Source organism: Elaeis guineensis, chromosome 5 (assembly GCF_000442705.2).
Source record: "Elaeis guineensis isolate ETL-2024a chromosome 5, EG11, whole genome shotgun sequence".
Lineage (NCBI taxonomy): Eukaryota > Viridiplantae > Streptophyta > Magnoliopsida > Arecales > Arecaceae > Elaeis > Elaeis guineensis.
In genome coordinates this window covers 38,830,896-38,902,984 of record NC_025997.2, presented here as the reverse complement: position 1 = coordinate 38,902,984, position 72,089 = coordinate 38,830,896, and the positions used below count along the sequence as shown (strand labels likewise).

Genomic DNA, 72,089 nt, shown 5'->3' with positions numbered 1-72,089 from the left:
CTGAAATACAATAAATCTTTTTTCAAATCAAAATCATTAGTAACCCCCTCAAATATTTTATAATCATCAAAATCAATTAATGGAGCAACAGTAGGGTATTATCCACCACCCATATGGGTAGGATAAGAATTTAAATTTTTACCCGCCATGGTGGGTAGGATCAGGTGGTGGGTAGGAGGATAAGGGATGAGTAGGGTACGGATTTTCATACTCCTAAGACAACCTAGCTACCATTCATAGATCGATGTTGTCCGTTGATTTATGCCATCAATTCTTGCTTGACCTTAGTCCAGAGTATGAGCAACTTGCTAGTTTTGAAAAACTATATGACATTCTTTTTTCAATATAATACCCAACTAATACTCCAAACTTTCGAAACTTGTTTGGCTATGGGTGGGATTCTACCTACTGTCAATTATGTGCAAAAAGATAAACAGCGAGGTCCACCACAACATGCCCCACAGCCAACACATAATTTCTCTAATGATGGAGCATCTACTTTTTCTCCATAGGGACCTTTACCATCAAAAGAACCATAACTCAAGACTTTCAAGTACTATTAATTGACAAACTCAAAATAATGTATATTATCAAGTTTGCTGTAAATATGGTCACACGGTCTTGACATGTTACTATCGTTTTGATTAATTCTATCAAGCAGAAGCTACTTCTCCATAAGCAAATCTTGCAGCCATGAATGATCCCACATAGTATTGGAAATAGTGTCCCAAAGCCAATCGTCAGCCAGTTGACGGTTGTGCTCTTTCTTATATTAGTATATAAATTATAAATAAATAAAAATTATTTTAATATTTTTCATCACAAATTATTTCATCTTCTAATAAACTCCTGTGTTGTGGTGAAGTCCTTAGGACTATTTAGACTCGACAAAGGAGGATTTGTCGTTTAGTCCTTAAACCTGTTCGCGACCAAATGATACGTTGTTACCAAGGACAACAATGTTTATCAAGCATAGGTCATTGTGTGCCATATGGATTGGTTGTCCTCTTAATCAAGGAGTGTGGAGACACTGGTATGGCATACAGGTGAGATGTAAGGGTACATCTGCACTGAACGTGACCGACTACAGAGTTTTTTTTGCTGTTAAGATTTGCTCTGATGGGATATGGGTATAACTGTCCCTCCGAACTGAGACTGCCACAGTGACTTACAAGCAACTCACTGCACTTAAGCACTGGACTATCTGAATTTCTAATTCAGTGACGAAAGACTGCTGGGTGTAGTCAAGTACTTGACTTGTCGGTGCATGTGTCAAGATGGGATTGACCACTCCACTTCAGGAGCTGTGTACAGTCATGTTTCAGTTTAGCAAAACCTTGACCAGGGTAGTCCTAGTGAGGAGTCACAGGACTATTTGAGTTGAGCACGATTCGGATGATCTGATCAGGGTTGACAGTTTAACCCTGAGTCGTCCTATACACAGGGGTCAAAAGAGATGAATTATACAGTATCCATATTCGCGTAGGTTCTGAATATTGTGATTGTGACTATTCGACCTATCCGGATGTCGGGTACCATTGCTAGATGGTCACTTCGATTAGTACAGGAATTGATTCCTGTGCTACCAGCTTAGGTTCAAACCTGCGGGGTCACACACATTAGAGGTTCCTATCTGATCTGATGGCTGGTGAAGAGTCCAACTGGACTGGAACTCTTCGACCAAGAGTCCTAATGCTCAGGGACTCTGAGTCCTACGTGTCTGAGACTCTGTAATCGAGAATCAAAATTTTCTGATCATGAGTTCCATACATTTGGGTACCGGGGTCAAGAGTCCCACTGGTTTGGGACTCTTCAATCAAGGTTTCATATCGATGGACTTTGATGCTCGATTGCCCATCGAATTTGGACTCAGTATTTATGAGAGATTTAATTAATAATTTGATCACTAATTAACTCAATTTGATTGAGTAATTATTTTTAGTTTAAGTCCAATTGAATTAGATTCAGTTGGGTTTGACCTGATTAGGTTAAAAGTTGACCTAATTGCTGAGATGGTTTGATCCCTGATCTGATCAGGGGTTGGGCTTAGTCAATTCTTGATTTGATTAAAATTTTATTGAGCCTAATTAAGCCTAATTATATTGGGTTTAACTTAGTCTAATTGTGCCTAACCTATTTTAATAAGGTTGGTTCAATTAGGTTGATTTAATATTTGAAACCACCTTTGAATTATCTCTCTGCGCTACCTTACCTCACCTGCGCCTATTTGAATTCATGAGAAATAAGTTCTCATAAATTTTCTCCCACGCAGAAGCCTTCCCACGCCCCTCTTTTGTGTGACATTTTAAGTGGATAAAGATGGTTGGTTGGCCATTCAAATTCAAATGAAGTTTGAATTTGAATGGGCAACTAATCTCATGCGCCACCTTATCCACTTGTGCGCCACTTATTCTACATGAGAAAAAGTTTCTCGTGTAAATTCTCCATGCACAAAGAACCCACGCCCCCTTCTTCTCACACCAAGAGTGGATAAAGATTGGTTGGTTGGCATTTGAATTTAAATTCGATTTGAATTCAAGTGAGCAACCACCTAGCTTTATCCTCTCATGTGATGAAAATACTGTAAAGATGCGGTCTTACACCATTTTAAAAAAGTAAGAGAAGATGGGACGTGCGAATATCTGATCCGAGAGAGAAAAGGTGGTGTGAGAAAGGCCTTCTGCATGAGAAAAGAAAAGAAAAGAAGAGAGAAAGGGCGCAGGGTCTTCTGTGAGTACCCTAGGGTTTCTGCCTAGGGTTGGGAAGTGAGAAGGTGAGCTATGAGTGTCGTGAGCCCACCAAACTTTAGAGAAAGCTTCATCAATCTCTCAAGTTCCTTTGCTGATGATCTGGAGTATCCGAGGAGTCGACAGACACCGATCGAAGGAGTTCGATCAGCATCGGCTATCGAAAGGGTTCTGCAATGAACTAGCATTCGTGAGGAGCTGATCAGATCGGAAGCTTCGTGTGGATGATCCATAGAGGCCGACATATTGTGTGGCTGCATTGCGATGATTAGACCATTCCGACGGTGATCAGACTGCGGCGATCGACTACCTGCACGAAGGTAATGTGTTCTGAACACATAACAGTAAAATGTTTACTGTAGAATTCAAAATTTTAAATTTAAATGTATGCTATATATATCATATTTAGACTCTTGTGTAGGATTAATATATGTTAATTATTTAGATTAATTAATAATTTTTATTGTAAAATTATAATTTAAAAAAAATTTAAAGTTACCATTTTACCCCTGCATTGAAATTTCCACAAATGGTATCAAAGCAGGTTCTAAAATATAATTTACATTTGTATGCGTAGATTAAGTAGTAATCTAAAAGTTTAAATTTGAAATTTGAATTTAAAATTTGAAATTCAAAATTTAAAATTTGAATTTTGAAATTTGAAATTCGAAATTCAAAATTCAAAATTAAAAAAATTTGAAATTCAAAATTTAAAATTTAAAATTCAAAATTTGAAATTCAAAAATTTGAAATTTGAAATTTGAAATTTATTTAAAATTTAAAATTTAAAATTTAAAATTTAAAATTTAAAATTTGAAATTTAAATTTTGAAATTAGTATATTTAGATATACTTGATCCAAGTAGCAAGTAGTCTAATTGGATTGGTTGCCATGATCATCTGGTCATAGGAGAAAAGTAGGGTTTAAAGGTCCTCTCCTCCCATTCGATGGGGTTCTACTATGGCGATAAGGGTGCCGAGCGATTATATCCCATGCAGACGAAGCAGCGAAAGGACTTAATTGTAAAGGCTCAATTATGAAATTTATCATGAATGTGTTAGATTAGATCTAAAAGAATATTCATGATTTATTTTGATTGAGTTATTTTCTGTTATGTAATTAGCAATATGATTGTTGTTTATGAAATATGTTGATCTGTTTGTGAAATGAGTCAACACATTTAGTGAACAGAAAATAAAAATTTTTAAAATTTCAAATTATTTTCGAAATGTCAAACCCTGACCCATCAGCCCTAATACTTAATTTAAAGAATTAAGCGTTGTCTAGTTGGTCTAGAATTGTGAATTAAGACCTAAGACAATTGCATAAACTTGTAGGTTAATAGGTTAGATGGATTAGGTCCATAATTGGGTTAGACCTAAGGTTAGCTTAAAGAAATAGACTAAATTAGAGTAATTGGTCAAATCTAATCAAAAGTTGAATTAGATTAGGTCAAGGACACTCTAGACTCAACTCCAATAGTTGTAGTTGAATGGGTCCATGTCTTTAACTAGACCAAGATGGACTTAATTCATGGCTACGCGGTGGAACCCTATTCACTAAGTTGATCAAATTAAAACTAATGAACCGGTTGGTGTCTAAGGTAAGTTCGGCAGTCTGACTAGTGATTTTTAATTGGGAGCTACTCGCATTGATTCGATCTCTGACGAGTTAATGGCACATCCCTTTCACTGATCTCACTTACCTGGCCAACCTGGTGAGTTAGATTTTGATTAGATCACTTGGTGGTTAGGGCTCACCCATGTCATTAGGTAAATCAGTGTGACTGATTTAGGTGCTCCTAATACCGACTTTAATTAAATCCTTTTTAATCTGACTTGGTGAAGTCAGTGGGAGGATTGAAATTGGCTGGTTAATTTCTTCTCTTCTATCCTTTAATAAAATCTTCAAAAATTATTAGATCCCTAAAAATAATTAAGTTATAGTGATAACTAAGTCATAGCCTCCCATTAAGTGAGTGATAATGAGTCCATTAGTTTAATAATCACTGGAGGCCCAAAGGCCTGGTGCTTATTGACTAATAGAATTATCATTCATAATATGATAATTTGGTTGAGTCTTTCTGATGGTGGTCAGGATGGCCGGCCAAAGTCGGGTCTGATCATTTATTGGTCTGATTCACCAAATCAAGTCATGTTAATGGTTGGACCTAACCAGATCTTTTCAGTGGAGGCCAAAGCCTACTGATTAGGTTCTGGGGTAAAATTAATTACTAGAAGTTGTTTAGAGAAATAACTGGTTATGAACCTACCCATAGATGCACATGGGTTGACCAACCAAAGTTGGGCTCGTGTGTGGTTTGTGTGGATTCTAGTACCCACTAAAGAATTAAAGTAATTCCTCGAATTGGAGGTTGAGGCTATCAGTTCATAAAAATACTGAGAGAAACTTTAGACTAAAGTCCAAGTCTTTAGTATTAATAATTTATATACTAATAAAGGTCTGATTTTTCTTTATGCACCTATGGCCACTACCCTGTCGCTCCGATCATTATTAGATAATGACAAGCTCATGGGACCTAATTTCGATAGCTGGTATCGAAAATTGAAAATCATCCTTGAGCATGAGCAGATCCTTTATGTAGTAATGGATCCGGCACCTGAGAAGCCAGCCCCGAATGCTAGAGGGACGGTCCGAGATACTTACCAGAAGTGGCTCAACGACCACACCACCATTCGGTGCATAATACTGACGGCAATGAATGATGAGTTCAGTCGCAGGTTCGAGAATGCCCAGCCGCAGGAGATGCTTCAAATGTTGAACGACTCCTTTGGGATGTCTGACGACGTTGAAAGGCACAAAACTAGTTGTGCCATTTTCAATGCTCGGATGAGGGATGGAGCCTCAGTCACCGATCATGTACTATACATGATCGAAATGATTGAGCGCCTAAGTAAACTGGGCTTTCCCTTGCACGAGCAGCTCGATAAGGATGCAATCCTTAATTCTTTACCCAAGTCCTTCCTCCCCTTCCTTACTCATTTTCGGATGACAAAGCCTGCTGTGAATTATCACGGCTTGTTGGGGTTGCTGCAGAACTTTGAGAAGGACCACCAGCTCCATAAGGAGTCGGTGAATGTTGTGGGAGGGTCTTCTTCTGGTCGTCGACCCTTTAAGAAAGGGAAGAAGAACAAGAAGAAGAAGAACAAGAAGGTGCAGCCGCATGCTGGGACGTCTGCACAGGGTCAGACCAAGAAGCACAAGCCCGACCAGAGCCAGACGGAGTGCTTCTTTTGCAAGAAGTAGGGGCACTGGAAGAGGAACTGTCCTCTATACATTGCCTCCCTGGACTCGAACAGGTCGAAGAAGAAGCAAGATAATTATATGATAACACCTTGCAACTTTTTCATTTGTGATACTACTGTCTGGGTATTGGATACCGGAAGCCCTTATCATATCTATAATTCAATGGAGGGTCAGCAGGTCAGTAGGAGATTTGATGAAGGTGAGAGGTTCCTGAACATTAGAGATGGAAGCAAAGTTCCAGTTCTAGCTTTAGGAATCATGAACCTTGTAATCAACTCTCGTAATGTAATTCTGAGTGAATGTCACTATTGTCCAAGTTTTTTATTAAATATTATTTCTGTAGGCCTTTTGGCGATGTACAGTTATAAATTTTTAATAAAAAGAAATGTTTGCAATATCATTTTGAATGGTGTTACAATGTTTATTAGACAACTAAATAATAGAATTTACTTACTATCACAGCCTGTTAATGTGGTTCAAACCTCCGGTAAATGTCCTAGAATGGATAATATGTCAGAAGTCTACCTTTGGCACTGTAGGCTAGGTCATATTAATAAGAATAGGATAAACAGGTTGGCTCAAGAAGGAATTTTTGAAGTTGGTGATTGTGAATCACTTCCAACCTGTGAGTCCTGTCTTCTTGGGAAGATGACCAAATCACCTTTTACTGGAAAAGGTGAGCGAGCCAGTGAACTCTTGGGTCTGATACATTCTGATGTATGTGGACCCATGAGCTCAAGTGCAAGAGGTAGATATTTCTACTTCATAACCTTCACAGATGACCTATCGAGGTATGGGTATGTCTACTCAATGAAGCATAAGTCAGAGTCATTTGAAATGTTCAAACTATTCCGAAATGAGGTTGAAAAATAAACTGAAAAGTGTATTAAAACTCTTCGATTTGATCGAGGAGATGAATATTTTTCCAATGAGTTTTTGACATATCTTGAGGAGAATAGGATTCTCTTTCAGTAGACTCCTCTTGGAACACCACAGCATAATGGTGTGTCTGAAAGGAGGAATCGGACCTTGTTGGACATGGTTCGATCCATGATGGGGTTTGTTGGTCTGCCGATCTTCCTCTGGGGATATGCGCTCGAATCGACTTGTTACCTTCTAAATAGGATTTCGAGTAAGTCTGTAACCAAAATGCCTTATGAGATATGGATAGGACGTAAGCCAGTACTCTCACAACTTAGGGTTTGGGGGTGTCCGGCTTATGTTAAATGTTTAATTACGGACAAGCTTGGACCTAGGTCTGACAAGTGTTATTTCATAGGATACCCAAAAGAAACCAAAGGGTATTATTTCTACCTAGCTGATGAGCAAAAGGTGTTTGTTAGCCTTAAGACAATCTTTTTGGAAAAGAAGTTCCTTGGTGAAGGGACTGTTGCCTCTAAGATCGAACTTGAGGAAGTTTGATAGGTGGAAAAATCGACACAAGTTGCTGAACCTGAACCGAATTTGGTTAGATCAGATCTGGAGCCCATTGTTCCTGCACCCTTAAGGCAGTCTGATAGAGTACCACGTCAACCGGACAGATATTATGGTTTCTTGGTCCGGGATGGCGATCCTGTCGAACTTGATGAAAATGATATGAGGATCCGATCACCTACATGGATGCAATGCAGAGACCTGATTCTGAGAAATGACTAGAGGCCATGAAATCCGAAATAGAGTCCATGAAGGTCAACGATGTGTGGATATTGGTTGACCCACCCGAAGGAGTAAAACTCATAGGGTGTAAGTGGGTCTTCAAGAGGAAGAGGGGCACAGACGGAAAGGTGGAGACCTATAAAGCCCGTCTGATTGTCAAAGGATATCGTCAACGTTATGGTATAGACTATGACGAGATGTTTTCTCCTATGGCAATGCTCAAATCCATTCGGATTATGCTTGCGATAGCTGCCCATCTGGACTATGAAATCTGGCAGATGGATGTGAAGACAGCTTTCCTAAATGGAGAGCTGGACGAAGAAGTGTATATGATACAACCTGAAGGGTTCACATCCACAGATGAGTCTAAGGTGTGCAGGCTACAAAGGTCCATTTATGGACTTATGCAGGCATCCCGGAGTTGGAACATACGTTTTGATAGGACGATCAAAACGTATGGCTTCGTTAAGAATGGAGAAGAGCCCTGCATTTATAAGTGGACTAATGGTCCAGTAGTGGTATTTCTTGTATTGTATGTAGATGACATTCTCTTAATCGAAAATGATGTCCTTGAATTACAGGGAATAAAGATTTGACTGTCGTCACAGTTCTCCATGAAGGATCTAGGAGAAGCTTCCTACATCCTAGGGATGAGGATCTATAGGGATAGATCTAAAAGGTTGCTTGGCTTATTTCAGTTCACGTACATTGATACTATGCTGAAAATGTTCAGCATGAAGAATTCCAAGAAAGGCTATCTACCGATAGGCCATGGAATTTCTCTCTTGAAGAGGGATTGTCCGACAACACCTCAAGAGAGAGAGCGTATGGATAGAATTTCATATGCTTCCACAGTGGGATCTATCATGTACGCCATGACATGTACACGATCAGATGTGGCATACTCACTAGGGGTAGTGAGTAGATACCAATGTGATCCAAGAGAGAATCACTGGAAGGTTGTTAAAACTATCCTGAAGTATTTAAGAAATACTAAAGACTAGTGGCTTATTTATGGTGAATCGGACTTGAGACTTATAGGATTTACAGACTCTAGTTTTCAGTCTGATCACGATGACAGCAAGAGTGTGTCGGGATTTATTTTTATCCTTAATGGTGGGGCTGTCTGCTGGAAAAATTTCAAGCAGTACACTGTGGCTGATTTAGTTTGTGAGACAGAGTATGTCGCTGCATTAGATGCTGCCAAAGAAGCGGTGTGGCTGAGAAAATTTATCACCGAGCTTGGAGTTGCACCCTCCCTTGTTGGTCCAGTTCTGCTCTATTGTGACAGCTCTGGAGCCATTGCTCAGGTGAAGGAACCGAAGGCATACCAGCGGACGAAGTATATTCTGCGCCGCTATCATCTTATCTGTAAAATCGTGAATAGAGGTGACGTCGATCTTCAGAAGATCGATGGAAAGGAGAACCTAGCCGACCCATTCACTAAAGCCATTGTGGTGAAGGAGTTCGATGACTTCAAGTCGAAGATGGGTATTAGATACTACACCGATTGACTTTAAGCCAAGTAGGAGATTGTTGGGAATAGTGTCCCAAAGCTAATCGTCAGCCAGTTGATGGTTGTGCTCTTTCTTGTATTAGTATATGAATTATAAATAAATAAAAATTATTTTGATATTTTTCATCACAAATTGTTTCATCTTCTAATGAACTCCTGTGTTGTGGTGAAGTCCTTAGGACTATTTAGACTCGACAAAGGAGAATTTGTCATTTAGTCCTTAAACCTGCTCGCGATCAAATGATACGTTGTTACCAAGGACAACAATATTTATCAAGCATAGGTTGTTGTGTGCCATATGGATTGGTTGTCCTCTTAATCAAGGAGTGTGGAGACACTGGTATGGCATACAGGTGAGATGTAAGGGAACATCTGCACTGAATGTGATCGACTCTGGAGCTTTTTCTACTGTCAAGATTTGCTCCGATGGGATATGGGTATAACTGTCTCTCCGACCTGAGACTGCCACAGTGACTTGCAAGCAACTCACTGTACTTAGGCACTGGACTATCTGAATTTCTAATTCAGTGATAGAAGACTACTGGGTGTAGTTAAGTACTTGACTTGTCGGTATGCGTGTCAAGATGGGATTGACCACTCCAGTTCAGGAGCTGTATACAGTCGTGTTTCAATTTAGCAAAATCTTGGTCAGGATAGTCCTGGTGAGGAGTCACAGGACTGTTTGAGTTGAGCACGATTTGGATGATCTGATCAGGATTGACAGTTTAACCCTGAGTCATCCTATACACAGGGGTCAAAAGGGATGAATTATACAGTAACCATATTCGCGTAGGTTCTGAATATTGTGATTGTAACTATTCGACCTATCCGGACATCGGGTACCATTGCTAGATGATCATTTCGATTAGTACAGGAATTGGTTCCTGTGCTACCGACTTAGGTTCGAACCTACGGGGTCACACACATTAGAGGTTCCTATCTGATTTGATGGCTGATGAAGAGTCCCACTGGACTGGGACTCTTCGACCAAGAGTCCTAATGCTCGGGGACTCTGAGTCCTACATGTCTGAGACTCTGTAATCGAGAATCAGGATTGTCTAATCATGAGTTCCACACATTTTGGATACCGGGGTCAAGAGTCATACTGGTTTGTGACTCTTCGATCAGGGTTTCATATCGATGGACTTTGATGCCCGATTGTCCATCGGATTTGGACTCAGTATTTATGAGAGATTTAATTAGTGATTTAATTATTAATTAACTCAATTTGATTGAGTAATTATTTTTGGTTCAAGTCCAATTGAATTGGATTCAGTTGGGTTTGACCCGATTAGGTTAAAAGTTGACCTAATCGTCGAGGTGGTTTGGTCCCTGATCTGATCAGGAGTTGGGCTTAGTCAATTTTTGATTTGATTAGGATTTTATTAAGCCTAATTAAACCTAATTGTATTGGGTTTAACTTAGTCTAATTGTGCCTAACCTATTTTAATAAGGTTGGTTCAATTAGGTTGATTTAATATTTGAAACCACCTTTGAATTATCTCCCTGCGCCACCTCACCTCACCTGTGCCTATTTGAATTCATGAGAAACAAGTTCTCATGAATTTTCTTCCACATAGAAGCCTTCCCACGCCCCTCCTTTGTGCGCCATTTTGAGTGTATAAAGATGGTTGGTTGGCCATTCAAATTCAAATGAAGTTTGAATTTGAATGGGCAACTAATCTCGTGTGCCACCTTATCCACTTGTGCGCCACTTATTCTACACGAGAAAAAGTTTCTTGTGTAAATTCTCCACGCACAAAGAACCCACACCCCCTTCTTCTCACGCCAAGAGTGGATAAAGATTGATTGGTTGGCATTTGAATTCAAATTCGATTTGAATTCAAGTGAGCAACCACCTAGCTTTATCCTCTCACGTGGTGAAAACGCTGTAAAGATGCGGTCTTACACCATTTTAAAAAGTAAGAGAAGATAGGGCGTGCGAATATTTGATCCGAGAGAGAAAGGGTGGTGTGAGAAAGGCCTTCTATGTGAGAAAAGAAAAGAAAAGAAGAGAAAAGAAAAGAAGAGAGAAAGGGCGCAGGGTCTTCTGTGAGTACCCTAGGATTTCTGTTTAGGGTTCGAAAAGTGAGAAGGTGAGCTACGAGTGTCGTGAGCCCACCAAACTTCAGGAAGAGCTTCATCAATCTCTCAAGTTCCTTTGCTGATGATCCAGAGCATCCAAGGAGTCGGCAGAAACCGATCGAAGGAGTTTGATCAGCATCGGCCATCGAAAAGGTTCTGCAACGAACTAGCATTCGTGAGGAGTCGATCAGATCGGAAGCTTCGTGTGGACGATCCGTAGAGGTCAGACATACTGTGTGACTGTATTGCGATGATTAAACCATCCCGACGGTGATCAGACTGCGACGATCGACTACCTGCACGAAGGTAATGTGTTCTGAACACATAACAGTAAAATATTTACTATAGAATTTGAAATTTTAAATTTAAATGCATGCTATATATATCATATTTAGATTTTTGTGTAGGATTAATACATGTTAATTAATTAGATTAATTAATAATTTTTACTGTAAAATTATAATTTTAAAAAAATTTAAAATTATCGTTTTACCCCTGCACTGAAATTCCCACACATAGTACACAAATACATGTGCCTCTTATCACATGACTCCAAATTGTCCAATTTTCATCTTCGCTCTAACTACAATAATCTTGACTAAGTTACTATAGGAGATGGTTCATGTTTGGCTATAAAAATCATTGGTCACTATCGTTTATACACTTTTACTCATCCTTTCTAACTTAATAATATTTTACATGTCTCTCAAAATATCAAAAAAAATTATTTATATCTAAATTCATACATGATAATTTCTATTATTTTTGAGTTTTATCCTCGCTATTTTTGTGTAAAAGACCTTTCCTTTGCTCAAACCCTTCTCAAGGGCACATTTAAGGATAAATCTGAAAATGTCACCAAGAAGGCTTCTATTGCATATGTTGCTTCAAATAGTATTTTTCAATTTGTTTGGCATCAATGCCTTAGCCATGCTTCTATACTACTTATTTGTAGAATTCTTAATAAATCATATCTAAATTTTTATAATAATAATAAAGTTTCAGTTTGCTCTGCACATCAATTAAATAAGAGTCACTCTTCACCTTTTTAACACTCTCAGTCTAGGTCTTCTTCTACTCTTGAACTTATGTATACTAATATTTGGAGGCCTTCTCCTATTATATCGTATTTCAGATATTGTACTATATATATATTTTAGATGATTATATTTATTTCTCCTAGTATTACCTATTAAAAAATTATTCTGATATTTATCATATCTTCTACATTTTTTGGTTTTATCTTGAAAATATTTTACAATGTAAAATTATTTTTTTTTTTCAAATTTATTGTGTTTGTGAGTTTCAATCGCAATCCTTTTAAAAAGAATTGAATGATCATAGATTTGGTTATCATTTCTCATGGTCTCATACTTTCCAATAAAATGGGGCCATGGGATACAAATACTGTCATATTACATAAGTAAGGCTTACTTTCCTTGCCTAATCTAATCTTTCTTCTAAATTTATGGATATGAAATGGTTAATTTTTGCATTAATTGTTTACCCACATATATACTCTATTTTACTTCATCTTGAAAAAATTATTTAATAAAATATTGGATTATACTTTTCTTCATATTTTTGGCTACTTATGCTTTCACTGTCTTCATTCCTATAATAAAAAAAATTTAGAATATCATTCTCTTTCATGTGTTTTTCTTAGTTATCCTATAGGTTTTCATGGCTACTAGTGCTATCATCCTTCTTTAGGGTGGATTTCCATATCTCAAGATGTTATCTTCGATGAGACAATATTTTCTTATGCGCAGATTCTTTTAGTGATGCTTTTCAGTAAACTAGTAGTCCTGCTAATGACTCTTTTTTATAATGATTTGCACGTATGCCCAATGATTAGTTAACATCAACCCACATCAATCCACCCATATCTCCTACCCCAAGTCCTCAAACTCAGCCTAGTTCTTTACAAATACATGACAATGACCCAGCCACAACATACGATCAATGTTTTATACCCATTGTTGAACTTGTTGCTCATGAGTCGGTGACTTCTTCTCACATCGATGGTCATCATATGGTTACATGCTCTAAAGATGGCATGCTTAAGCCATGTCACTTGAGCACAAAATATCCCTACAAGTCTACTTGCTTCACTTAAGCCCAACATGATCCTCAACGGCATGAAGCAATGGCATTTGAGTATAATGCCTTGCTTTCAAATAATACGTAGCTTTTATTTTCACCATATTCATCACAACATGTTATTGCCTACAATTGGGTATTCAAAATTAAAAGACAATTTGATGGCTCAATCAAGCATTACAAAGCTCATCTGGTTGTTAAGTGCTTTAATCAACAAGAGAGTGTTGATTATGACAAGATATTCAATGCGCTGGCAAGTTATCAAGTCTATCATAATTTGTGCTATTCTTTCTCTTGTTATTTCTGAAGATTGGCTTATTGGGCAGTTAGATGTCAACAAATATATTTTTCATTGACATCTTACTGATGATGTTTATATAAAACAACCTCCTAAGATCCAGACCATCCCACTTATGTTTGTAAGCTACAGCTTTCTCTTTATGGTCTTAAATAGATGCCGCATGCTTGGTTTCAGTGGTTAAGCTCTCACTTACATACTTTTGACTTTCATGGGTTTATGACTGATGTCTCATTTTTTATCAAGTATACCAAAGAATATATGATACTCCTGAATTATGATCTTACTGACATTCTTACTGCTCCATTGGATGATTTTATTCCTTTTATACAAACTAAATTTGCAATGAAGGATCTAGGCCTTCTTCACAACTTTTTGGACATTGAGGCTAAGACTACTACTTCTACACTTCATTTGACCTAATCAAAGTATACTTTCGATCTTCTTTTTAGAACTAACATGGATGGTTCTAAACCACTCTTAAAACTTGTATTTATCAGGTTTCAACGCTCTCATTATGATAGCTCACCACTTTCTAATTTGTCTCAATAATAAATTATGGTGGGTGTGCTTTAGTTCCTTACTCTTACATATCCTGACATGGCCTTTGCAGTCAACCAAATATGTCCACTTATGAGTAGGCCCACTTCCACACACTAGTTTGTAGTCAAGGTAATTATTCACTACTTGAAGCATACTATTGATTATGATCTTTGTTTAGGCAAAGGTCGATTCTCTTCTCTTCATGTCTATTAAAGAATCATCAATCCAATACTTAAAATAGTGGGACCACTTATTAGACGATTTTTTCTTACAACAGATGTTGCAACAATTAATATGTGATAGAGTGCATGTCACAGTTAGAGTTTAGCTTAGTTTAGCAAATTATCGCTGCAACAATTTATAATTAACATGAACAAATGTCACAATTATCCTACATATGAAATCCCAAATCATGTACAATGATTTCAAAGCATATGGAGAGTGATGATACAACATACATGGGTGACTAAAAAAGAGAACATGATAACTCTAAATCAGTAGAATACATCTCACAATATAAAGAAAAGCCATAATAGAATGAAAACAAAATTTTGATGAAAAATACTACACACCAAATCCCTGAATCTTACATTCACAAACATTACACATGCTTAAACAAATGATCAATGGCCACATTGTTGAAATTAAAATAAGCACATACACCATAGAGGTAGCAAATTAAACCTGAGAAACCACATTAAAATGGAGAACGTTATCCAAGCAAGAAAGCAGATGCACCATTTGATAAAATGCTTCATTCCAGGCATGCATTTTCTAGATCTGGCTCAAGGTAACAATCAGATTTCAAGAGGTCTTGGAGTCCTCCGAGCTGGAATGCAAAAGATTAGGGTTTGACTTGGTGCTAGGATGATGGGAAAAAGGGATAAAGGGTTTGATTTTAATCGGAATTAGGTTCGGCAAATATAATCGTAGACCCATTTAAAAACTGCCTTCCAATATTAGTTAGAGATAATTTCGTCATTCTAGCAGAGTTGTTAAGAAATACTTAAAGTATATTTAAAATATTCTAAAGCATATTCTTCACTATTTGAAGCATACTTAAAAAATTGGGTTGGTGATCCCGATGACTAGTATTCTGTAAGTGAGTTCAATATTTTTCTTGGCCCTGATCTTATATTCTGAAGTGTTAAAAATCAATACATTGCGGTGCGTTAAAGTTTCAGTTGTGAATATGAAGGGCTTCTAAATAGTGCTATTGAACTAATCTGGATTTAATTTTTACTACAGGAGTTGGATATCTTACTCTCTCAACCCTCCTATACTTTGGTGCGATAGCTTATTTGGCATATATCTCATTGCCCATCCTATATTCCATGCTCAGATAAAAGCATATTAAAATGATTTTCATTTCATCCAAGAGTGAGTTGCTCGTTATCAGCTCCATATGTGATTCATCTCCTCAAATGATCAACTCGCTAATATATTTATCAAGGAACTTGCCTCCCAATGAATTTAATAGTTGCATTCTAAGATTTCAGTGGTGCCCACCTTAGCTTGCAGGAATGTTGGCAATACCTTCTTCATCTTGGCCCCATATCAAAGATCCATGATTTGAAACATTTTGAATTTTGAATAGTATAAATTCAGGAGGGATCACAAGGATCTATTTATTATTTCTTTCTACATCTGAATTGTAATCCGTTGTATATTGTCAACTATAAATATACATGATTTAGATAGACAAAAATATCCACAATATTTTCTTTCCTGCATGTTGTTCTTCCCCACATATAAAAAAATTTATTATATTCCGTAAAAAAAAAATATGTGGAAAAAATTTGAGAAGACACTTTTCCCTCTGTTTTTCCCGGTGGGTGTCACAGTGTTCGAATAGAGTTAGGAGGGAAAATAAATAAAATAAATAATTGGCTCCAAATAATTAACCATTTTCTTAGAATATATTTGTTCTTTTATTACATAAATCTTTACTTAAATTGTCATGATCTCCCAATGCTTCACCCGGCTATCATTCTCATAATCTCAGTCATTCATAACGTAGCCATTTTTACCATTTATTCACATCCCGGCCACCATCATGGCAAATCGACGTGGTATACTTCGGTCATATCCGGGTAATACAGCCCCCAGTTTCGCTCAATTCCATCAGGCTTCAAGTCCTCATTAAACAGAGCAAAAAAGTAAGTCTCTATTGCCGTCCCGGGCCTCCTGGGTGTCCCGTTGCCGCTGGTCACATGCTTCACCGCGTTGTTATTGTACGTCATAGCATTATCCGCCGTCGTCCAATCAGGACCGCCGCCGGACGGCCACCCAGTCTCCGACACCACCACGCTAAGATCCGGATACCCCGCCTTCTCCAACGCTGCATATATGCCGTCAAGTGCCGCATCGAAAAGGTTGTAATAATTCAACGGACCATCGACGACCACCGCGTCGGATGCAGTGAAGAGAGCGTAGTCAAGCCTTACGTTCTCCGGGTCGCTGGCATACCCATAGTATGGGTATATATTGACGAGGAGTGGTGTGTTCTTCGACTTCAAGAATCCAGCAATCCCGGCCATGATAGCCGAGCATTCGTCATTGAATGCAGATTCCGATGGTGGGAACGAGACGCCGAGGATAACGTTGTGAACGACGGTGGAGACGGGGATGTGGAGATTGGCAGCAGCGAGGGCGGCATCGAGATTTTGCATGGCTGGGAGGACGAAACCAGCGAGGTCGCCGGGAATGACCTCGTTGCCAGCGGTGATGTAGCGGAAGCTAGTGCCGGCGTTGATGTAAGGAACTACATTGGCTTGGACCCAGGTGGCGGCGAAGGCCGGGTCGCTGGCGAGCCTCGGGAGGTCGTCGTTGAAGACGCCGACTACCGCGGAGATGCCAGAGTTCTGGAGGGCCGGAAGGATGGTAGGGTTGGGGTCGAAGAGGCGGACCAAGTTAATGTTCCGGGATTTTAGGAGATCCACCACTTGGGCCGGTGAGGGGAGGTTGTCGCCTAACGTGCCGTAGTTTATGCCAATGACCTGAGCTCCTGCATGCACCATTCACCAACCTTAAATACAAACTAACCTCGAATAATCTAAGCATCTAAGTATTGTTAACTATAGGTATCTCAGCCTTTATTATCTCGGCTGATATAATATAATATGTGTAACAATACGGAAAATATATGATGCCATATTACAACCGCAAGAATATATATTGCTTGAATAATGGTGACGAGTTGGTAGCAAACAAACCGGTAAGCATGGACCGTACTGTTTAATTGCCTAGCTAGTTAAACGTAACATGAAGTTCAGTAGAATACCGGCGTGAATACCGAAGCTTGAGATGAGGAGACTAAAAGAAGCAACGAAAAGGAATAGCACATTCTCCATGGAGACCAAGTTCGTCATTGGACACCAGGTACTGCCCATCAACAAATTAGAGACATTACACCAAGTCCTTCCCATCACTCTAGTCAATTTGAAGCATGGAACATAAATTCAACTAAGAGAAAGTTAAAAATATGAGCTAGTGTCAGATGAAACCTCTGCAATACCATAAAAATAGAGGAGAAAGTTGGGGCGGGGGGAGGGAAGAGAGGAGAGAAAAACTAGGCTTACCAAAGCCTTTGGAAACCAAATTTCCTTGGTGGTTAATTTGCTGAGAAGAGAAACCATGGCCCTGTTTTATAAGGTACCTAGGTATCGATACATGGTTAGTGTACCACAGACGGTAATAACAAATTTTGTCAATGTGTGAAATGTGTTGTTGCCAGAAGTTGAGCCCCCTTTTTGGCTCTGCTTCATTTCCCTTTATTATTTCCATTTTTTGCTGGATTATTTGAGGAATGATATCTGAATATCGCCTGCCTCCCTTCCTTCTTTGTTTTGGCCAGCCATGGAGAGGTTGGACGTGCCTCCGCATTGCCTAGTCAAGGAAGGAGATTGGGAGCCATATCCTTTTCTTCCTTCTTAGCCTTTGCCAGCAAATAAGGCATTATCCTATACTATGATCTACTCAGGACCCAAAAATTCCAATTATATAAATCTCATTTTCTTTTATTCTAAATATCTTTCCAAATTCATCATTATCCTTTCCAAATTCAAAATATACAAATCTCATTATCCTTTCTTCTCCTCTTATCTATTTTAACTCAATCATATCTAAACATCCATATGTAATGGTTCCTTTAGGTGGATTTTATTTGTAATGCCTTTAAGTATATATATATATATATATATATATATATATGCGTGCGTGCTCATATATGTATATATTAAAATCATTGTTTATAAATTTAAGAATAATCAATTACTTGGATGAAGTTATAATTTTTAATTAAAATTTAATTTTAAATTAGCTCTTTTTATTTATCATATTTTACCTAAAAAAAATAGATACTTGATTTAAACGGCAAAACTGATTCGATCTAGTCCCATCCTAAATCTGAACATTTCAGGTTGGATCTGTATCATACTTGTCCCCGATGCCTCTCAAATGATCCTTTGGGTATAAAATGCTTTCCACGAAGCCAACTTGAGCTAATTTGATTAACTAATTTGTTAGACCTGAGTCCAAAATAATGCCCTAAATATGAAATTAGATAGGGCTACAATTAAGCGTGCTCCAGTCTAACCCTAGCCATTTGCAGCTCTACATGGATCATTCCCATAGAGGATGTTATTTGCCCAATTTAGTCCTGAGTTGAAATAAAGCAACAGCTGCTATGGTATCCATTGTGAGCACAAAATAATTGATGTTAATGTAAGAAAATGCAAACCTATTGTTGATTAATTCAAAGATTATTTTTGTAGCTAGCATAAAGAATTTGATATATCGTCTTATTTAAATCAACAATAAATGTTTATATAGTTTCCCTTATTTCTGCCATATATGTTCACTGCTATAGTAGAAAGATAGCTTAGATAATGATTGTTGTGATTTTGATTATGATAACTACTACTGTATACCTAGATTATTCAGGGAAGTTATGAAAAAGAAGTGGATTCCTCGTGATACAGGGCAACGGGAGAGTTATCCTGTACTATTTTGCATTTTTGTGCTGTACCATCAATTCTACCTCACATAGTACCAGAACTTTTTTAAAAAATTTAGTAGCTCGATTTAGTCATCTCGTAGCACAGAACCCATCCAGAATTAAGTTGGGACTCCTTTATCATGTGTCTGGTGCTGCTAGCACGACAACACTGAAGTTTTATTGCAAGCTAGTTGACATGGCTCGAGATTTCTGAAACATTGCCAAACATTTTTTTTTTGAGTTCACTAACTTATTTCTAATGTGTAAGACAGTGCACCTGTCAAGATTTATCAAGGTTTTGAAATCAAGACAACTCTTTCTTCTGGGCCATCACAAACAAGTTTCTACATGGATAGTAGAGTTTTTGTTTGCATTACTGAAATCCACTTGCAGCCTGCATAAGCATAATTGTGAAACACATCTTCCTTTTTTCCCTTTTTTAATTTTATTTTTTTAGCTTTAATGGAAGAAAATAATTCTTTAAAGGGCCTAAATAGTGATTACAATAAGTCCAATAAAAGAGTATATAAGACACTATAGTATTATGTATACTACAAAATGGTGTGAATCCATCAAATACGAACTATATGTGGATCACTACCATGGTAAGATACCATTCTTCTTGATCTTAGGTTCTCATCCTTCAGTATCCAAGGGCTCGAAATGCTTGCCATCTATAAGATGGGTATTGCTAAGCGAACTGCACACATTACTTCCTTGCCACAATTCTGTACTATAACAACACCGTGATTGGGTTGATATATCTAAAATATCTATGATCCATCTATTTTATACTAATATAAAAATAATAGTTTTCAAATTAAGTAATATTTTTTTGCAATTCCATCTATCAATTTTCTATCAAGAATATCATTTGCAAATATGATAAATACATGTTGCTCCTCATCTTTTTCTCCTAAGATGGGCTGAAAAAGACAACATTCGATGGTTGGACCCAATTGGGCATATGCTGTTAATGTCCAAATTGGAAAGTATGTCTGATAATAGTTTCGCTGTCTTGACCTTCAAGAATTTTTGCTACTAAGGTCTACCTTCTTTGGGAAGGCAGCGGTAATTATGATGTTATGCTAAGAGCTATGAAGTTTACCAAAAATAATTGAAAGATAAAATAGAAACTCCTGATCATTGAGGTGAAGGGCCCTTCTCAGTATCATAGTTTAGCATTTATATCTCACTCTATTAGCTGTTAGATAGTTATTGATCTCTAGCATTGATATCTATTATTTTTTATTATTACCACTTCATTTATTTTCTCCAGACAATTATCATAGCCAATTTTAATGGTTGAAAGATAAAATAGAAACTCCTGATCATTGAGGTGAAGGGCCCTTCTCAGTATTATAGTTTAGCATTTATATCTCGCTCTATTAGCTGTTAGATAGTTATTGATCTCTAGCATTGATATCTATTATTTTTTGTTATTACCACTTCATTTATTTTCTCCCGACAATTATCATAGCCAATTTTAATGGTTTCTCTACTATCCACATTTGAGTCTTATAGTAACTATCATCATTTCTCATGTTTGCCTCTTGAGCATACTCCTGTATTAGGTCCACATCTTAGCTAGGTGAATATCATGGAATATGATCAGCCTTTAAACTAATAATTAGTCTCCCAAGTAGGCTTATGCCTATAATCGACCTATATTTAGGGGTGCCAAAATATTATCCAACCTGCCAACACGACCCATATTCGATCCATCATAAGTAGATTTAGATTTAGACTAAATAGGTTCAGGTTGTAAACAAATCGATCTGCTTTATTTGTTTAATATTTAAATTGGGTTCAAATTTTAGGAGTCTATCATGTTTAACTTGTTTAATATCCCAGTTAGATCAGGTTAGGTAGGTTAGGTAGTATACAATTTGAATGGGCCCATCTAGATGGGCTGATGGTTGAATCCCATCATGAATTCAGGATTAAAATCCCTCGGTTGTCCCACTCAGGATTGATGCTCATCCCAATAGTTGTGATTGGTGTTGCCTTTTTTTCTGATTCTTATGGTCCCACCCACCCAATACTTCATCTCAATTAGGATTTCTTCTCTTCCTTCCCTTCCTCTCCTCTTGCTCTTGCATTGATGTCATCCCTAAAACAATGTCGGGGGCCATTGAGCCCAACATAGGAGCAGGTAGTGGAGCAGGGGTGGAGGGCTGTGATGAAGGTTTGTGAGTGGCCACAGTTCATGGTCGAGCCCCATTGGAAGACCTTCATTTGGTGATTCATATTGAAAAATATGTCCCAAAACCAATTGTTAGACGATGGTGCTCATCTTATAAATTATATATAAATTTTTATTAATAAAAATTATTAGACATTTTTATTATAAATTGTCCATCTTTTAACTCCTATGTTGTAATGAAGTCCTTAGGACTATAATTAATCGACAAAGAAAGATTTGTCATTGAGTCCTTAAAAATATTCGCGACCAAATGATATGTTTTTACTAGGACGATAGCGATATCAAGTGTAGGTCGTTGTGTGAAATATGAGTTGGTTGTCTTCTTAACCAAGGAGTGTGGAGATACTATTATGGTATGCAGATGAAATGTAGGAGTACATTCACATCGAACGTGACTATGTGTCGAGTACTTTGCTGTCAAGAGTAGCTCGTAAAGGGTATGGGTATAAGTGTCCCTCCGACCTGAGACCACCATGATGACTTATAAGCAACTCACTATACTTTAGTATTAGACCATTTGAGTTTCTAACTCAGTGATGGAAGGTTACTGAGTGCAGTCAAGTACTTATCAAGTCGGTGTATGAGTTAAGATGGAATTGATCCCTTTGAATTAGTAGGAGATATGCATCAGTGTATTTCAATTTAGTAAAATCTTAGTCAGGATAATTCATGAGATATATTTGAAAGATTGAAATATAATGTGGTCGACTAAATTAGGGTTGACAGTTAAACCCTAGGTCATCTTGAGCATTTGGATCAAAGAAATAAATTATTAATCATATACCAGTAGGTTCTAGAAGGTCACTTTGCAATACTTCGATCTATCCGATCGTCGGGTCATCATTGTTAGATGGTTATGTCGATTGGTATAAAAAAATATTCCTATGCTACCGACTTAGGTTCGAACCTATGGGATCACACGCATTAGAAGATTTGGTCAGATCAGATGGCTGAAGAGTCCAATTGGATTGTAACTCTGGTGAAGAGTTCTACTGGGACTGAAACTCTATTATTTTTAAAAAATTTATTAGTAATTAGATTATTAATTGACTCAATTTGATTAAGTAAAGAGCTTTGAAATAAGTCTAATTGAATTAGATTCAATTCGACTCTGATTGGGTTTGATATGATCGAGCCCGATTACAAAAAAAATTTGATCCTGATTCGATCAGGATTTTGACTCGGCTATTTCCTAATTGGGTTAGAAATTTGATGAGATATTTAGATTTCTAATTAGATTAGGTTCATTTCTATTAGTGGGTTCAATCCAAATTTGATTTAGATTAGAATTAAATTAGAAATAAAGAGTCCAAGTCAAATTAGGACTCTATCCTTATCTCCTGCGTTACTCCTGAACCCATACTAATTTCTCCATGCCTAATTAGATTTGGTTGTGATTTTTGATATCATGATAAAGGGTCCAATAAGAGTGGGTGACAATAGCTGATGAGTCATAATATTATCTCTTGCCTAATTCGAATACAATCTGAATTAGAGATAAGAGGTAAACTAGGAAAGATATTTTTCGTATATGGAATATTGTTGGCACCATATTAATTTTTTTCTTATTTTTTTTGAGGAATATTTTGGCATGTGAGACTTCAAAATCCTTCTCCACCTCCTCATAAATTTTTTAAAATTTTTTGGGATGCCAAAAGGAGGTTTTGGTGTTGACTCTTAGTGCTCTTCTTTGAAAAATTCTAAATCCTAGTCTATAAAAAGGGGTCCTCTCCCTTGGACGTCCCATGATCAATCTCTTGCTGATTTTTATTTTCAGAGCCTCTCCTCCTCCTCCTCTATTCCTCCTCTTGATCCTTGCTTGCTTTGGAGTATCCAAGATACTTGAAGAAGGAGGAACAAATCAATTGTCGAAGTTGCTTGCAGACTAGCACCTCTAAATCCCTGATCTGTGCCTGTCTTCGTATGGATCTTCCTGTAGAGGTCAGACGACTCCGTGTGGCTGTGAGTGATTTGAAGAACACCTTCTCCAACTGTTGGATCAAAGAAGATCAAGATCAAATTTATTTGGTAACGATCTCTAACTTATTTTGATTCCTATGGTAGATCTAATAGTTAGATCTAGAATTTCAGCATCGATGAGATCGATGCGATTTTTATTTTTAGATCTAAAGTGTATATTTTTATATCAAAGATCATGATGTGGTAGTCTAAGATAGGATCTTATACATATGATTAAGATTAAATTATTTAATCTATTATTTTTACTGCATAAAATTTTAAAATTGTATGTACTGTACTACCGTATATTTTCTTCAACTGGTATTAGAGCCAAGGTTGTTTTGATGTGAATCAATATGACTTTAGATCTAATTTTTTTTATTTGATCTAATTATTTATGATTAGATTACATCTAAATTAATTTATTTTCAGATTTGATTATCATCTATTTAGATTAGATATTCTGAGTAGCAAAGTACTCAGATTGGGTAATCATCAGGCCGTTCGATCATAGAAGCAAGTAAAGTTTCATGATCCTCTCTTTTCATTCAATGGAATATTCTTCATGGCATGTAGGGATACCACTGTGAGGTCTCATGAAGAAGAAAATGAAAAGAAAAAAATTACTTTCTTACAAAATCTTAGATCTCGAAACCCCTAGGTGTTGTTGTATGTGATGCAAGTTACGAAGATGGTTAGTTATATCTAATCTTGATTAATCAAAATTATTTTAATTTAAAATCATAAAAATTTAGATTTGATCTAAAAAATTTTATGATTTGATGTAAAAAATTTATATAAAAAATTATTTTTAAAATATTAACCATATTAATGCAAAACTTAGTTAAGAATTAAGTGTTAAACTCAATAGATCTAGAATTATGATTTAGATCTAATGGCATTGCATAAAACATGGGACATGGGTTAGCTTAAATCAAGTCATTCTCTTTAATTAGATTATATCTAAGATTAGAATCAAAGATTTGATTGACCATGTAGAGAAATTGATTAAGTCTAACCAAACGTTGAATTAGATTAATCAGGATTTCTCTAATACAATAGTTATAGATAGTTAAGTCTATGTCTTTGATTAGACCACATGGACCTTGATTGTGGCTCAGTGGTTGAATCCAAATTATTAGGTTGGTCAAATCGAAACTAGTTAACCAATTGATGTCTAAGGTAAGTTTGGCATTTCGATCGATGATTTTTTAATTGGAAGCAACTTACCTGACCATTTCGATGGTGTTTAAGGCAAGCTTAGCAGACCCTTCCACCGATCTCACTTACCTGGCCAATTTGGTGAACTAAATTTTGATTAGATTGCTAAGTGATTCGAGTTAGCCCATGCCATTAAGATTGATCAGTATGACTGATCTAGGTGTCAGTTCAATCAGCATGATCTAACCTGATTCAGTGACTTGGTGAAGTCAGTGGGAGGATTGTGGTCTACTGATTGATTTTTTTTCTCTCTTCTTCTGTAAACTGACTAAATCTTCTAAATTATTAGGTCCCTAAAATGAGCTAGTTATGGTGATAACTAGATCATAGCCTCTCATTAAGGTGAATGGTAATGGGTCCATTATTTATGATTGACATTGCAGGCGCCATTCATCTGGTGTTCACTCTGAATAATAAAATTATCATTCATCATATGATGACTCTTTGAACTATCTGATGATGGTTGGGTTGATCGAGCCATTCTCAGACCTAATCATTCATTGGTTAGAATCACTGAGCAGATTCATGTTAATGGTTTGACCTAATCAAAACTTTCAGTGAAGGCCCATTGCCCACTGAAATAAAATCTAGAGCTAAATTAAATACTAAAAACCGTTTGAAGAAATAATTGATTGAAAACCTACCCATAGGTGCATATGGGTTGATCGAGCCATCTTGGAGCGTGTATGTAGTCTGTGTGGATTCTAGTACTCATTAAAGAATTAAAGTAATTCTTCGATTTGAAAGTAGAGGCTATCAATTCGTATAAAATAGTAGGAGAACCTTTAGACTAAAGTCCATGTCTTTAGGATCAACAAATTCATATACTAATTAGATTTTGTGTTTTTTTTTTGTGTACAGATATGACCTCAAACTTATTGCTCCCATCACTGTTGGACAGTGAAAAGCTTATCGGATCGAATTTTGATAATTGATATCAAAAATTAAAGATAGTCCTAGAGCACGAGAGGATCCTTTATGTGATATTGGATCAGGCACCTGAGAAGCCTGCTCCCAACATTCAAGGCACGATCTGAGATACTTATTTGAAGTGGCTCAACGATCGCACCACGGTTCATTGTATTATGCAGGCCTCTATGAATGATGAGTTCAGTCAGAAATTTGAAGAGGCTCAACTAGACGAAATACTTCAAGTGTTGAGGGATTTCTTTGATACTTCTAATAATATTGAGTGGCACAAGACTAGTTTCACCATTTTCAATATCCGAATGAGGGAGGATGCATCTGTTATCAATCATGTATTATACATGATCGAGCAGATTAAAAAATTGAGTAAACTTGGCTTTCCCTTGCATGAATAGTTGGAGAAGGATGCGATCATGAACTCCCTACCCAAGTCCTATCTGTCATTCCTCAGTCATTTCAGAATGACGAAATCTATAATCAACTATCACAGTTTGTTGGGATTACTACAGACTTTTGAGAAAGATTACCAGCACCACAAGGAGATGGTGAATCTAGTGAGAGAATTTTCTTCGAATAGTCATCATCCCTTTAAGAAAGAAAAAAAAGAAGAAGAATAAGAAGGTGCCTCATGCTGGGAGTTAGTCCTAGAAACCCAAATTAAAGACTGATCAAAGTCAGACAGAGTGCTTATTTTGCAAGAAGCAGGATCACTGGAAGAGGAACTATCCTCAGTATATCATTTTCCTTGATCCGAGCAGACCAAAAAAGAAAAAGCAATCAGTTGCTGGACAAGGTACTTATGTGATAGCACCTTGTAATTTCTCTCTTTTTGATACAAGGACTTGGGTATTGGATGCCGGTAGCCTTATTCATATTTGTAATTCATTGTAGGATCTTCAGGTCATTAAGAGATTTGGAGATGGTGAGAGATTTCTGAATGTTAAAGATGGAAGATCAGTTCCAGTTCTAGCCTTAGGAATCATCAAGCTTGTATTCGAGTTTCATTACATTATTTTTGATGAGTGTCATTACTGTCCTAATTTTCTTTTAAATATTATTTCTGTAGGCCTCTTGGCCAATTCTAATTATTAAATATTAATAAATTTTTTTTTTGTAATATCATTTTGAATGGTGTTATAATTTTGCGTGGATAGTTGAACAATGGTATCCATGTTGTATCTAGGCCTAATGTAATGTACATTTCAAATAAATGCCCTAGAATAGATGATGTCACGGATGCCTACCTTTGGCATTGTAGGCTAGGTCATTTCAACAAAAATAGGATGAACAGGTTAGCTCAAGAAAAAAATTTTGATAAAGATGATTATAAATCGTTACCTACCTATGAGTCTTGTTTGGTTGGAAAGATGACCAAGTCATCTTTTACTAGAAAAGGTGAACAAGCTAGTGATATGCTAGGTCTGATACATACTGATATATGTGGATCCATGAGCACATGTGCCAGAGGAGGGTATAGCTATTTCATTATATTCACAGATGATCTATCTAAGTATGGGTACATCTACTTGATAAAACATAAGTCTGAATCGTTTGAAATGTTCAAACGATTTCATGATGAAGTAGAGAGACAAACTGAAAAAAATATTAAAACTCTTCGGTCTGATCGAGGAGGTGAATACCTCTTTAGTAATTTTTTGACATATCTAGGAGAGAATAAGATTCTCTCCCAATGGATCTTTTCAAGGACACCACAGCATAATGATGTCTCAGAAAGGAGAAATCGAATTTTGTTGGACATAGTTCGGTCCATGATGGGGTTTGCAACTCTGTCGATCTTCTTTTGGAGATATGTACTTAAAACAACCTGTCTTATGCTCAGTAATGTTCTGAGCAAGTCTGTTAGTAAGATACCATATGAGATATGGTCAGGGCGTAGGCCGAACCTCTCTTATTTTAGGATTTGGGGATGTCCAGCTTATGTTAAATGATTACAAACTGATAAGCTCGGCTGTAGGTCTGATAAGCATAATTTTATAGGATACCCCAAAAAAATGAAGGGATATTACTTTTATTTGCCCGCTGAATAAAAAGTATTTGTCAGCAGTAAGGCATACTTTTTGAAAAAAAATTTTCTTAGTGAAAGAATAAGTGCCTCTAAATTCGAACTTGATGAAGTTCGACAGGTAGAAGAATTGACACTAATGATTAAATTTGAATCAAATTTGATGAGATCAAATCCGAAGCCCAACACACAAACATTCTAAAGGTGATCCGGTAGAGTACCGCATCAGTCAGACAGATACTTAGGTTTCTTGGTCCGGGACGGGATCCTGTTGAACTCGATAAAAACAATGAGAATCCAATTACCTATATGGATGTGATGCAAAGGTTTGACTCTGAAAAATGACTTGAAGTCATGAAATCTAAAATGGAGTCCATGAAGGTCAATATTGTATGGATATTGGTTGACCCACTTGAAGGGGTTAAACCCATAGGGTGTAAGTGGATCTTCAAGAGAAAGAGGGGCACAGACGGGAATGTGGAGACCTATAAAGCTCATTTGGTTGCCAAAGATTATTGTCAGCATTATGGTATTGACTATGATGAGACATTTTCTCCTGTGGTAATGCTCAAATCTATTTGGATCGTGCTTGCGATACCAGTATACCTGGACTATGAAGTCTGACAGATGGATGTGAAGATAGCTTTCCTAAATAGAGAGTTGGATGAAGAGGTATATATGAGACAACTTGAAAAATTTACATCCACAGATGAGTCTAAGGTGTGCAAGCTTCAGAGATCCATTTATGGATTGAAGCAAGCATCTCGGAGTTGGAACATACGTTTTAATAAGGTGATCAGAACGTATGGTTTCATTAGGAATGGAGAGAAACCCTGCATATATAAGTAGGCAAATGGTTCAATAATTATATTTCTTGTGTTGTATGTAGATGACATTCTCTTAATCAGAAATGATGTCCTTGCATTACAGAGAATAAAAGTGTGGCTGTCGTCATAATTCTCCATGAAAGATCTGGGAGAAGCAGCCTACATCCTAGGGATGAAGATCTATAGAGATAGATCTAAGAGGCTGCTTATGCTCTCACAATGTACATACACAGATACCATGCTGAAATGATTAAGTATGGAGAATTTTAAGAAAGGCTATCTTCTGATAGGCCAAAAAATTTCTCTTTCGAAAGGAGATTGTCCAACAAGTCCTCAAGAGAGAGCGTATGAGTAGATTTCTATATGCTTGGATAATGGATTCTATTATGAATGCCTTGATATGTATAAGATCAGATATGGCATACTCACTAGGGATAGTGAGCAGATACCAGTCTGATCTAGGAGAAAACTACTGGAAGGTCGTAAAGATCATTCTTAAGTATTTGAGAAATATTAAGGACCAGTGGCTTGTGTATGGTGAAACTGACTTGAAACTTGTGGGGTTCACCGACTTTAGCTCTCAGTCAGATCATGATGATAGCAAGAGTGTGTCAGATTATATTTTTACCTGAATGATGGAGCGATCTGCTGGAAAAGTTTCAAACAGCACACTATGGCAGACTCTATTTGCGAAGTGGAGTATATCGCGGCATCCGATGCTGCAAAGAAAGTTATATGATTGTGAAAGTTCATCGGTGAGCTCAAAGTGGCACCATCCATTGATGGTCTTGTCATGTTATACTACCATAATACTAGAGCCATTACTCAAGTTAAGGAGCCAAGATCACATCAGCGCATCAAACATATTCTGCGTTGCTATCACCTTATCTGGAAGATTGTAGATTGAGGTGATGTCGACCTTCAGAAGATCAACAGGAAAGAGAACCTGACCGACCCATTTACTAAAGTTCTCAAAATTTAAGAATTCGATGACCACAAGTCGATGATGGATATTCGATATTGTACCGATTGGGTTTAATCCAAATGAGAGTTGTTGAAAAATATGTCCCAAAGCTAATCGTTAGACGATTATACTCATCTTGTAAATTATATATGAATTATTATTAATAATAATTATTTAGCATTTTCATTATAAATTGTCCATGTTTGAACTCCTGTATTGTAATGAAGTCCTTAGGACTATAATTAATCGATAAAGGAGGATTTGTCGTTAAGTCTTTAAAAATATTCATGATCAAATGATATGCTATTGCTAGGACGATGTGATATCAAGTATAGATCGTTGTGTACCATATGAGTTAATTATCCTCTTGATCAAAGAGTGTAGAGATACTGTTATGGCATGCAGATGGAATATAAGAATACATTTACATCAAATATGATCATGTGCTGAGTACTCTGCTGTCAAGAGTAGCTCATAAAGGGTATGGGTATAAGTGTCCCTCTGACCTAAGACCACCATGGTAACTTATAAGTAACTTACTGTACTTTAGTATTAGACCATCTGAGTTTTTAACTCAGTGATAAAAGGTTACTGGGTGCAGTTAAGTACTTATCAAGTCGGTGTGTGAGTCAAGATGGAATTGATCCCTCTGAATTATTTGGAGATATGCATCAGTATATTTTAATTTAGTAAAATCTTGATCAGGATAATTCATGAGATGAATTTTAAAGGTTGAAATATAATATGATAGACTAAATTAGGATTGATAGTTAAATCCTAGGTCACCTTGAGCATTTGAGTCAAAGAGATAAGTTATATGGTAACCATATGCCAGTAGGTTCTAGAAAGTTGCTTTGCAATACTTCGACCTATCCAGTCGTTGGGTCATCACTGCTAGATAGTTTCATCGATTGGTATAGAAAATTATTCTTATGCTACTGATTTAGGTTCAAACTTATGGGATCATACGTATTAGAAGATTTGATCAGATCTGATGGTTGGAGAGTCTAATTGGATTGTGACTCTGATGAAGAGTCCTACTCGGACTCGGACTCTAGGAAAGAGTCCCATTGAAACTGGGACTCTACTATTTTTAAAAAAATTATTAGTAATTAGATTACTAATTGATTCAATTTGATTAAGTAAAAAACTTTGGAACAAGTCTAATTGAATTAGATTCAGTTCGACTCTGATTGGGTTTGATATGATCGAGTTCGATTATAAAGAAAATTTGATCCTGATTCGATCAGGATTTTGACTTGACTAATTCTTAATTAGATTAAAAATTGATAAGATATTTAAATTTTTAATTAGATTAGATTTATTTTTATTAGTGGGTTCAATTCAAATTTGATTTGGATTAGAATTGGATTAGAAATGAAGAGTCAAAGTCAAACTAAGACTCTATCCTTATCTCCTTTGCCACTCCTGAACCCATGCCAATTTCTCCATGCCAAATTGGATTTGGTTGTGATTTTTGATGTCAAGATAAAGGATCCAATAAGAATAGGCAGCAATAGCTGATGAGTCATAATATTATCTCTTGCCTAATTCGAATGCGATCCGAATTAGAGATAAAAGGTAAACTAGGAAAGAAATTTTTCGTATATAGAATATTTTTGGCACCATATTAGTTTTTTTCTTATTTTTTTTGAAGAAATTTTTGATGTGTGAGAATCCAGAATCTTTCTCCACATCCTAATAATTTTTCTAAAATTTTTTTGGGATGCCAAAAGGAGGTTTGGGCATTGACTCTTGGTGCTCTTCCTTGCAAAACCCTAAATCCTAGTCTATATAAAGGGGTCCTCTCTTTTGGACATCCCATGATCAATCCCTTACTGATTTTTGTTTCCAAAGCTTCTTCTCCTCCTCCTTTATTCCTTCTCTTGATTCTCTCTTGCTTTAGAGTATCCAAGGCACTTGAAGAAGGAGGAACAAATCAGCTGTCAAAATTGCTTGTAGGCTAGCACCTCTAAGTCCCTGATCTGCATCTGTCTTTGCGTGGATCTTCCTGTAAAGGTCAGACGACTCTGTGTGGCTGTGAGTGATTTGAAGAACACCTTCTCTAACCATTGGATCAAAGGAGATCAAGCTCAAATTTGTTTGGTAACGATCTCTAACTTGTTTTGATTTCTATGGTAGATCTAATAGTTAGATCTAGAATTTCAGCATCAATGAGATGATGCGATTTTTATTTTCAGATCTAAAGTGCATATTTTCATATCACAGATTATGATGTGATAGTCTAAGATAAGATCTTATATATATGATTAAGATTAAATCATTTAATCTATTATTTCTACTGTATAAAATTTTAAAATTGCATGTACTGTACTACTGCATATTTTCTTTAGTTCAACCAATGGAAGACTAGCCATGCTAGTGGCACCGCTTTCAAGGCTTTTGAGGAGGTATGTGGGCATGCATTAAAAAATAGAAGTTGGGATTAGTGGTATGAGGGCTAGGGTTGGATCTGTCAGTGGATGGGAGGGAGAGGACATCCTTGGCTAGCTCGCCGCCAGTGCTCGTGTGGATGAAGGGCTTCTTAGGGAAGATGATACAGGTCTTGTTGTTGCATCATGGCTCAGGGGCAGAGAAGCAATTATTGTTGCCATTGGCCATGGTGAGGGAGCATGGGACCTAGTTGCATCAGATAACATGGAGGGTCATGGCCATGCCCATTCATCGCTCATGGCAATGGAAGCCTCGGATCTCTCTAATCTCCCAGTCAATGGCCCTTCTCTTCTCTAAATGGCTACTTCTTCTTCTTCTTATAGGATTCTTGTTTCTCCTAGGGCTTCAATAATGACAAAGGAATTTCATACCAAAGAAGTGGCAATTCATGGAGTTGCGATCGAGATCTTGCAAGGGCTTCAGTAATGAAGATGAGGAATGTGGTAGAAAGTAGATCTCCTCCATGAATAAAGGTCGCCGTCAAGATCTAGCCTCACCCTCTCCATTGTCTTCGATCTTAGCCTCACCCTCTTCAGCTCTTTATTGTCGATATGAGCTTCACCCTCTCAGTCATTGTCGATCTTGACCTAACTATCTCCATCATCATTGATCTTGACTTAATCCTCTCCATCATTGTCGATCTTCGTATCACCCTCTCTATCATTGATCTCAACATCACTCTCTCCATTGCCCTCAACCTCGATTAGCACTGCAAATGAGTTGGGTTGATTGATGATCCGATCAGACTTGATCTGTGTAGACCCGATCTGAATCATTTTAAAGGACTCATGGAGCTGGATTGGTTCTAAAATTAGATCAATTCTATGTTTTGAGTCAGATCTGGGTTTACTGAATTTTGATCCGATTCGATCCAATCCATGGAGATTTTTGGATTGATTTGGGTCTTAAGATAATGATCCAACCCAAACCCAGTATAGAACCCTAGCATTGATTCGAACCCAAATCCATCTTGAGTCTTTCTCTCTTAGCCTCTTACAATCACTCTCTTAGAAAAAAATATCGCTCTTAGAATCGCTCTCTCTCCATCTCCTAGGCTTCTTCTTATTCCTGATTGATCTCCCCTCTCCTTAGTGAAATGGTGACGACTTTGGTGACTGACAAGATGGCGACTTTAGCATGTAGCACATGCTCAGTACTTCATCTCAAAATATGTCCTTCTTTAAAACAGCGAAATTCTAGATCTTATGTCTTTGTTGATTTTTTCTCCTTCATCTTTTCTTGTTCTCCTTCATCCTCCTCGCTATGTCCTCACTTCACCAACACGTCCTTTGCCACTCTATTCATCCTCCTCCACCTCCACCTATGGCTACTCCCTGCACCTCCTCCTTTCCTCCTATTCGTGGAAAAAAACCCCATCCCTCCTCCTTCCCAAACTTCTCTAAGGTAAAGATGTATCCCAAGATCATCTTCTCGTCTTGATACATGTACATCTTTCTCTTCTTTTCTATTTGATCACCATTTTTCTTTTCTTTAATGCTAGATTTTTTAGGTCCAAAACATCTAGTCTCAGAAAGATTTTTTTCTAGTCTAACCATAATTTATTTTTTTTCTATTTTTCAGATATAAAAAATTTTCTAGAATTTTTTCTTCTAATTTTTTCTGGTCGAACCATGATAAGATCTAAAAATTATTCTTTCATACTGATTTTTCTCACATAGATCAAATTTTTTTTGGTCTAACCATAATTAGAACTATTTTTTCTTCCAATTTTTAGACCAATTTTTAGATTTGAAAAATTTTATATATTTTTTCTCCTATTTTTTCAAGTCTAACTATAATTAGATTTGAAAAGAATGTTCTTTCATGCTGATTTTTCTTACAAAGATTAGATTAGATTACATTAGAATATAACTATAGTTTGACATGGCCACCATATGATTAAGTCACAAATATGTTGAGTCAATTCAATTTAAGCATAAATATCTTAAACAAATGATCTCCAACTCGAACTTTGATTTCATCTAGAATATTATTATATTGTCCTGTATAGTTTAATGAAATAACCATCGTATCTATTATGATTTAAAGGGAAAGAGAAGCTATAATCTCTTCTATTGCATATCTTTTTTCCTATTCAAAGTTACCTGCTTCACAAGTGATATTTTAAAGTAATGGACAGGGTGCACATGGAAAAGAGCAATCTAGAAAAAGCTGTTGAAATATAAGTTGGAAGTGGAAAATAATAGTTTAACAATTACATGACATGTTGTTTTACCCTATAAGCTAAAGGCACCTAAGGATATTATAGAAGTATGCCTTGTTAAAAGTTCTGCTCTATTTTTTTTGGCTTCATTGTTTTGGTGCTAGCTAGTTTAGTTGATAAAGTTGCTCTAACTTGCTTTTTCATATAATTGATGGATTTTAATTCAACATATGTCTCTAAAAAATAGCTTTTTTATTTGATATTCAAAATCAAAATCTGTTTGGGAAAACATAGCCTCCTATAATGGTGTAAAAGCTATCTATTTGGAGATTTTATTCATCTTAGGTGATTGAAATTTAAGGGAAAGAGAAAACTATCTCTTACCAAAAAGGGGGATAGTGGGAAAAAAATTCATGTATCAATGAGTTAAGGAATGAATGGGTGAGCTACATATTCAGAGAATGGAACTAGTGTTAAATAGAAAAGATCTAATGTTCGAACAAATTTATTCAATAAGGGCATTGCTATTAGATATCTACTTTAATTCTTTAATGTTGTTTGGATTTTGAATTTCCAAATTTATGGTTACGATGCTAGTATCTTTTTAATAATTTATGCTTTTTTTATTAATTTCTTATTTTTAACAAATTATAATTCTTTAATACTTAAAACTCTTTAATTTGATATCTTTTCTTTAATGTCCAAAATTTTTTATCCTTGACCATCTTTCATACTGATTTGTTATGTTGTTTGATCATCATCTATTATACAAAGATTGTCATCTTCCTTGTCATTTATGTAATATGTGATGCCTATAGCATGTGTCCATATTCTTATTTTTGGATTTTTGGTTTGCGATGGAAGTTGCTGCTTCTCTTATTTTAATTTGATGCTGCAAGATATTCGAGAAGAACAATGGATAATATTATTTTATCTTTTTATCATATTCCAATGGATATTATTTTTATTTATTTCTATATAAAATAGGTTAATATATATGATGGATAGGAATGAAAACACTGTTAAAATTTCAAGTGCACTAGGTTGTAGTAGTTCTCAACTTACACAGCCCTTTAATATAGATAGCTCCAAAGTGAGTAGAAAAAGAAGGTTAGAGATATAAAATTATTATTTTGAGATAGAAAATCAAAAAGTCAAAGCTAAATTCAATTATTATTATTTTATATTTTCAGTCGATCCTAAAAATAGAACAAGTCATCTTCACAAATGTACAAAGAATTACAAGTCAAAAAAAAATCTTGATAGGAGGCAAAAATAGTTAATACATAATTTAACATCAATAGATGGTATTGCATTGAATGAGTTGACTCTCTATTCATTTAATCAAGAAACAAGCCATGAGAATCTTGCAAAAATGATAATTCTACAAGAGATGCCATTTACAATAACTAAACATTTAGCTTTTTTTAGATATTTGTTAGAAATCTTAGATCTAAATTTCATATTGTTTGAAGAATAACATTGGCATATGATTGTTTTAAAATATATAAAAAGAAAAAAAAAGATTACATGAGTTATTTAAAGTAAATTATGGAAGAATTAGCTTAACATCTGACATATGGACATCAAATCAGATATTGGGATATATGTATCTCATTGCACATTATATCACTAATGATTAGAAATTTGAAAAGCATATTGTTGACTTTAAGATGGTAACTTCACCGCATACAAGCTTAGTCAATAGTGATTGTATTGCAAGGTATATTTTTTCTTAGAATATTGAAAGAAGTTTGGGTCTAATCATCCTTGACAATCTGCCAGTAAATACAGTTGTGGCCAAGAAACTTCAAAGATGATAAGTGGTGTATTTTTGTATTTATTGTAGGTATTTTTGATAATTTATGATACTAACATCTTCTTAAAAATCTAATTTTATGAATAAATTAGATTTTCTTACAAAAATAAATAATTTTAAAAAATATAAAATTAGAGCATATTTATGAAAAGTAGATGTTAATTCAATTAGAAAATTTAAGCACCAAAATGATGAGAAATTTTTTAAAAATTTAATGTATATTTTTTTTTCTATTTTTCAGACAAAAAATCAGAGCAAAAATAAAGCCAAAATATCCTAAAAAATAAAAAATATTATCTTCGATGCACGGTGGACCGGTCGCTCGGTCCACAGAGCCAGAGGCGCGGTCCATAAGAAACTTCACACGGTGCACAAGCATGGCTCACAGTGAGAGAGGAGTTTTTACGCGATCCGACGGTCCAGAAGCGATCCATCAAGAGATCGGACGGCTGAGGACGTTCCCGACTTTGAATAGGCAATCTTTTGCGCGATCCGACGGTCAGAACTTCATCAAAATCCAGATCAGATGGCTGAGAATGAATCTGACTGAGAGAAGAATTACAACTATGGATTTTGATCAGATCTGGACGGTCCGAAGCTGATCCGACGGTCAGGAATATTTCTACGGGGATTAATATGATTTCTAAGGGTTTTAGGACTCCTTTTCTTACCAAAAAATTATGAAAAATTCATCTATAAATAAAGAGTCTGGGATTAAGCTTTGAGAGTAAAAAAATTATATAAAAAATGAGAAAAAAAATAAAAAAAATAAAATAGCTTTAGAAACCCAAAGAAAAGAAAGAGAAAAGCCAGCTCGCTCTATGGAGTACGATGGAAGATGGAGAGGTCATCAACCATCTTTCTGACGAGGCTGAGCTGATCAACTTCAGATCTTTGTTACAGTTTTATTTTTATTTTATTATTATTTTTAAATTTTTTACACTTAAATTTTAATTTTAATTAATACAAAATTTTTTTTCTTACACTTTAAATTTCTGTCTTTTATTTTTCGCAAGTAGATGCTAGGATCTAGTTAGTAGATCTTAGTACCTAATTTATTTTATGCTTTTTAAATTCTTATTATTTATTTTTATTATAAGTAGATGCTAGGATCTAGTTAGTAGATCTTAGTATCTGATTTATTTTTCACACTTTTAATTTTTATTTTTTGACTTAAATTATTTTCTCTAAAATTTTATTTTTTTTACAAAATCAAAAATTTCAAATCAAAATCTTGCCTTCTCTGTAGATTCGACCCGACTCACTACTTTCTATATATTTTTAATTTTTATTGAAGTCGAAGTTTGATTGATAATCACGGTGTCCTAATGATAATATCTTGATCGTATCAATTTTTTGGCACTGTTATCGGGAAAGGTATCAATTTTAATGTTTGATTTCTTTGATTTTCTTGTAAATATAGCTTACTAATTTTTTTAATTTTTTTTATAAAAAAAAAATTCAAAAAAAAGAGATAGAATATTTTCAATTTTGCTTGGTGAGATCAATCCTAACCCTAACTCTAACTATTTTTTTAGTATTAAAATTGTATTTTTTTTAAATTAACCTAAAATTTATCCACATAAATCTAATAAAAATTGCATGACAAGAGTAAAAACTTAATTGTTAGAAGCATTCATCATCTTAGATTTTTTTTTTGTGATCACTGGAGACAAGGTAAGCTTTCAAGTTTAATTAATTTCGTATATCTAATTTAGTTGCATAGAACCCCTTGTTTGAAATTGGTTGTGCATATTCATCTCAAATCAATTTAAGGGCAACACCCATAACAAGATAAGGTAGGGATCTCATCACCCATTTTTAGCTCAAAAACAACCAACCAGCATCCCGCATTAATCCAAACCTAACTAAAATCAAGTAGACGTTGACCCTTAAGATCAATTAAGTTCATTTGGAGTATTGTGGTCAAGTATAAAGTAAGTTTGGACTCACCCTTAAAATTAGTGTCTAAGGCTAAAGGTTACAAAGGCTCTGCCTAAGTGGATTCATGGTTATTTAATTGATTTCGTTAGCTTATCTGGCCAATCCAATTGGTGTCTAAGGCAAGCAACAGGAGGACCCCCACGACCTCACCTCTTACCTGGCTAGTTGAAGGAAGTGAGAATAAACCCAATTTGTATCTAGACTAAGCCACTCTACATCAAACTGTTAGGTTTAAGAAATCTATAGGTGTCTAGGTTTAATTGTTTGCTAACTTGATTGCAATTAACACTTAACCATAACTAATTCTTCTCATCTTATGTCTTTAGGTCTAAGACTTTTCTTAAGGATCTCACCTTTAAAACTTTTCTCTTTCTTTCTTTTCTCTTTTTTTTCTCCTCCTTCTTCTTAAAAAAAAAAATAAAAAAAATAACAACACACATATTAGGGTTTGCACTAATACATGCACGGTATAATTTTTTCTGACCTAGTTGAATCTAATCCTGAAATTGAATGACCGATCCATGCTAAATATAATAATCAAATGGCTAAAAATTCTAAGAACCACCTAGACAGATGAAAGAATATTTTATTCCTTCACCTATAACCCATCGATGTTTTCATCATTCTATGGGATCAAATATTTTGACTTTAGTCCTGAGGTCGATTTGAACTTGCTAGCCCAAAAATTAGATAAAGTTGACCTTCTTATAGATAAATGCCTAGCTCTAGGTCAACAATCTCCTGCACAATATACACCACCTTCCAATTATCAGCAGATTTGTTCTATCTATGCTAGCCCAGCCCATCATGTTAGTGAATGTCCTACGGCTGCACAGTTTTCACCTTTCATCCAAGAACAAGTTCAAACTGCTCAAGGTTACTTTAATCTTATCAATGACCCATTCTTAAATGCATATAATCAAGATTGGAGGAACCATCCTAATTTTTCTTGGAGACCCCAATAGACTCAGGCTCAGACCCAATTTTTTTTTATGTAGAACTATCAGAATAGACCCCAATACTAAAATTATGCCTATAATAATGGTCAGCTTAGTCAGCCTACTCAACCATCCTATTACAATCAGCCATCATACCCACCTTCTCAATAGATTGATCTAGCCGATGATAGATTGAACCAACTTCAATAAATGATCATGACCCAACAGCAATCCCTCACTAGGCTAGAAGTACAAATAAGTTAATTAGCTGAATCTTCTATGAGGAGAGAACTAGATCAATTACCAAACAAACCAATACCAAAATTTGAAAATGACCCACCCATTCACCAATCACCTGGACCTAGTCAACAATCCAATGTCCCACCTAAGAATCTTCAATTTGAAAATGACAAAGTAATCTTTGAGCTTAAAAGTGATAGGATTCTTAGGGACTCATATCAAGTCCAAGTGAGTGAGGCTAGTACTGATGCTAGCCAAAAAAAAAATTTAGAAGAGAAGATTAGTACTGAGACTAGCCCAATAGAAGAACCTGAGCCCAGTACTGATATTGATCTAAGTGATAAAGAGAAGAGAATGGATAAGTTACCCAAGATATATTCATCAAAAGTTCCATTCCCTTCAGCCCCAGAAGTCGGTTCTTCCACTTTAAAATCACCTCCTCCAGAACTGAAATTGTCCTTGGTCACATTTGAGTATACATGTTTAAAATCAACTGACACCCTTTCAGCACCCATTACTTCAAACTCAACTCCTAACCTAAAAACTCAATTCATGAGTATTTTAGAAGAACAAATAAGAGAAATTCTCGATAAACAAGGGTCTGTGAATGGGTTTGTGAATTATCTTTTTAAAATTAAAAATAAAGATGTGAACTACTTTCTGAAGATTGATAATAAAATATTAAAATTTATTATAGACTATCTTTCTGAGATTGGTAATCCAAAACTATTGAAATTTGTCAATCTAATATTCGATATGGGATAGATGAGAAAATCAGCATGATCTGGCTGAAGATGGTAAACTTAGCACTTTCTGGGAGGCAACCCAACTTTTACTTTTTATTTTCTTTTATATTTTATTTAGGTTAATTGAGTCTTGCTTAGTATCTTTTGTAGGGATTTGAAGACAATATTGACTAAGTTGGGGGGAGAACCAATTTTGAAAAGACTTCTGAATCAAGTGACATCTCTCTTTTTCTTTCTCTTTGCATGTACCCTTCATTTTTCCTACTCTATTGAGGACAATATCGATTAAGTTGGGGGGGAGAATAATAAAAATTTTTAAAATTTTAAAGTCCTCAAGTAAGTTAGTATTTAGTATTTAAGCATCTGATTATACTTAAAAATCAAGTTAAATCAAGCATTTTAAAAGAAAATTGATGCACAGACTAGAGAGTTTGTAAGATATTGAGAGATCAAGTATTAAGAAAACTCAATAAAGAGTTAAGCTTAGAACTTAAACAGTTTTCTTTGAGTATTTCTAAATTTTTTTACCAGCATCAAAGAAGAGTTAACTTCTTATGCGCTTGTGTAAAGTAACTATATGTTTCTTCATATATTTAAAAAAAAATTTTCAAGTACTTCATGTCGAGTAACCGGACCTCTTTGCCTAAACAAGCATTAAGTTTCATGTCAAAAGGTATGAAGGGCAAAAAAATTTTATTGTAAAGCTAGTTTTAACTAATAGTCTGTTTGATTCGAGCAAGTAGGTCCGAGGGATATTCTATATCTGGTGCTCTAAAGTCATCTGGTTTGAGAGTCATTGGCTGAAAACTCGCTACATGGATCAAACAGAAAGCTTAAGGGGTTAAGACATTCAATAGTGATATAACATTAAAAAAAAAAAATAAATAAAGAACAGAAGTAATAATATACTTGTCCATATGAAGGTGAATGATTTGGAGATAAAGGTAGGAATAATTTGAAAAAGTTTAGAAAAAATTTAGTGTTCTTAGTTTAACTTTCACATTGATTAGTATTAATGCTTCTATGACATACCTCACTCACGCTCTACTGAATATCAATGATTTTTTAAAAATTATTTGATGAAATTTAAAATTTTAAATTAAACGATACTTAATTCTAAATTCTTTCTTTACTCGAGGATGAGCAAAGTTCAAGTTGAGGAGTGTGATAAGTGATGTATTTTTATATTTATTATAGGTATTTTTGATAATTTATGGTACTAACATCTTCTTAAAAACTTAATTTCATGAATAAATTAGATTTTCTTATAAAAATAAATAATTTTAAAAAAAATATAAAATTAGAGCATATTTATGAAAAGTAGATATTAATTCAATTGAGCAATTTTAGCATCAAAATGATGAAAAATTTTTTAAAAATTTAATACATATATTTTTTTTATTTTTCAGATAAAAAATCAGAGCAAAAATCAAGCCAAAATATCCTAAAAAATAAAACATATTACCTTCGGTGCATGGTTGACCGGTCGCTCAGTCCACAGAGCTAGGGGCACGGTCCACAGAAAATTTCACGCAGTCCACAGGCGTGGCTCACAGCAAGAGAGGGGTTTTTACACGATCCGACGCCCAAGAGCGATCCATCAAGTGATCGGATGGCTGAGGACATTCCCGACTTTGAATAGGCGATCTTTTGCATGATCCGACGGTCAGAACTTCATCAAAACCCAGATCGAATGGTTGAGAATGAATCCAACTGAGAGAAGGATTAAAACTATGGATTTTGATCTGATCTGGGTGGTCCGAAGCTGATCCGATGGTCAGAAATATTTCTAAGGAGATTAATATGATTTCTAAAAGTTTTAGGACTCTTTTTCCTATCAAAAAATTATAAAAAAATTATTTATAAATAGGAGGTCTGGGAATAAGCTTTGGAAGTAGAAAAATTAAGTAGAAAGTAAAAAAAATAAAAAAATAAAATAGCTTTAGGGATCCAAAAAAAAGAAAGAGAGAAGTCAGTTCGCTCTATGGAGTACGATGAAAGACAGAGAGATCATCAACCATCTTTTCGATGAGATTGAGCTGATCAACTTCAGATCTTTATTATAGTTTTATTTTTATTTTATTTTATTATTTTTTTAAATTTCTTATACTTGAATTTTAATTTCAATTAATCCAAAATTTATTTTCTTATACTTTAAATTTTTATCTTTTATTTTTTACAAGTAGATGCTAGGATCTAGTTAGTAGATTTTAGTACTCAATTTATTTTATACTTTTTAAATTTTTATTATTTATTTTTATGGCAAGTAGATGCTAGGATCTAGTTAGTAGATCTTAGTATCCGATTTATTTTTCATACTTTTAATTTTTATTTTCTGACTTAAATTACTTTATCTAAAATTTTATTTTTTTTGTAAAATCAAAGATTTCAAATCAAAATCCTGCTTTCTCTGTGGATTCGATCCGATTCACTACTTTTTATGTATTTTTAATTTTTATTGAAGTTAGAATTTGGTTGATAATTACGGTATCTAATGACAACATCTTGATCGTATCAAAAGATAATTTAGAAGAGATTTACTTTTAGATGGCATGTCCTTTCATGTACATCGCTATGCACATATTCTTAATTTGATTGTGAAGATGGGTTGAAAGCAGTAGAGGTTGCTATTGATAGGATTTGAGAGGTTATTAAATTTATAAAGTCATCTCAAGTAAGATTGAAGATATTTATGAAAATTTTCAAACAATTAAAGATGAATGGTGAGAAAAAGATATGCATAGATGTACTAACTCTTTGCAATTCTATGTATTTCATGTTAAATGATGCTATATAATTTAAGGATGTATTTATACAACTTGAGGTTTGGGATTCTAATTTTGAAAATATGTCGACTGAGGAAGATTGGTCTTAAGGCATTATTATTTATAACTTTTTAAAGATTTTTCATCATATAACTAAAATTTTTTACCAATAAAAAATACAACTAAAAATGTAGTTGTGATGATGATGGAGTTTAAATGCTCCTACTTCAACAATCTTGGAGTTCTATTGTAGTTATGATGACGATCGCCTTAAAAATATAAGAGAAATTTTACAAGTATTGAAAAGATTGCTCTCACACTCTTATCGTAAGGATTGTTCTTGATTCAAGACATAAGATGAAGTTTATTAAGTATTACTTTCAAAAAATCTATAGTAATAGTGATCATGCTTCTATTGAGATCAATAAGGTGTGTGATGTTATTCAAAGTCTTTGTGATCATTACATAATTTTATATGGTGCATATAGCTCTCATGTTCAAGTGGGGGAGATAGTGTCTACATCTTAAAGTAGAGGAGATGAGAGTTTTTTTATGCAAGATTATGAAGAATTTATCCAAGAAAAAGAAATTGCCCAACCATCCAAGTTAGAATTAGAGATCTATTTAGAAGAGAGATCTTTTATGATCTCTAATTTGTATATCTGTATTAAAATATAACCCAATATTGTTAATAAAATAACTTGCAATATATTTTATTTTTTAAATTGGTTCATCCTTTAGGGGATCAGAATTTTGATATTTTAGACTATTAGAAAATCAATGAATCAAAATATTCAATATTATCTAGGATGATTCATGATATATTAACAACTAGTTTTGAGCCCGCACATTGTGCATGGGTTCTAGGTCATATAATGGATCAGTTTTTTAAATAAATTATTTATGAATAGTAAACTAATGTCCATTCAAATTTTTGGTGTCCATCCATATTCTCAACTGCATAAATGAGTGGATTTTAATTGCAAGAGTGCAATAATATCATACTTTAAGAATATCATTTAATTTACATAAGTGGACTTCAATTCAGTCCTTTAATAACATAATGCTTTAATTCAATGCTCCTGATATGGTATAGACCTTGATATGCATGCAAAATTGGTTTCGAGATCCTTGTCTCATGTTGGAGGTTCAATTTTTAGACCTTTTATAAACTTTATCATATATTAGTGTATTAAAAATTTTTAATTTCATAATTTTTTTCGGATATAGATTGCTGACCTTCTCATTCCGAACTATAAGATTGAAAATTATGAAATGGCTATTATTATTGATACTATCGATTAGCTTATGCTAGTAACAATCATTTTCATTATTATGTTTACATTATTAATTTTTATCTTAAACGTTCTTAGTAATGTAACTATTTAGTAATGTAACTTTTTACTTTTTTTTCTTAGAATATTATTTGATATCTTATTTGCCTTACAGTTCTTTTAGAGATATAGAATTTGCATTGTATTTTGTGATCAATCTTTTATGATTATGATAGAAGGTAAGAAAACTTGCAATGAATGAGTAATTATTTTAGAATTTCATTTAGCTTCTAATTTTGGCTAACTACATAGGAAGCCATGAAGGCTTTGGCTTATTATACTACAGATAGGTATTTTTGTTGATCTGTTGTATAATTTTACTATACTTGAAATTTCAAATACTCTATATAAGAAAAAAGGAAGTTGGATCTTTGTGTAATGATAACCTTCATAGTAAAAATTCTTATCTCTATTTATTAAAATCAGCAATTTCATCTATTGCGCATCTTAACATGCGCATCCCACCATATTAAACTAGTTCATTTTCCCTTGACATACTTTTGCCTATTTTACAACCCCAGTAATTAATGACATTAATTTTGTTAATGCACAGACTACAGTCAGAGTAGAACATTAGCCTAGTCAAATCACAAAAGCAGATTATAGTCATTTCAGGAAGCACCAAGGTTAAAGGGTGGAACTATTTTGCTATAGATATTTTCATGGAGTGTATCTAGTTTAGCGACTTTGATAAAAAATATAAGTTAGGTATGTTGTTATATTTGAACTTTGTAATCATAACAATATCCATATCACGTCCTAAATTTGGGACATAACATGGCCATGCTATCAAGAGGTGAGCCACGATAACATGAAGGCAACATTCATTATTTTAAATAGAATAAAAGATGAATCATAATTGAAAAGGAATAAAGATGTTCAATTCAAATCATTAATTAAATCAAGACTGGTTCAGAGCATCTAAATCCTAAATCAAATACCAAATCCATATCTTAAAATTTATAAATAATTAACTATAAGTCTATGACCATCCAATAAACTAAATCTAGTAATAAAATTTTCAAGTTTGCCATGAAGACCTCCAAGTCTTGATCCTTCAATGTTTCTAGTAGCCTTATTCCTTCGAAAAAAGTAAAAAAGATATGAGCTATGCTAGTTCAGTAAATAAAATCTATACTTTCTTATCGAATCAGACATAAATTTTTCTATCATAATATAATATTAAAAAAATAATAAATAATATAAAATAAAATATTTTATAAAATATATAATAAAATAAATCATAAACCAGTCATGCATGCACAAATCATGAATATTTCATAGTTTTGTAAGTCATTGTTGTCTTATGTTCATATCATGGTTCAAAGCATTACTCTCATATATTCGTTCTACAGTCACTTTATACCCATTACAGGATCAGTATTCTTAATCAATAGAGTTCTTATTTCATATGTCAATTTTATACCTACTGATAAGACTTGTGTTCATATGGATGTTAGTTTTAGATATCGATTTTGGATTCATTCATAGCTATTTAAGAATATTTGAAATCTATACCATTTTTTTTAAAACGTACATATACATAGATGAAACAAATAATAAAATTCATACTTCATAAATATGCTTTTTTCATAAAATATATTAATAGATTCATTGGTTATAATAAAATATATTTTTTTATTTCACATATGTTGATCTTTTATTTTATGAAAAATATGATTTCATTAGCAATGGATCATTTGTATGAAAAATATGATAATTTAAAATTAAATAAGGAGCATAAGATTCACTTATTTTGTTTATTCTAAATTTTTAGACTTCATTGAAAGAATCAGATAATTCTATTTAAAATATCAAAAATATAATTTTTGTTCGATGAATTTAATAGAATTAAATTCTAAGAAAAGAGGACTATTGATCGGATGGTCAGTTCGATGGGCTGTCTGAGCACTGAGGTAATTCAGGGCCTTCTAATCGAGGATCAGATCTAAGTGACTTGATCAAAAGATTGTGAAGCATAGATTAGATCAAAGTCAAGATCGATCAACAAGGTTCATCAATAGTGGGCTTCAAAGATACTCCACATAGATAGGGTGGGGTTGACATACTGCACAGTTATCGAAGCAATTTTGGATCTCTTTAAAAAGATCATCTCAAGTTCATATTGGGGTCCATGGATCAAATAGAGAGAAAAAGAGGGAGTAGCAAGAGAAATCCTAGAAAGAAAGAGAGAAAGACATAAGAGAGAGAACCCTTCTCTTTTTCTTTTTGTTTCTTTTCTTCTCTTCTTCTTCTTCCTTTTTTCTTCTTCCTTCTTTGGTCGAGTAGGGGAAGAAGGTGGGTGGTGGCAAATAGCTGGAGGACCAGTGGTAGGTGGTGGGGTGTCGCCGATGATGGACAGCAGTAATGGGCAGTTGGCGGTAGTGACTAGCTGGAAAGAAAATCATAGAAAATAAAAAATATGAAATACAAGTATTTGCCACTACCCGTCTGTAAAGGGTATGGACCATGTAGGCTAGATTAATACCTCAAAAAAATAAAAAATATGAAATACAAGTATAATTTTATTATATAAAAATTAAATATAAAAAATAAAAATCTATTTACAAGCTTCATCATCTTCTCAGGTTGAAGTAATTTAGACACGCATCGAGATCTACAATGCTTCCTCCTTATTTTTTTAAACAAGAGCTAAAAATAAATATTGAAGACTGCTGCTGCTTTTCTCTGCTACCCACTCCCTCTGTTTTTCACTTTTTGCTCACTGTCTGGATGCCCTTTTCTTTGTTCTTGTAGGTCCCTTTTTATAGAGCCTTAGTGTCTCTTATCTTGGCAAGCTATGGACTCTTGATCCATCTCAAATTCGCATCTCAGGTGTATTTAAATCGAGTCCCAAGTGTTCTAGGCAAACAAGACAGTTTCTGACCATTGGATTGAAATCGAACAGTCCAAATCTTGCCAAAAACAACCTTAAATCAATCAAAAAACCATATCAGCCATCGGATCAAGCTGGATCTTCCTTCTGAACTGTCGGATCATGAAAATCAGAGCTCTAGTTCAATCCTCCCAGCTGGCAATGAGTTCCACCATTCGATCGTGCATAAGAGTGCTTTAGGCCATTGGATCGCGCCAAACCAAAGGGCCACCACCACTGTATATGGGAACGCTTGCTGCTTGTCGTCCGATTGTGTGTTCCTCACCACCTTAGCCGTTCGATGGTGCAATTCCAACCTGCCTCTCCCATGCACTGCGATAAAGACCGCGATCTACTATTTTGTGGACTGTGCCTTGTAGCTGTGGACTGAGTGGCCGGTCCATTATGGACTGAACACTATTTGGGCTTCAATTGTGGGCCGATTTTGCTTAATTTTGGACCTAATTTATTCCCAAGTTGAGTCATTTTAACCTATGAATCGGGCTCTTGGCATTGACGATCATGTTTCCTGCAAAATACAAGCCAAAGTATCAATTCTTAAAGAATAAAAATTAATTAATATATATTTTGATGCTTTTAGTGGGATAATTATTATACTTATCATACCCTCCAACTTGAGCTTTGCTCGTCCTCGAGTAAAGAAAGGAATGTGTTAAGTACTATTTAGCTTAGAGTTTCGAGTTTTATCAGATAATTTTTTAAAAAAAGATCATTGATGTTTAGTAGAGTATGAGTGAGGTAGGTCATTAGGATATTAGTATTAATCAATGTAGAAGTTAAGTCAAGAACATTAAACTTTTTTCGAATATTTTCTAAATTATCCCTATCTTTATCTCTAAATCATCTACTTTCATATGGGCAAGTGTAGTATTACTTCTATCCTTTATTTATTGATTTTTTTCTCTTTTTTTTTAAATTTTTTTAATATTGTATCGCTATTGAGTGTCTTAACTCTTTAAGCTTTCTGTCTGACCCATGTAGCGAGTTTTCAACCAATAACTTCCAAATTAGTTGGCTTTAGGGTACTAGATATAAAATATCCCTCAGGCTTACTTGCTTGAATCAAACAGATTACGAGTTAAGACTAGCTTTACAATAAAACTTCTTTATCCTTCACATCTTTTGACGTGAAACTCAATACTTGCTTAGGCAAAGAGACCCAGTTACTCAGTGTTAAGTTTTTGAAAATTTTTTCTTTTTTTTATTTTTTATTTTTTTTATGAAGAAATATATAGTTATACTACACAAGCTCATAGAAAGTAAACTCTTCTTTGATATTAATAGAAAAAAATAAAAAATACTAAAAAAAAATTATTTCTATTCTAAACTTGACTATTCATTGAATTTTCTTAATACTAAATCTTTCGGTATCTCACAAACTCTGTAATCTGTCCATCAATTTTTTTTAAAAAAAAAATACTTGGTTTTACTCAAATCTATAACCTAATCAGGTACCTAAATGCTAAATACTAACTTATTTGAGAACTTTAATTTTTTTTTTTATTACCTTCTCCCTCCAACTTAATTTCTATTATCCTTAATGGAATAAGAAAAAATAAAATAGAGACAGATAAGTAAAACAAAGAGAGATACGATCTGGACTAAATATACTCATTCATTGATAGGTGCTTCCATACAGAGTGATCCATTATTCTTAAAAAAATAAAAATCATCAAAGCAAAGGATTAGAGAAAATAAAAAAATTAGATTGCCTTCCAAAAAGTGCTAAGTTTCAAATCTTCAGTCGGACTAAATCTGTGATATAGAATCAGTCAGTATAAATAGGCTCATGGATAATCATGGCCTCCTCCTTAACTTCAGTAGACAACTTCAAGAATGGTTTCAATCATTGTCCATTTACTTTAAAAGTAGCACCATTACTTGAGTTTTTAATCTCTACAACCCCATGAGAGAAAACTTCTTTTACTATATAGGGTCCTATCCATCTAGACCTAAGTTTTTCAAAAAATATATGTAGCCTAAAGTTATACAAAAAAACTTTTTGATTAGATAAAAATGATTTTCTAAGAATTACTCGATCATAAAATATCTTAGTTTGTTCTTTGTATATCTTAGCATTTTTGTATGTTTCATTCTTGATTTCCTCAAGTTCATCAATTTGTAGCTTCCTATGTTGCCCAGTTTCATCTAGATCCATGTTCAAATTTTTGATGGCCCACATAGCCCTATGTTTTAGCTCTACTAGCAAGTGCTATACTTTTCTGAACACAAGCCTATAAGAAGATATTTCTAAGTTGATTTTGGAAGCTGTGCGATATGCCCAAAGAGCATCTACTAACTTCAGTGACCAGTCTTTTTTATTGGTGCTCATAGTCTTCTCTAGGATTTGTTTGATTTAATGATTTGAAATCTCTACTTGCCCACTAGTCTGAGAGTGATAAGGTATGGCTAATTTATGGGTGATGTTGTATTTCTTTATCAGGGATGTAAAGGATCGATTATAAAAATGTGTTCTCTGATCACTTATAATGGCTCTAGAGATTCCAAAATGAAAGAGAATATTTTTTTAAAAAATTTGACAACAACTTTATTGTCATTGAATCGACATAACTGCTTCACCCATTTGGACACGTAATTAATAGCCATCAGGATATATTCATTTTCAAAAGAGTTTGGAAGTGGTCCCATGAAATCGATACTCTACACATCAAAATCTCAACAACTAAAATCGGATTTATTGGCATCATGTTTCTTTTTATGATCCACCCTACTTGTTGCACCTAGCGCAGCTTTTATAGTACTCATGTGCATTTTTAAAGAAATTGGACCAATAGAATCCATATTGAAAAACTTTTGCAGCAGTCTTTTTAGATCCAAAGTGGCCACCATAGGCTTGGTCGTGACAAAAGGATAGGATACTTTTGTTCTCATGGTTTGGGACACATCTTCTAATGATTTGATTAGGATATTGTTTAAATAGATATGGATCATCCCAAATAAAATACTTTACTTGGACAAAGAATTTGTGTTTGTCTTGAGTGGTTCAGTAAGAGAAAATCCTACCAGTGGCTAAGTAATTGATAATATCAATGTACCATAGTTCTTTGGTCACGGAAGGAAAAGACTCTTCTATTGATGGTTGATTAGAAAGTGCATCGATCAATTGGTATAGATGATCAGCCACTATATTTTTGGTTCCCTTCTTATCCCTGATTTCTAGGTTAAATTTTTGAAGAAGCAAAATCCATCAGATCAAGCATGCCTTGACATCTTTCTTTATCAAGAGATGTCTAATTGCTGAGTGATCAGTGTATACAACAACATGTGACCCAACCAAATAAGATCTAAATTTTTTGAGAGCAAAGACGATAGCCAAGAACTCTTTTTCAATGGTTGAGTAGTTAAACTGCATGTCATTAAGGGTCCTACTGGCATAGTAAATGACTCATGGCAGCTTATCAATTCTCTATCCTAAAATGACTCTGATGGCATGATCAGATGCATCACACATGAGTTTGAAGGATTGAGTCCAATCAGATGGATGAATGATGGGCATGGATATTAGTGCCTTTTTAAGATGCTTAAAAGACTCAAGGCACTCAGAAGTAAAGTCAAATTTAACGATTTGGCAAGAAGATTGGTCAGTGGTTGAGCTATCTTGCTAAAATTTTTGATAAACCTCCTATTACGAGTAATTTGGAATGGACCGATGATGTATAAAGATTCAAGCCCATTATGACCCATCGGATCTATATCAGCACCTTTCAAGTGGCCTAATTGTTGTGGTTTGTCTGACCTCTGGTGGGCAAATGTCTGCCCTGACCCTTGGTCAGAGGCTATTGTTTGCGATCTCTTGTCAGCATGTTCTTGATCCGAATCCTAAATGAAAAAAGTTTAATCCGACCGTTGGTCAGAAAACTATTAGTTCGAACTCCTAGTCGGCATGCTATACTCTTTGATCTCTCCTCGAAAGTAGATTGATCAGGCTCAGGTTCAAAAGGCAGGCACCAACTGGCTATAGCTGTCAATACCATCTAGCCATAGCTGTCAATACCATCTGGCCATAACTGTCAATACTATCTGGGTATAACCATCTGATCCTAAGAATCTTTCAAGTATAACCTCTTGATTATGAGAATCACAATCAAATAACCATACCAGATTCGATCAGCCTATTTACCAAAAGTGCTTACACAACCGTCTCCTCTATAAATACTTAAACCCTGAGGATCCAGATAATTAGTCCATCTCAGAAAGTTAAAACTCTGCTTTTCTATTTGTGCGCTCTGATTTGAGCATCGAAGGATCCTCGTCGGAGCACAATCCTCCAGTTTGGACTTTTTTGCAGGTTGCTCTAGTGCTGCACTTCTTAATTTTCTGGCATTAACCAGAAACAAGCCGTAACAGATAAAGGAAGGGCCAAATCTCAAGTCCTATAGAAGGAAGCAGATAAGTCAAAAACTCTAAAAGATGGCTCAACGTAGGACTTCCTCCCAACGAACCAACACCTCCACCTCCCGACAGGTGCAGAATGAAATAAATCACTCTGCTCCTGTACCTCCAGTGACAGTGAAAGTTCCTGTGCTGGTGTAGCAACCCATGGTGGTGATCGTGGAGCAATTCCACCTACTTTTTCAATAGGTGCAACAACTCATGGCTGTTGTTTAGGCAGTGATCCAGTCTCCGTCGGCACCACAGTCGATGAATCAAACCCAACTCCTTCCGCCCCAGCGACTGGCGACGGGTCATACTCAAGAGCCAAGGAGATGGCGGTCTTCGAGTCCTCAGTTGGGGCATGATTCAACCCCCAACCGACGATCTCCTCCACACTTTGAAGTGCATACCAACCAAAATATAAAAGTTGAGTGAAGACTTCAAGAAATAGACCAGAAGATCCAGCAGATTTGTAACAATCCGTTAGCACCATCCGACGGGTTCAATTCTGAACTACCTTTCGTGGCGAGCATCTTTCAAGAACCTATCCCACCAAACTTTAAGATTCTTTAGCTGGAGAGCTACGACAGGACCACAGATCCCGCCAATCATGTCAACAGCTTTCAAGCAGTTATGCTCCTTCAGAAAGCCTCCGATGCTATCCTATGCCCAGCTTTTCCCTCCACTTTGAAGGGGGCAGCCCAACATTGGTACTCTAGTCTGAAGTCGGCTTCTATTCACTCTTTCTGACAGTTGATCCAAGCCTTTGCTATCCATTTTATCATCAATCGGCGACAACAGAAGCACTCGAACTACCTTCAGACCATCAAATAGAAGGAAGGTGAGTCCATTTGATCTTACGTAGCTCGATTCAATAGAGTTATGTTGGAAATCCATAATCTAGATCACTCGATCGCAATATCTATCTTGAAGGATGGATTGTTGATGGACGACTTCAAAAAGTCACTGTTGAAGACCTTTCCTTGGGATTTTTTGAAAATACTGGCTCAGACAGAGAAATACGCTCAATTGAAAGATTCTCTGGTGGAAAAAATCATCCGAATAACCCCAACTGTGGAGAATCAAGAGTAGAGTGGGGCTTGCTTGGCCAAGCGAAATGGTGGAAATCGTTGCCATTCAAGATCCCTGTCGAGGAGAAGGAATATTTTGTCAAGGAGGAATCATTCACCTCCAAGGTGATTTGATGATCTCACTCCTTTGAATACTTTTAGGAGAGAGATTCTAATGGAGGTGCAAGCTGAGTTGCCTCCACCTCCTAAGATGTGGACAAATCTAGGGCACCACGATCCAGATAAGTATTGCCTCTATCATCGTTGCCACGGTCACGATACTGAAGATTGTTACCAACTCAAAGAAAAAATTAAGCGTTTGATCCGAGAGAGGAGACTGAATCGATTCATCCGAAGATAAGGTCCTCCACATCGGTATCCTCCAAGAGTCGAGTAGCAGCCACAGAGACATCCCGTGCTTCAGCAGTGCCAGCGCCAGCCCTCTCAGCCTCAACCTCAACTAGCATCAGGATAACTACGGGTGGAGAGGCAAGCGGTAGTAGAAGATCGACCCCTACAGGGTGAAATTCATATGATAATTGGGGGGTCATCTGGATCGATGGAGCTGCATGTGGTGAAGAGGCCTCGGCTTGAGAAGCCAATGATCTTCACCGAACAAGATGCTAAAAGTGTAAAAATTTCGCATAATGATGCAATGGTTATTACTGCTAATATAGCTGACTACAATGTACACCATATTTTTATCGATAATAAAAGTTTTATCGATATTTTATACTTTGCTGCTTTCATTGCAATGGAGTTTGTTCCCGAACAGTTGAATAAATTCAGTACTCTGATCCAAGGTTTTTCTGAGAATTTGATAATTTCGGAGGGGACTATTAGACTGCCCCTTATCTTGGGAACCAAATCCAAGCAGGTGACCATCCATGTTGATTTTCTTGTGCTTTACCTACCGTCAGCCTACAATGCAATACTTGGTTGACCAAGTCTAGGATCATTGAAGGTAGTGGTGTCGAGCTACCACTTGATGATGAAGTTTTTGATGGAAGTTAGAGTGGGGCAAGTCCGAGGCAATCGACCATGATCTGATAGTGTTTTGCTGCTAAGCTGCAGGTGGAGGAACAGTCGATGGGATCCTAATCTGAACTCCCAATAGGTTTGGACGCTCGTGATGATCTAGCTAGGGAGCATGCTTGACTATTCGAGGATCTAGTAGAGATCCTTCTGAGGAAAGAAAATCTCCATCAAATTGTGAAAATCGGGTCATCCATAGATCAGGTAATCGAAGCTCGGCTAACTACTCTTTTGTAGAAAAATACAGACCTGTTTGTTTGGATGACAGTGGATATGCCTAGTATTGACCTAGAGGTGATGACTCATCACTTCAAAGTGGATCCGACCTTTCGTTTTATAAAGCAGAAGTGGAGAAGCTTTGCCCCAAAGCGTCAAAAAGTAATTACTGAGGAGGTGGACAAGCTGATCAAGGCCGATTTTATTCGAGAAGCAATGTATCTTGACTGGCTCGCTAATATGGTACTAGTCAAGAAGGTGAATGGGAAATAATGCATGTGCATTGACTTCACACTATAAAAAATCTAATTTTTTGCGATGAAATTTTAGCGATAAAATTTTTTTTCATCGCAAATAAGTATGTTTTTATGATGAAAAAATTTTTATTGTCAGAACTTAAGTATTTATGATGAAAAAAAATTTCATCATAAAAAATTGAATCTTTTATGATGAAATATTAATTTTCATTGCTAGAAGTAGATTTTTAACAATGAATTTTTTTTATAGCTAGAGTTTTTATTTCTTTATGATGAAATAAATTTTTCATCACCAAAATTTGGTTATTTATAATGAAATAAATTTTTCATCATCAAAAATTAATTATTTGCGATGAATAAAATTTTTGTTGCAAAAAATACTCTTTTGCGATAAAATTTTTTATTTTTGGTGATGAAATTTCATCGCTAAAGTATTTTTTGTTAAAAAAAAATTTTTTTAGGGCAAAATTTTGCCTCGAAACCCTTTACGCACACCGACGGCCTCCTCTGTGTTCATCTCTCTCTCGCTCTCTCATGTTGTCGAGCGCACCACCGACCGATCGATTAAAGCCCTCCCCGATCATCAGTCGATGTCATCCCTTTGTGCCACCGATCGATCGATTGAAGCCCTCCCTAGTCATCGTCCTCCCTCCATGCCACCACTGTAGGAATTTCAGTGTAGGGGTAAAACGATAATTTTAAAACTTTTCTAAAATTATAATTTTACAGTAAAAATTGTTAATTAATCTAATTAATTAATATATATTAACCTTACATAAAGATCTAAATATGATATATATAGCATGCATTTAAATTTAAAATTTTGAATTCTACAGTAAACGTTTTACTGTTATGTGTTCAGAAATACATTATCTTCGTGCAGATAGTCGATCGCTGCAGTCTGATCATCGTCAGAAAGGTCTGATCATTGCAATACAACCACACAGTATGTCTGGCCTCCATGGATCATCCACACAAAGCTTTCGATCTGATCGGCTCCTCATGAATGCTAGTTCGTTGTAGAACCCTTTCGACGGCTGATGCTGATTGAACTCTTTCGATCGATGTCTGTCAATTTTTTGGATGCTCTAGATTGTCAACAGAGATAGTAGAGAGGTTGTTGAAGCTCTTTATGAAGTTTGGTGGGCTCACAACACTCGTAGCTCACCTTCTCACTTCTCGAACCCTAGGTAGAAACCCTAGGGTACTCTCAGAAAAACCCTGCGCCCTTTCTCTCTTCTTTTCTTTTCTCTTCTTTTCTTTTCTTTTCTCACACACAGAGCCTTTCTCACGCCACCCTTTCTCTCTAGGATCAGATTGCACACACCCCACCTTCTCTCTCATTTTAAAACGGTGTAAGACCGCATCTTTTCAGTATTTTCACCGTGTGAGAGGATAAAGCTAGGTGGTTGCTCACTTGAATTCAAATCGAATTTGAATTCAAATACCAACCAACCTATCCTTATCCACTCAAGGTGTGAGAAGAGAAGGGGTGTGGGTTCTTTGTGCATGGAGAATTTATATGAGAAACTTTTTCTCGTGTAGAGAATGGGGCGCATAAAAGTATAAGGTGGCGCATGGATTAGTTGCCCATTCAAATTCAAACATTATTTGAATTTGAATGGCCAACCAACCTTTTCATTATCCACTCAAAATGGTGCACAAAGGAGGGATGTGGGAAGGTTTTTGCATGGGAGAAAATTTACGAGAACTTGTTTCTCGTGAATTCAAATAGGCGCAGGTGAGGTGAGGTGGCGCAGGGAGATAAGTTAAGGTGGTTTCAAATATTAAATCAACCTAATTGAACCAACCTTATTAAAATAGATTAGGTACAATTAGACTAAATTAAACCCAACACAATTAGGCTTAATTAGACTCAATAAAATTCTAATCAAATAAAAAATTGACTAAACCCAATCCTTGATCATATCAGGGATCAAACCACCTTGGCGATTAGGTCAACTCTTAACCTAATCAGGTCAAATCCAACTGAATCCAATTCAATTGGACTTGATCCAAAAATAATTACTTAATCAAATTGAGTTAATTAGCAATCAAATTACTAATAAAATCTCTCATAAATACTGACTCCAAATCCGATGGGCAATCGGGCATCAAAGTCCATCGATATGAAATCTTGATCGAAGAGTCCCAAACCAGTGGGACTCTTGACCCCGGTACCCAAAATGAGTGGAACTCATGATTAGAGAATCTTGATTTTTGATCACAGAGTTTCAGACACATTGGACTCAGAGTCTCTGAGCATTAGGACTCTTGGTCGAAGAGTCCCAGTCCAGTGGGACTTTTCACCAGCCATCAGATCAGATAGGAACCTCTAATGTGTGTGACTCCGCAGGTTCGAACCTAAGCTGGTAGCACAGAAATCAATTTCTGTACTAATCGAAGTGACCATCTAACAATGGTACCCGACATTCGGATAGATCGAATAGTCGCAAACGTAACATTCAGAACCTACGCGAATATGGTTACTGTATAATTCATTCCTTTTGACCCCTGTGTATAGGACGACTCAGGATTAAACTGTCAATCCTGATTAGATCATCCGAATCGTGCTCAACTCAAACAGTCCTGTGACTCCTCACTAGGACTACCTTGGCCAAGGTTTTGCTAAATTGAAATACGACTGTACACAGCTCCTGAACTGGAGTGGTCAATCTCATCTTGACACACGCACCGACAAGTCAAGTACTTAACTACACCCAGCAGCCTTCCATCACTGAATTAGAAATTCAGGTTGTCCAGTGCTTAAGTGCACTGAGTTGCTTGCAAGTCACCGTGGCGGTCTCAGGTCGGAGGGACAGTTATACCCATATCCCATCGGAGCAAATCTTGACAGCAGAAAAAGCTCTGGAGTCGGTCACGTTCAGTGCAGATGTACCCTTACATCTCACCTGTATGCCATACCAGTGTCTTCACACTCTTTGGTTAAGAAGACAACCAACCCATATGGCAGACAATGACCTATGCTTGATAAATATTGTTGTCCTTGGTAATAATGTATTATTTGATCGCGAACAGGTTTAAGGACTAAACGACAAATCTTCCTTTGTTGAGTCTAAATAGTCCTAAGAACTTCACCACAACACAGGAGTTCATTAGAAGATGAAACAATTTGTGATAAAAAATACCAAAATAACTTTTATTTATTTGTAATTCATATACTAATACAAGAAAGAACACAACCGTCAATAAATTGACGATTGGCTTTGGGACACTATTCCCAACAACCACACCGATCGAATCGAGGCAGCCCTCATCGTCATCCTCCTTCTGCCATTGCCATCATCTTCCTCCCTGATTTCTCCCTCTCTCTCCATCACTTTCTCTCTCTCTCTCTCTCCCCCTGTCCCTCTCTTACGATTGTTGCTTCCCAAGGGCCACCACCATCGTCGTCGCTCCACCTCCACCATCTTCGTCGTTGCTTTGCCTCCACCTCCGCCATCGTCCCTTTTTGAAGTTCATCGGGCCGCGATCTCTTTCTTTATCTGAAGATCTCTCAGGTATGGCCCCTCTCTCTCTGGCTCTCTCTCTCTCACAATCCACCTGTTGGTCGCCGCACCACCATCACTGTCGCTGTTGCCGTCGCTGCATAGCCATCGACATCCGCTTCCATCTCGATACCCATCTCTCTCTCTCTCTCTGTGGGATTTATGGGGGAGTTGGAAGATCATCAGGGCATAATTTTTTTTAATTTTTATGATTGTCTGGCTGCAGAAATCTAAAACAATAATTTTGATAGTTTGTAGTGTTTTAAATTTTGTTCTCCTTTTTGTAATTGATTTTAGTCATTAGGCATGATTATTTGTTGGTCTACTCTTTATTTGAAGCATAGTTTAAGATCTTAAAATTATTTAAAAATAAAAATTATTATAATAATAATATATTAATCATAGCATAACAAATCTATAGACCTTAGAATTTTTGTTCAAGGATAGCATGCATGAACCAATATTTATTCTTTAATGAAAAAAATATTGGTGTTGTGCACACTATCCTTGAATTATCCTTGTGGATAGTTTGGGTGTATGAGTGAATTTTATATTGCATACCATGTGCGTCTATATCAGAGAGTTTTGTCTGTATTTTCGATCATATTCTTTGGGTATATAGCATAATTTGTGTTTGTGTATCTAAAAAACTGCATCGAAATGCTGCCGAAATTTTTTTGGTGTAGAAGACATATATAGCAATGTTAAATTCTTGTGTTCCTGAATGAGATAGGACCACCACCTTATAAGTAGGGGATATAAGGCGTTAGTTAACTATTATTACATAAGATCGACTATATAGTTTGCATCATAAATATGTAGGCATAGATCGTAGTTGGATGTCATTGCATGATAAGTTCTGTCCTGAGTATATTGTGGGTGTGACGTCTTTCATGAATGTGGCATCCAATCACATTAGAGAAGATAGGAAAGCTCATTATCCATGTCGTCGATGTAGAAATTTATTTTGATGTACCCTATCAGATATTCAGAATCATTTATACGAACACGATATAGATGTGACTTACAAGAGATAGACTTGTCATGGTGAAAATTTGCCGACTGGCTCGGGCATGTTGCCCAGAAGTTTCACAAATGCGTCGTTAGTAGGTGGATCACCCAATCATGAAAAGCAAACACTCGGTGCAGAAGATCGAGAAATTCTGGAGGATCTCCATCCGAATTTATTTGAAGCAAATGTAGAAGTGAGATCAAAACAACAGCATCCCATCCTAAGATAAGAAGTTGAGGAGAATAGTAACATGCCTGTGAATGATTGATTCGAGCATCTATTAAGAGATGCGCAAAGTGATGTTTATCCTGGTTGTAAGAAGTACTCTCTGTTGTCCACTGTAATAAAGTTATTATATATGAAGACACTTGGTAAGTGGTCAAACAACTTATTTAATTGATTGCTCAAATTTTTGAAGAACCTACCATCTGAGGGAGAGTTACTCTGTTGAGTCATTACGGAGCCAAAAAATTGTTGAAAGGACTCGGGTTGGGAGTTGATGACTTGAGCCTACACTGCGAAAAGATACATGCATGTTCGAATGATTCTGATAAGTGATATATTTTTATATTTATTGAAGATATTTTTGATAATTCATGGTGCTAACATCTTCTTAAAAACCAAATTTCATGAATAAATTAGATTTTCTTATAAAAATAAATAATTTTAAAAAATATAAAATTAGAGCATATTTATAAAAAATAGATATTAATTTAATTGAGAATCTAAGTACCAAAATATTGAGAAATTAAAAAAAAATTTAATACATATTTTTTAAAATTTTTTTAGATAAAAATTAGAGCAAAAATCGAGCCAAAATATCTTAAAAAATATTAAAAATTACCTTCGATGCATGGTGAACCGGTCGCTCGGTCCACAGAGTCAGAGTGCGGTCCATCAAAAATAATATGTGGTCCACAGGCACGGCTCATAGTGGGTTGAGATGATTTTGCGTGATCCAATGATCCACAATCATCCTGACTCAGATCCAACGGTTGCTATTCATTGCTGGTTGATAAGAGGAAGCTTTTATGCGATCCGACGATCGAAACTCAATCCATCATGCGATCGGATGGCCAGCATTGTTCTCGACTTTGATAAGGAGTTAAACTGCACGATCCGATGGCCCAAAATAAATTTGAACCTAGATCGAATGGCTGTGGTTGAATCTAACTTTGATAAGGATTAAAACAGTAATTTTGATCAGATCTAAATGGTCCGAAGCTGATCCGACGGTTAGAAATAATTGTAAAGGATTTTATACAATTTCTAAGGGTTTTAGGACTCCTTTCTCTACCAAAAAAATATAACAAATTCTCTTATAAATAGGAAATTCGAGAATAAATGTAGAGAGAAGAAATATTAGAGAAAAAATAAGAGAAAAAAAGAGAAAAAAAATCAAGGAGCTTTAGGGATCAAATATTGGGAGATTATGGAGCTAGAGATCTTGATGCGTGGTTAAATCCCTTCAATTCAGGAATACGATGAAGCCTGTAAACAGATTTTTATTTTTTTCTTATATTTAATTTTTATGTAATAAAATTATATTTTTATTTTATATCTTTTTATTTTTCTGAGATATTGATCTAGCCTACATGGCCTATACCTTGTATTGACGTGCCGTGATCCTTGGATACGGTATGTGCTTAAGAGAGATAGATCATGGTATATTGGATTAAATCTTATATCTTATAATTGAATTTAGATGGTTTATACTCTGACAGAATGAGCTGTAATCTACTGATACAGTCCGTATCTCTTAGAGATAAGCTATGCTAATATCTTAATCACAAGAATTAATATTACAATTTAAGAAAAAAAATAAATCTAATTTGCATGGTGGATTCAAAATTCTTGAGTTATTTCTCTGACTTATTTTTTTCATAAATTAATTTATATTTGTAATTGAATTCTTACTTTTTTAATTCTTTTTAATCATTCTACAAACAATTCTCTTTTATTTTTTCTTAAAAAAAAAGATAATTATCCTAAATCTCTATAAAAATGATCCCTACTCATCCTATTTATATAGTTGGAGTTGATTTTTATTCTTGACCATCTATGACAGCAATCAAATTTTGACGCCATTGTCGGAGATATAAGCATGATTATTTTTTTATAATTTTTTTTAATCTTATTCTTAGTTTCTTTTTATTTACTTTCTAACCTGCTTAGTTACTTTGTCAAATTTACTTTATTCTAAAAAAAAAAATTCTCTACATTGACACCTCATAATCAACTTAAGAAATTAGATACTTAATCACAAAACTTAAAAAGTGAAACAAATTAATTTACTCTTGACTAACTACAAAATTTGACCACCTTTTCTTCTTGCATTGCCTAATTCTATAAAACATCTTAAGAGCACAAATCCTAAACAAGATAAGGTAGAGATTTTATCACCCTTCTTTGGCCCACAAATCATCAGCCTGCATATTGTATTGACCTAAATCTTAACTAAAAATCAATTAGATGTTGGCCCCTAAGGACTCTCGAGCTCAATAGGATAAGAGATCCAAAGAGTTAGATCGGATTAGAGTTAGTCAGTTTGACTGGTGTCTATGAAAGTGGTTCAGAGACTACGTCCTGAAGGAAGGTGGTTATTTAATTGATTCTGTCCGCTTACCTGGCCAACTCAGTTGGTGTCTAAAGAAAGCAACGGACGGACCCCCACCAATCTTATACTTATCTGACCAGTTGAGTGGCTAGTCTTTCACTTGAAGTACTCAAGGACAACCTTGACAGTTAGGAGCTGTCTAGATCTAAGATCACCCTTAGTTAAGATTGACTGCATAACTTGCTTGTTAACTAAATTTAAACTTACTCTTCTCTATCATCTCTAGATTTAAGACTCCTTAGGACTCATCTTTAGAACTCTCTTCTAATCTATCTCTCTTTTTTCTTCTCTCTTTTGACCAAAAAAAAAATCATTAAAAATCTCACAAGATTGCAACTTGAAAAAAAAAATCTGGCCATTTAGTGAGAATTGATTCAAACCCTACCCTAATCCAAGAAAATTCTAAGTGCACAATGAGTGAAGTTAATCAACCTCAGGTCCTAAAAGATCTTTGCTATCCTATTGGGTTAGCCCAACCATCTTGCATCAGATTTCCTCAAACCAATGCAACAACTTTTGAAATTAAACCTCAAATCATTAACATGCTCTCTAAATTCACTGGTAATGAAGATGCATATATTTTTATTAGAGAATTTGAGGAAGCATGTGACACCTGAGAATACGCCAAATGTCAAATGATGCTATTAAACTTAGGCTGATTAATTTTGCTCTCAAGGACGGTGCTAAGAAATGGTTATATAGTCTGCCCAACCACTCGATTACAACTTGGGATGGATTTGTAAAAACTTTCTTGAGAAAGTTTTTTTCACATCATAAAATAGCTAAGTTAAGAAATGAAATTAATCAGTTTTATCAATTTGGGGTTGAGTCTTTCTGGAAGTGTTTTGATCTTTTCAAGAACCTTTTAACCCAATGCCCACACCATGGAATTGAGATTTGGAGACTATGCCAACCTTTTATGAAGGATTAGACCCAAACTCTAGAACCATGCTAGAGTCAATGTGTCAGAAAAAGTTTATACATAAGAAAGCCAATGAAGCCTGACAATTCTTAGAGGACCTAACAGAAAAGAACCTGCAGTGGAAAGCAATTAGGGAACCTACAAGAGGTGCTATGCGCCAAGTATCCACATCCCTAACTACAGAGGCCAAAATAGATACTATACTACATAGGTTAGAGGCCTTAGAACTCATGGGACACTCCCAAGTGAACCAAATTTCAACATCTATTTGCAATGGATGTAATGCCACAGACCACATCATGGAAGAATGTCCCTTTTTGATGAACCCAACTGGAAATGAAGTAGCACAGGTCAATGCTGCCTACTACAAATCTACAAATGATCCTTATGCACCAACATATAATCCAAGATGGAGGAATCACCCTAACTTTTCTTGGTCACAAGGGTCAAATCCCAATAGATCTGTCCTTAATCAATCCAATCAAAGGCCCACTCAACCATTAAATTATTCGCAAAGCTTCAACAATGATCAAAGGCTTAATGCACTAGAAAAAGGGTTAGAGATTTTAATAAAAACTACTTCTGATAGTATACAATTTAATGACCAAAAGCATAATTCACTAGAGAAAAGCCTTGAAGCCTTGACAAAAAACACAAACAATTTCATGCAAATCATTGGCCAACTTGTAAATTCAAACACCCAAGCCATTGCCCGTCTAGAAATGCAATTAAGTCAATTGGCTACCATCATCAGTGAAAGAGAAAAAGAAAAATGGCCAAGCCAACCTAAACCTAACTCAAGAGCCCAAATTGGTCAACAATCTCAACCTGAAGGTCGATTCAACCATGTAATTGTAATTCACACCTTAAGATCTGAAAGACAAGTAGACAATCAGGTAGGTATAACTGAGAACCAAACAGACCAATCAACTGAACCACAAACCGATCAGACCAAGTCTGACGAGCCTGAATCAACAGAGGTTGATGAGCCATCTAAGCTAATTACAGAATCCATCACTAGGTTCAAGCAAGTTGAGACATCAACCACCAATTCTATAAAACCACCAATCCTATAGCTTCTTTTCCAAATAGACTTAGGTCCAACAGACACTCAGCCCATATGGATCAAATCTTAGAGATGTTTAAACAAGTGAAATAAATATTTTTCTACTAGATATGATCCAACAAGTTTTCACATACGCCAAATTTCTCAAAGACCTATGCACAAAGAAGAAGACCACTAATGTTCCTAAGAAAGCTTTCTTGGCAGCCAGTGTGAGTTCATATCTTTCAAGCCATATGCCAGTCAAGTACAAAGATCTAGGGTCTCCTACAATCTCATGTGACATTGGAGAAACCATCATTGATAGGACCTTGTTAGACCTAGAGGCTAGTGTGAATATCTTACCTTATTCGGTCTATGAGAAATTAGGGATAGGAGAATTAAAGCCTACAGAAATTACATTGCAATTGACAGACCGATCAGTGAGAATCCCCAAGGGAGTTATGGAGGATGTACTAATCAAGGTCAGTGATTTTATTTATCCTGTGGATTTTGTGATCCTAGAAACTGAACCGGTGTCAAACCCAAAAAGTCACATCCCAATCATCTTAGGTAGGCCATTTTTAGCAACCACCAATGCCCTGATCAACTATCACGATGGACTCATGAAGCTCTCATTTGGAAATGTATCCATTGATCCTAATATTTTTAATCTTGAAAACATAAAGGACCAAGTAGTTGATGTAAACTTGATCCAGGATGAGATCTATGAGACTATTGACTAAGGAGAAGAAGATTTTAACTGTAATCTCTAGTCAGATCAAAAATTTGAAATAGCTTATGAAATTTTTTCATCTAGTGATCAGAGAGTTCATCCACAATGGCAACCACCTATCGAATCACTTGTAAAGATGAATTTTCTGAATGAACCAATTGAAGAAATTCAAGTCCAGGACGTTAATGCCCTGCTTGATTCACTTCACCCATCTTATCCACTTGAATTTATCAATCCAATATTTGATATTGGATAAGTGAGATAGAATTAGTATGGTGTGACTGAAGATGATAAACTTAGTACTTTTTGAGAGGCAATATAATTTTTTTTTTATTTTATTTTAACTGATCTTCATTTTTTTTAAGAATAAAGGACTGCTTTATATGGAAGCACCTGTCAATAATTTGATCTGACTGAAGATAATAAACTTAGTACTTTTTGAGAGGCAACCCAATTCTAGCTTTTGCTTTTGTTTTCTTTTGCATTTAATTTAAGTTAATCAAGACTTGCTTCATATCTTTTATGGGAATTTGAAGATAAAATTGGCTAAGTTTGGGGGAGAACTAATTTTGAAAAGATATCTGACTCAGGCGATATCTCTCTTTTTTTCTCTTTTTATTCATATTTTTATTTTTTCTACTCTATTGAGGATAATGTCGATTAAGTTGGAGAAAGAATAATAATTTTTTTTTAAATTTTTATAATTTTAAAGTCCTCAAGTATGTTAGTATTTAGCATTTAAGTATCTGATTATACTTAAAAATTGAGTTAAACCAAGTATTTTTTTAAAAAAATTGATGTACAAATTATAGAGTTTGTGAGATATTGAGGGATCAAGTATTAAGAAAACTCAATAAAGAGTTAAGTTTAAAACTTAAACAGTTTTCTTTGAGTATTTTTAAATTTTTCTACCAGCATCAAAGAAGAGTTTACTTCTTATAGACTTGTGTAGGATAACTATACATTTATTCATATATTTAATTTAAATTTTTTTTTTTAAGTACTTCATGCTGAGTAATCGGGTCTCTTTGCCTAAGCAAGTATTGAGTTTCACATCAAAAAGTATGAAGGACAAATAAGCTTTGTTGTAAAGCTAGTTTTAACTCGTAGCCTGTTTAATTCAAGCAAATAGTTTCAAGGGATATTCTATATCTAGTACCCTAAAGCCATCTGATTTGGAAGTCATTGACTGAAAACTCGCTATATGGATCAAACAAAAAGCTTAAGAGGTTAAGACACTCAATAGTAGTACAATATTAAAAAATAAAAAAAAATCAATAAATAAAGAATGTAAGTAACAATATACATATCCGTATGAGGTTAATGATTTGAAGATAAAGATAGGAATAATTTAAGAAAAAATTAAAAAATATTTAGTGTTCTTAGCTTAACTCCCACATTGATTAGTATTAATATTCTAATGATATGCCTCATTCACGCTCTACTGAACATCAGTGGCTCTTTTAAAAATTATTTGATGAAATTCAAAATTTTAAGTTAAACGATACTTAATTCTAAATTTTTTCTTTACTCGAGAATGAGCAAAGTTTAAGTTGGAAGGGTGTGATAAGTGGTATATTTTTATATATATTGGAGATATTTTTAGTAATTTATGGTGCTAACATCCTCTTAAAAACCTAATTTTATGAATAAATTAGTTTTTTTATAAAAATAAATAATTTTAGAAAAATATAAAATTAGAGTATTTTTATGAAAAATAGATATTGATTTAATTGAGAATCTAAGTATCAAAATATTGAGAAATTTATAAAGAATTTAATGCATATTTTTTGTAATTTTTTTAGACAAAAATTGGAGTAAAAATTAAGCTAAAATATCTTAAAAAATATTGAAAATTACCTTCGATGCATGGTAGACCGGCCGCTCGGTCCACAGGTTAGGGCACGGTCCATCGAAAATAATATGCGGTCCACAGGCACGGGTCACAGTGGGTTGAGATGATTTTATGCGATCCAATGGTCCACAATCATCATGACTCAGATCCAATGGCTGTTGTTCATTGTCGGTTGATAAGAGGAAGATTTTGCACGATCCGACAGTCGAAACTCAATCCATCACGTGATCGGATGGCCAGTATCATTTTCGACTTTGATAAAGAGTTAAACTGTGCGATTCAATGGCTTAGAACAAATTCAAACCCAGATCGAATGGCTGTGGTTCAATCCAACTTTGATAAGGATTAAAACAGTGATTTTGATCAGATATAAGTAGTCCGAAGCTGATCCAACGGTCAAAAATAATTGTAAAGGGTTTTATAGGATTTCTAAGAGTTTTAGGACTCCTTTTCCTACCAAAAAAATATGAAAAATTCATCTATAAATAGAAGATCCAGGAATATGTGTAGAGAGGAGAAAAAATCAAAGAAAAAGTAAGAAAAAAATAGAGAAAAAAATCAAGGAGCTTTAGGGATTAAATATTGGGAGATTATGGTGTTAGAGATCTTGATGCGTGGCTAAATTTCTTTAATCCAGGAATACGATGAAGCTTGTAAATAGATTTTTATTTTTTTTCATATTTAATTTTTATGTAATAAAATTATATTTTTATTTTATTTCTTTTTATTTTTTTGAAGTATTGATCTAGCCTACACGGTCTATACCCTGTACTGACATGCCATGATCTTTGGATATGGTACGTGCTTAAGAGAGATAGATTATGGTGTATTGATTAAATCTTATATCTTATAATTAAATTTAGATAGTTTATACTCTGATAGAACGAGCTGTAATCTACTGATACAGGCCATATCCCTTAGAGATAAGCTATGCTAATATCTTAATCACAAGAATTAATATTGCAACATAAAAAAAAAATCTAATTTGCACGATGGATTCAAAATTTTTGGATTATTTTTTGGATTTATTTTTTTTATAAATTAATTTATATTTATAATTAAATTTTTACTATTTTATTTTTTTAATCCTTCTACAATCAATTCTCTTTTATTTTTTTAAAAAAAAAAGATAATCACCCTAAATCTCTATAGAAATGATCCCTACTCACCCTATCTATATAGTTTGAGTTAGTTTTTATTCTTGACCGCCTATGACAGCGATCAAATTTTGGCACCGTTGCTGAGGATCTAAGTATAATTTTTTTTAATAAATTTTTTTTATCTTATTCTTAGTTTCTTTTTATTTGCTTTCTAACCTTCTTAGTTACTTTATCAAATTTACTTTCTCCTAAAAAAAAAAATTTCTACATTGACACCTCATAATCTACTTAAGAAATTAGATACTTAATCACAAAACTTAAAAAATGAAATAAATTAATTTATTCTTGACTAACTACCAAGTTTGGCCACCTTTTCTTCTTGCATTGCATAATTCTATAAAACATCTTAAGGGCACAAACTCTAAATAAGATAAGGTAGAGATTTTATCACCCTTTCTTGACCCATAAATCATCATCCTGCATATTGCATTGACCTAAATCTTAACTTAAAATTAATTAGACATTGGCCCCTAAGGACTCTTGAGCTCAATAGGATAAGGGATCCAAAGAGTTGGATCAGGTTATGGTTAGTCAGTTTGACTGGTGTCTAGAAAAGTGGTTCAGAGACTACGTTTTGAAAGAATGTGGTTATTTAATTAGTTCCGTTCGCTTACCTGGCCAACTCAGTTGGTGTCTAAAGAAAGCAACAGGGGGACTCCCACCAATCTTATACTTATCTGACCAGTTGAGTGGCTAGTCTTTCACTTGGAGTACTCAAAAACAATCTTGACAGTTAGGAGCTGTCTAGATCTTGGATCACCCTTAGTTAAAATTGACTGCATAATTTGCTTGTTAACTAAATTTAAACATACTCTTCTCTATCATCTTTAGATTTAAGACCCCTTAGGACTCATCTTTAGAACTCTCTTATTATCTATCTCTCCTTTCTCTTCTCTCTTCTAATAAAAAAAAATTATTAAAAATCTCACAAGATTGCAACTTGAAAAAGAAAATCTGGTCGTCTAGTGAGAATTGATTCAAACCCTACCCTAATCCAAGAAAATTTTGAGTCCACAATGAGTGAAGTCAATCAACCTCAGGTCCTAAAAGATCTTTGCTATCCTATTGGGTCAGCCCAACCATCTTGTATCAGACTTCTCCAAACCAATACAACAACTTTTAAAATTAAACCTCAAATCATTAACATGCTCCCTAAATTCATTGATAATTAAGATGGATATATTTTTATTAGAGAATTTGAGAAAGTATGTGACACCATGAGAATACACCAAATGTCAGATGATGCTATTAAACTCAGGCTGATTAATTTTGCTCTCAAGGACAGTGCTAAGAAATGGTTATATAGTATGCCCAACCACTCGATCACAACTTGGGATGGATTTGTAAAAACTTTTTGGAGAAAATTTTTTTCACATCATAAAATGGCTAAGTTAAGAAATGAAATTAACCAATTTTATCAATTTGGGGGTGAGTCTTTCTGAAAGTGTTTTGATCATTTCAAGAACCTTTTAACCCAATGCCCACCCCATGGAATTGAGACTTGGAGACTATGCCCAACCTTTTATGGGGGACTAGACCCAAACTCTAGAACCATGCTAGAGTCAATGTGTCAGGGCCAGTTTATGCATAAGGAAGCCAATGAAGCCTGGCAATTCTTAGAGGACCTAGTAGAAAAGAGCCAGCTATGGAAGGCAACTAGGGAACCTACAAGAGGTGCTATGCACCAAGTATCTACATCTCTTGCTACAGAGGTCAAAATAGATACTATACTACGTAGGTTAGAGGCCTTAAAACTCAAGGGACACACTCAAGTAAACCAAGTTTCAACATCTACTTGCAATGGATGTAATGCCATAGACCACATCATGGAAGAATGTTTCTTTTTGATTAACCCAACTGGGAACGAAGTTGCACAGGTTAATGCTGCCTACTACAAATCTACAAATGACCCTTATGCACCAACATATAATCCAGGATGGAGGAATCACTTTAACTTTTCTTGGTCACAAGGGTCAAATCCCAGTAGACCTGTCCTTAATCAATCCAATCAAAGGCCCACTCAACCATCAAATTATTCGCAAGGCTTCAACAATGATCAAAGGCTTAATGCACTAGAAAATGGGTTAGAGATTTTAATAAAAACCACTTCTGATAGTATACAATTTAATGACCAAAAGCATAATTCACTAGAGAAAAGTCTTGAAGCCTTGACAAAAAATATAAATAATTTCATGCAAACCACGAGCCAACTTGTAAATTCAAACACCCAAGCCATTGCCCGTCTAGAAATGCAATTAAGTCAGTTGGCTACCACCATCAGTGAAAGAGAAAAAGAAAAATGGCCAAGCCAACCTGAACCTAATTCAAGAGCCCAGATTGGTCAACAATCTCAACCTGAAGGTCGATTCAACCATGTAAATATAATTCACACCTTAAGATCTGGGAGACAAGTAGACAATCAGGTAGGTATAACTGAGAACCAAAAAGATCAATTGACTGAACCACAGATCGATCAGACCAACTCTGACGAGCCTGAATCAATAGAGGTTGATGAGCCATCCAAGCCAATTGTAGAACCCATCACTAGGTTCAAGCAAGTTGAGACATCAACCATCAATCCTATAAAACCACCAATCCTATAGCTCCTTTTCCAAATAGACTTAGGTCCAACAGACACTCAGCCCATATGGATCAAATCTTAGAGATGTTTAAATAAATGAAAGTAAATATCTCTCTACTAGATATGATCCAACAAGTTCCCACATATGCCAAATTTTTTAAAGACCTATGCACAAAGAAGAAGACCACTAATGTTTCCAAGAAAGCTTTCTTGGCAGCTAGTGTGAGCTCATATCTTTCAAGCCACATGCCAGTCAAGTACAAAGATCCAGGATCTTCTACAGTCTCATGTGTCATTGGAGAAACCATCATTGATAGGACCTTGTTAGACCTAGGGGCTAGTGTGAATATCTTACCTTCTTCGGTCATGAGAAATTGAAGATAGGAGAATTAAAGCCTATAGAAATTACATTGCAATTGGCAGACCGATCAGTGAGAATTTTCAAGAGAGTTATGGAGGATGTGCTAATCAAGGTCAGTGATTTCATTTATCCTGTGGATTTTGTGATCTCAGAAACTGAACTAGTGTCAAACCTAAAAGGTCACATTTTCGTCATCTTAGCTAGACCATTTTTAGCAACTACCAACACCCTGATCAACTGTCACGATGGACTCATGAAGCTTTTATTTGGAAACATGTCCATTGATCTTAATATTTTTAATCTTGAAAATAAAAAGGACCAATTAGTTGATGTAAACTTAATCCAGGATGAGATCTATGAGATCATTGACCCAGGAGAAGAAGATTTTAACTGTAATCTCTAGCTAGATCAAAAATTTAAAATAACTTATAAAATTTTTTCATCTAGTGATCAGAGAGTTCATCCACAATGGCAACCACCTGTAGAATCACTTGTAAAGATGAATTTTCTGAATGAACCAATTAAAGAAATTTAAGTCCAGAAAGTTAATGCCCTACTTGATTCACCTCACCCACCTTATCCACTTGAATTTATCAATCCAATATTTGATACGGGATAAGTGAGGTAGAATTAGTCTGATTTGACTGAAAATGATAAACTTAGTACTTTTTGAGTGGCAACCCAATTTTTTTTATTTTATTTTAATTGATCTTTATTTTTTTAGGAATAAAAGATTGCTCTATGTGGAAGCACCTATCAATAATTTGATTTAGCTAAAGATAATAAACTTAGCATTTTTTGGGAGGCAACCCATTCCAGCTTTTGCTTTTGCTTTCTTTTGCATTTAATTTAAGTTAATCGAGACTTGCTTCATATCTTTTGTGGAGATTTGAAGACAAAATTTACTAAGTTGGAGGGAGAACTAATTTTGAAAAGATGTCTGGTTCAGGTGATATCTTTCCTTTTTTCTCTTTTTATTCATCCTTTTATTTTTTCTACTCCATTGAAGACAATGTTGATTAAGTTGGGAGAAAGAATAATAATTTTTTTTTTAAATTTTTAAAATTTTAAAATCTTTAAGCAAGTTAGTATTTAGTATTTAAGTACCTGATTATACTTAAGAATCGAGTTAAATCAAGCATTTTTAAAAAAAATTGATGTACAAATTATAGAGTTTGTGAGATATTGAGGGATCAAGTATTAGGAAAACTCAATAAAGAGTTAAGTTTTCTTTGAGCATTTCTAAATTTTTCTACCAGCATCAAAGAATAGTTTACTTCTTATGAACTTGTGTAGGATAACTATATATTTCTTCATATATTTAATTTAAAATTTTTTTTTCAAGTACTTCATGCTAAGTAACCGGATCTCTTTGCCTAAGCAAGCATTGAGTTTCACATCAAAAGGTATAAAGGACAAAAAAGCTTTGTTGTAAAGCCAGTTTTAACTCGTAGTCTGTTTGATTCAAGTATGTAGGTCCAAGGGGTATTCTATATTTAGTGCCCTAAAGCTATTTGATTTGGGAGTCATTGGCTAAAAACTCGTTATATGGATCAAACAGAAAGCTTAAGGGGTTAAGACACTCAATAGCAGTACAACATTAAAAAATAAAAAAAATTAATAAATAAAGGATGGAAGTAACAATATACATGTCCATATGAGATTAATGATTTAGAGATAAAGGTGAGAATAATTTAAAAAAAATTCAAAAAATATTTAGTGTTCTTAGCTTAACTCCCACATTGATTAGTATTAATACTCCAATGACATACCTCATTCACGCTCTACTGAACATCAGTGGCTCTTTTAAAAATTATTTGATAAAATATAAAACTTTAAGTTAAATGATATTTATTTCTAAATTTTTTCTTTACTCGCAGACGAGCAAAGTTTAAATTAGAGGGTGTGATAAGTGGTATATTTTTATATTTATTAAAGATATTTTTGGTAATTTATAGTGCTAACAACTTTTTAAAAATCTAATTTTATGAATAAATTAGATTTTTTTATAAAAATAAATAATTTAAAAAAATTAAAGCATATTTATGAAAAATAGATGTTGATTTAATTGAAAATCTAAGTACCAAACTGTTGAGAAATTTATAAAAAATTTAGTGCATATTTTTTTAATTTTTTCAAACAAAAATTAGAGTGAAAATCGATCCAAAATATTTTAAAAAATATTAAAAATTATCTTCGATGCATGGTGGACCGACCGCTCGGTCCACAGAGTCAGGGCGCGGTCCATCAGAAACAATACATGATCCATAGGCACAGCTCATAGTGGGTTGAGATGATTTTGCGCGATCCAATGATCCACAATCATCCCGACTCAGATCCAATGGCTGTTGTTCATTGTCGATTGATAAGAGGAAGCTTTTGCACGATGTGATGATCGAAACTCAATCCATCACGCGATCGGACGGCCAGCATCGTTTCCAACTTTGATAAGGAGTTAAGCTGTGCGATCTGAAGGCCAGAATAAATTTGAACCCAGATCAAATGGCTGTGGTTGAATCCAACTTTGATAAAGATTAAAATAGTAATTTTTGATCAGATCTGAGCGATCCAAAGCTGATCCGATGGTCAGAAATAATTGTAAAAGGTTTTATATAATTTCTAAGGATTTTAGGACTCCTTTTCCTATCAAAAAAATATAAAAAATTTATCTATAAATAGG

General features: G+C 35.0%; 1 protein-coding gene and 1 pseudogene across 2 annotated transcripts; one reads left to right on the top strand and one right to left on the bottom strand.

The window, feature by feature from the left end:
- Window positions 1-16,012: 16,012 nt before the first annotated feature.
- Window positions 16,013-17,850, bottom strand: LOC105045374 (putative glucan endo-1,3-beta-glucosidase GVI). 2 transcript variants are annotated; one of them, XM_029264650.2, is made up of 3 exons: window positions 17,797-17,850; window positions 17,499-17,599; window positions 16,013-17,222 (listed from the first exon to the last, which is right to left on the bottom strand). In XM_029264650.2, exons 2-3 carry the CDS (start codon window positions 17,584-17,586, stop codon window positions 16,270-16,272), a joined length of 1,041 nt encoding a protein of 346 aa, XP_029120483.1. In that variant the 5' UTR covers window positions 17,587-17,599; window positions 17,797-17,850; the 3' UTR covers window positions 16,013-16,269. The 2 variants fall into 2 exon arrangements, with proteins under 2 accessions (XP_029120483.1, XP_010921935.3); XM_010923633.3 differs by lacking the exon at window positions 17,797-17,850 and having other exon boundaries at window positions 17,499-17,650.
- A 17,484-nt stretch (window positions 17,851-35,334) lies between these two features.
- Window positions 35,335-43,089, top strand: LOC140857991 (zinc finger BED domain-containing protein RICESLEEPER 2-like; annotated as a pseudogene).
- Window positions 43,090-72,089: the final 29,000 nt, after the last annotated feature.

Coding starts and splice junctions, on each gene's coding strand:
- LOC105045374 (XM_010923633.3), bottom strand. CDS start 17,643: ATGGGAAGGACTTGGTGTAATGTCTCTAATTTGTTGATGGGCAGTACC. Junction 17,223..17,498: donor AAGCTTCGGTATTCACGCCG/GTATTCTACTGA, acceptor TGGTGCATGCAG/GAGCTCAGGTCATTGGCATA.